At 42.1% G+C, this 72,089-nt stretch overlaps 1 protein-coding gene across 1 annotated transcript; it reads left to right on the forward strand.

Annotated features, from left to right (window-relative positions):
* Positions 1 to 20,404: 20,404 nt before the first annotated feature.
* LOC307066569 (quinone oxidoreductase-like protein 2) lies at positions 20,405 to 57,970 on the forward strand (the record flags this gene model as incomplete). The annotated part of the gene is given in 12 exon segments (XM_079723752.1): positions 20,405 to 20,770; positions 20,773 to 20,943; positions 23,010 to 23,106; positions 24,751 to 24,809; positions 25,588 to 25,653; positions 26,612 to 26,721; positions 27,597 to 27,678; positions 32,203 to 32,363; positions 34,819 to 34,933; positions 34,937 to 35,044; positions 57,933 to 57,945; positions 57,948 to 57,970. Coding segments are annotated over 12 exon segments (1,371 nt in total).
* Positions 57,971 to 72,089: the final 14,119 nt, after the last annotated feature.

Here is a 72,089-nt window from a genome sequence, read left to right on the forward strand (position 1 = left end):
AAAAGAAAACAAGCGCCCTCCTATGGTCTCTGTTCTTTCTCTCTTCCCCTTCTCAGCCACAGGTCTTAAGGAATTGTCTACACTTGGTGTCACTAGTTCTTTACCTCCCACACACTCCTCACCCTCACCACATCTCAGCTCATGCTATCAATGTTTTTCTCTGTCTGCATCATCAAGGACACCAGTGACCCCCTTATTGCAAAATCCTAGGGACACTGCTCACTCCATTTATTTCCTCCCCTCTCAGTGTGTGATACTGTTGTTCATCATCTCTTGAACTGCTTTCTTTGCTTGGCTGGATTGTCTTTGTACCTCTCTGGCTGTACTTCTTTTAAGCTCCTTTTCCATTGGCCATCCCTTTCTCTTGGAGTTCTGTGTAGGGTCCTTTTCATTTCTCAATCTGTACCCCATTTTCAGTCACATCTGATGGTCATACCTTTAACTATCTCTGGAATCCATTCACTTATTTTCATTTCCTCTACCACTGACTAAGCCAAGCCCCCAGCTCCTCTAACCAGGATTACTGCCAGCATCTCCTGACTGGTCTGCTTGCATCCAATCTTGTCCTTATCAAATCCATTCTCTATCTTGCAGCCAGGGTGATCTTTCTAAAGTGCAAAATTTTCAAGATAAAACCCTACCTTCTTGGCATGGCATGTGTGGCCTCTTGTGACCTGGCCATCTGTCACCAAGCTCTCCTTTGTCCCCTCTACCCCCATACAGTCTTCTCTCTGGGCTCAATGAACTGACACTGGACTCTCTGCTAGCAGATTGTCCTTAGTCTCAATCTAACTAACGCCTCTTCTGCATCATCATTCCACCTCCACTAATTTATATGCCTGCATGTTTCTACCTATTGTGGATTAGGCTGAAGTACTCTCCCAGGCATGCTTTTGAGTCTCAAGCAAAGCAGGGAATTTGGCTAAAAATGTATGTCATAGTGATGGGTAGCTTGAATCAATATATCTTTTAAATACTTTCTGATTTCCTACACTTCCTTCAATCATAGAACAGTTGTCTGTTTTCTCTCTTTAGACCCAAGGCACTTGAGACCATGACAATCAAGTATACTGGTTAAGAATTCAGGCTCTGGGGCTTCCCTAGTGGTGCAGTGGTTGAGAGTCCGCCTGCCAATGCAGGGGACATGGGTTCGTGCCCCGGTCTGGGGAGATCCCACGTGCCGCGGAGCGGCTGGGCCCGTGAGCCATGGCCGCTGAGCCTGTGTGTCCGGAGCCTGTGCTCCGCAACGGGAGAGGCCATGACAGTGAGAGGTCCGCGTACTGCAAAAAAAAAAAAAAAAAAAAGAATTCGGGCTCTGGAGCAAGATTGCCTGGATTCAAAATCAAACTCTGTGATGTCCTAATTTTGTGACATTAGATGACTTGCTAATCTGTGCCTTAGTTTTGTCATCTGCAAAATGGAGATGATAAAGTACTTATCTCATAGAACTGTTGTTAAGATTAAATGAAAAAAGCTAAGTAAAGCATTTTGAATGGCGCCTGGCACATAACAAGCATTCAAAAGAAGGCTGTTATTACTTTTTACTTTTTTTTTTTTGTGGTATGCGGGCCTCTCACTGTTGTGGCCTCTCCCGTTGTGGAGCACAGGCTCCAGACACGCAGGCTCAGCGGCCATGGCTCACGGGCCCAGCCGCTCCATGGCATGTGGGATCTTCCCGGACCGGGGCACGAACCCGTGTCCCCTGCATCGGCAGGCAGACCCTCAACCACTGCGCCACCAGGGAAGCCCGGCTGTTATTACTTTTGAAGTCAGGTACTGTATCATTTACTTCCATAGAGTTACTCATTAAATATTTATGAAATGAATAAATGAAAGAAATATTTGTATCTAAACTTGTTTGTATCTAAAATGTTAACCCAAGAGTGAATAATAAATAAGCTAAGCACCATGCATACAAATTACACCAATGTGGTCGCTGGTCACCTGGAGCTTTTTGGAAATGAGGTCATTCTATTTCTACCCAAGTGCTCAGGGAATTATACTGTCTAGAGGAGGGAGGTCTGAATCAAACAGGACACCTCAAGGTTCTTGAAGGTGTCATGACTGACCCTGAGGTAATGTCTTCTTTACATAAATGTGACTGTTAAAAGCAAGGAAACATTAGGTAACTGTTTTAACTTGTTTTCCAGTAATTTAAGACTACTGGGCCTTCCATTCTGCCAGTGTCACAGACCTGTAATCTCACTCATCCAGCTCAAGGGAAGGGCTGTGTTCTGAGGGTGCTTTCCCTCCCAGAGTCAGAGAAGCTAGACCTTAGTTCAGACTTCACAAACTTTTGTGATTTAAAAGTCAGTTTTTAATAACGAAAGTAGTGCCACCAGATGCTTAGTTTGATCAGGGGAGAGATAGAAGCAGAATAATATTATTTAACAGAGGTGGGTTTGTTTCCAAAGACACAGTTGAAAAGGGAACTTAGGTGGCCTAAGAGAAGTTTCAGAGTAGGAGAAAAAGCTGGACCAGACATGTGCATGGCACCAAATTGCCAAATATGTGTATGTGTGTATACATATGTATATAAATACATGTGCATCCCACTCTTATTACTGTGTGCCTTCCTCGCTGGCCTCCTGCCTCTTCTAGGGATAGAGACACTGACACGGTATTTCTGTCTTCATAAAGGAAGGCGGGCATCTAGGGAAATGACCTTGATAGACTGAACTATAAATACAATATGAATCAGAGCAATTTGCTCTTGAAGTGTGCCCCCTTTCCCAATATCCCAAAGCAACTCCAGGAGAGAGGCCAAAATGCTCAATCACTAGCCATTTAATGAGTGTGCGAGTGAAGGTCAAATATTCCCACACAGCGGGAAAGTAACCTGAGTCCTGCTTCCAGAGAAAGTTATTTCCCAAGATCGGCTACATCTAAATAGATTCCATAGATCCCTGTGCCAAAGGGTCACTGTCTTGGTGTCATAGAGCAAGGTGCTAAGGAAAATAAGGTTAGGGGTTTAAATCACATGTAACTACTCACGTTTGCTCTCTGAACAATCCTTATTCTTGGACCAGCCGTTTTGCGAATGTCTGTCCTCCAGAATGTCTGGGGTGGGGAAAAGCCTAAGAAAGGGCCAGCCTATGGTCCTTACTGAGTAAAGGAAGCAGCAACTCACAATCACAGCCTATTGGTAATAAGAACAGCACATTACATTCATTTGTTCTATACTATCATTGGACGTGAGCATTATGTTTCAGGTCAAATAAATGCTTGATTTTAACAAGACCAGGACTTTGTGTCCCCCAAATAAAAGTCATCAAGAGGATATTCCACCCAGCAAAAAAGAATATTTTCAGCGTAAAGTTTGAACACAAAAAGAGGAGCCCTTGGTCCTCCCTGCTTAAGAGCCTCTGCCGCCAATTTAGCTGCTGTTTTACAAGTCAAAAGCTGGCTTTTCAGCTGCCAGCACTGGGCCCTCCACGTGAGCCTGGAGAATTGAGCTGCACTCCCTCTGCCTCTAGTGACCTGCTGAGTAATAAAGGTTTGTGGAGTTGCTTTGTTTCTTTCTTTTTTTGTTTTTAAATCAGAACTAAGCTGACAGTCTTCATGACGACAGGGAGGGTAGGGGCAAGTTAAAATCCACCTCCAGCTCCTGGGGAATGAAGAAGCTGAGGCTGGTTCCTGTCAGCAGGTGGGAGTCATCCACACAGGGAGCAGCAAAATTGAGGAAGAAGGTGCCATTTTGTTGTCAATGTTCCCACCACCACTGCACAGAAATAAATAGTTGGAGAAAATGATCCAGGATAAAAGAATGATCCGGCTGGGAATCAGACTGAATAGAAGGTTCCCATTGAATACTGCTTCATTATGCAACTTTTCCTTTCACTGAAGGATTCCAATTCTTGGTGAACCAATTGTGACGAGGAAGTGCTGACAACCCTGGGAACCAGCAACTCCGGCCTTTGATTTGTCGCTTTGAAGCCCAGTCCTATCACTGAATTGTTAGTTGCGTGTAACCAAGTGAACTTGGCCTCCTCGAGTCTCAGTTTTTTAAAATCTGGATCTGTAGCCTTTCTCTTTAGATTAATGTTTACGTATAGTGTCTGAGTTGAGGATACCATCATGCCACTTTTTAACCATCCTCCAAACTTCCCCAGAGATACTCTCCTTGTCATCTTGTTTGTTTTATTTTTAATTTTTTATTTCTTTTGGCCACCCTGCGGAGCTTGCGGGATCTTAGTTCCCCGACTAGGAATCAAACCCGGGCCCACAGCAGTGAAAGCACGGAGTCCTAACCACTGGACCACCAGGGAGTTCCATCTTCTTGTTTGTTGCTGGAGGGATGGCGATTGGCTTGATGTTTAGCCCACACTAGAAAAGCATCAAAGGCACCTAAACAGACTCAGGATAGAACTATCTCATAACCAATTTTCTAGTGAAAAAGATCGAAATTTAACCTCACAGCTTCATTCTATATCATTTATCATTTCTGTATGCTTAAGCTTTAACTGTTTTGTAAGCTAGACGTAGTTCATTGGAAATAAATTTGGGAAGGAGGACCTGTAGTTCACCCCAGAGAGTGGGAGAATTTCTATAAATCCTTTCACTTGTTTCATTATAAAGTCCAGAATTTTAAACAGAAAAACCCGCCAAATATTATTTTACAGTTCTGTGGTTCTCAACCTAAAGTGTACATCAAACATATTTTTGAGCCCCACTCCAGACCTACTAAAGCAGAATCTCCGAGGTTCTTGGGCAAGTGAAATTGGCAAACTTGCCACCATGTGATTCTGATTTGCACACTTGGATAAGAACGCAGAAAAAGTTACTCGGATCAAACGGACCCCAGGTGACCCTGGTGTAGCCTTTCCTTTCTCAGGTGATGCTTATTTCTTCTTTCCATTTGCTTAGGCCAAGAGCCTTGGCATCATCCTTAACTTTTATTGTCACACCTCACATCCAATCTGTCAGCAAATCTTGTTGGCTCTGTCTGCTTTCAAAATACATCCAGGAAAAAAAAATGTGTTCATATATCTAGGATTCATCACTTTTGCTGATACCCTAACACGGTCTTTTTTCTACCAAGCAGCTAGGGTGATTCCGTTAAAATTTAAGTCTAATCGTTTCATTCCTTTGCTCCCAAACCTCCTGTGGCCCCCTCTTTCACTCAGAGTAAAAGATAAAGTTCTGACCTTGGCACTCAGGGCTCTGCTGACCTAGAACCTGCCACCTGTCTGCCCTCTCCTCCTATACTCTGCTACTCCAGTCACAGTGGCCTCCTTGCTGCTCTAGGCACATTCTCATCTCAGGTCCCTTGCATTGGTTCTTCTCTTTTTCAGAAAAGCTGTCCTCCAGAGGCATCCACATGGACAACTCCATCACCTCCATCAAGTTCTTGTTCAAGTACCACCTTCTCAATGACCTCCTCATGGCTACTCTGACTAGCCCATTTCCTTTACCCCAGCTCTCCCAGTTGCTCTTACTCTGATCTACTTTTCCACTTCTTCTCCAAAGAACTTATCACCTTTCAATATATAATCTATTTACTATGTTTTGTTTATTGTTGATCTTCCCTAGCTAGAATATAAGCCCTACAGGGCCAGAATCTGTACTTGTTTTGTTTCCTAATGTATTCCAAACCCCCAGAACACTGAGCACATAGTAAATGCTCAATTAATATTTGTAACATTTAAGGAATACAAATTCTAGAATCCGGAGAGAGCAAACTAGGTAAGTGCAGAATGCTGCCTCCACAAAGTTCGATTCTAATTGGGTTTGCCACTACGGGGACAATCACAGCTTATATGAGATATTGAGACCTTTGTGGTGCTGTTGCTATAAATGCCATGAAATATGCTTCTCTTGTTTTTCAAATCAAGAGCTAAGAGTCATCGAACTACTTCTACACTGACAACCAACAGCTAAATCAAAATCGTTGCTAGAAATTTTACTTTAGCTGCATGTTTGCGTGTTATGTGTTATTATGTAGGAAACGGGGTGAGACAGAATATGGCTTTAGTCCTGGGACCTCCAGCTTCTACCAGATGGGTAGTGGTCGAAAACCATACTGTCAGAGGGTCCCTCTCTGAAATGAGTTAGTAATAGAAACTCAGTTCATTGCAGAAAAATGGTTTTTTAAAAAGAGAGAGAGGGAGGGGCTTCCCTGGTGGCGCAGTGGTTGAGAGTCCGCCTGCCGATGCAGGGGACACAGGTTCGTGCTCCGGTCCGGGAAGATCCCACATGCCGCGGAGCGGCTGGGCCCGTGAGCCATGGCCGCTGAGCCTGTGCATCTGGAGCCTGTGCTCCGCAATGGGAGAGGCCACAGCAGTGAGAGGCCCGCGGAAAAAAAAAAAAAAGAGAGAGAGAGGGAGATTTCACTTCACATATCTATTTTTACTTTATTGGGCATTATCACAATCTCCCCCCAAAATGGTTAGCCCAGCGGGGCAGAGAGATCAAGAGCATCATGACAGCGATCAGAGGCAGTGGCACTCAACCCTGCTGGAAACAGTCTCTGAAACCTTCCCCCTCCCAGGACAATGCTCTTAATTAGTTGTACCATATTTCCTAGAGAACAAAAGCTCCCCACCCCTCAGAGGAAAAGCTTTTCCAGAAGATATCTCTTGGGGAAGCGCCAGGCACACAACAGGGAGAGGAGAACAGACAGGCTGTTCTGGGCTCTGGAAAGAGGCACAAACTTTGGATTCCCAAGGGAGTCTTAGAGGTTACCTGGCACATTTTTTCTCCACGTGACGAGCATGTGCTTCACATACCCTGAGGTGGCCAACTTCGGAGGCCCCCTTTTTCTCCTCCCTCTCCCTCAGCCACTAGCTGGGGTTAGGAGTCTTGCGGGTGGCTGGCAAAATCAGCTGGAATCATCTTCAGAACTGAGCATCTGGGGAGCAGTAGGGAAGGAACTAGGAGTTTATTTCAGGTGACAGACATGGAGCAGGCCCCTATTTTTTTCCTGCGACTATAATAATATTTCTGAAACGGGGATGCTTGAATCATATGTCTCTTCATATCACTGTGTGGGAAGTCTCAGTTACAAGCCTAACAACGGAAGAGATGGTAGGGTTTTTAGGACTTGGTGGGTGCTGAGCAAAGGGGTCTGGAAGATTGCTGGGGGTGGGGATGGGGGATGGGAGTGGGCTGGAGGTGGGGAGTGCAGGCAGAAAAGGCAATTAAGGGCAAAAGGACTGCCTCACCTGAGCCTGTTTAGGGAACAAAGAAGAGGGGGCTGAAAAGTCTTCTCTCCATAACAATTTTGCTCCCCCCATTAAATGTGTTTTTTGAAAAAACACAGAGGAAAAAAAAAAGTCTTGTTTAAATGCCTCTTCCTGAGTAAGTTCACTGTCAGGAAAGGAAAATCCAAACGCTCAGATAGTCTATTTTTGTGCCCAGAGGCTCCAGGCCCTGCACACAGACTCTTCCTTACTCGGAAGGAAAGGAAACTGGGCATGAGGCCTCCCTGTCACAGAGGCTGGAATTGAGGAACCTGTATTACTCGAAGGCCTGCTCCCCGTACAACCTCCATTTTAGGGAATAAGGATATAGTGCAGGATGCTTTGGGACGGACCTGAGTGGTGTTGGTTAAAAAAACAAAAACAAAACTCATTATTCTGTAGGCAAACAATCATGGCACTGGACTTTAATTGGAAAGTTCAATCAGCTGCATCAGTGTTATGCTGCTTCTTCTACTCATTAACGTTTACTGCCACCACCTGCGTCTTGGCTACCGTGCAGATAAGGATGAGAGGCCTGATTAAGAGTTTTGATGTGCAGGTCAAGCCAAAGTCCTAAATCAGTAATAAGCATAATAAAACAGCAGTTCCCTAGGTAGATAGGCCTCTGTACATTTTGCATAAATTTTCTACACCATTCACAAGTTTGTTGTTTCTCCTCTGTACTGCCTTTAACCAGTTCAAGGGTGTTGCTTAAGGCGTCCAGCCAAGGAAATGGGGTTCAGACCACTCCCCCTTTCAATCCAGCGTGGCCCCGCCTCCCTGTCTACTTTGCCGGAGATTACCTTTTATGAGGACCACAGGGTGCACCGAGAAGAGCAGTCCAGCTTGTGACAATCACACCTCTTGGGCTGTTCCTGTCTCCTCTGCTATCTGGCCTGTGAAGCTTGACCTTAAAAAGAGACCTCTGCTTTAAAAGGGTTTCCTGGGGAGCTGGTGACTGGGGATGGAGGAAGGAAATTGGAGAGATCCAGTTAAAGGGAGAGACTGATTCTTTACTGGCTTATTAACGGTGGCCCTGGCAAAGGCAGAGCCTCCTAAAATGCAGATCTGATCATGGCAGTACCCCCTGCTCATAATCCTTCAATGGCTCCCCAGTACCCTTAGGATAATGTCCACATATCACCAATAAGGTTTACAAGGCTCCTCACTCACTGGCCTCGGCTTGCACTGCTCCCCCAACACTGTTTAGCACATTTCCCTTGCCCTCCCTCCCTCCCCAACTCTCCCGGTTGAATTCTCTACTGAATTTCTTTCGGTTCCTCAAATATCTGCTTCTTCTCTTCCCCAACTTTCAAACATCCTTTTGTTGCTGTTCCTAACGCATCCTTTAAGTTCTTTCATTGAACATTTCTATCCCAGGAAGCCTTCCTTCACCACCACGACTTGGAGTTAGGTTTCTCCCCTACGAGCTCCCACAAACCTCCTACTAAACCTATCACTTACACACTACTTTGTAATTACGCATTCATTTGTCTCCCTGCTGGATGTAAACACCCGAGGGCAGCACTAAGGTGTCTGTCTTGCCCACTGTTTTCTTCCCAGTGCACGGCCAGTGCCTGGCACGTGGTAGTGCCCCGCAAGGATTCGTTGAATAAATGGGCATTATGCCAACACGACAAAAGAAGTCCCAGTGGTCCTTCCCAGATTCGTGTTTGCATGTTTATTTGTCTACTGAGACACGAGGAAGAGCCCTGAATTAAAAAGACATATGTTGTACTTGGGCCACCCTGGACCCCCCTTCTCCTCTTCCATGATGCCTTCCCAGGGATCCCAGTGTGCAGTTTTCCCAGTCAGCTCAGGGCCACGGGTAGAGTTCCTTGTTTGTGCATATACTGGCACCTGTTTGTGTGACATTTAGTAATTTATTCTATTTTTTATTAATTTGAAAATTAATTTACCATTATTTAATTATTTTCAAATATTTTATATTTATGCCTTATCTTTCCCACATTTTTCTTGAGAGTAGGAAATATGACTTCTTTTATCAATCCTTTTAATACCTAATGTTGTTCACAATTTGTGTTTAATGAATATACACAAGGATGACTTAAAGTCTAATTTTTTCTTTAGAAACTGAATTTATTACAGGGCCATTGTAGAAATGCATGGTAGATATATTTGGTGATGTGGCAATGGATTGTTTCTTAAAGGAAACTGTGGTTCCAGGATGGGCCTGGAAACTGTAGCCCAGAAGTATGAGGGCGCCACAGCCCTGGTCGGTTGGCAGAAAGCCCGAAGCCTGGGGAAAATGTTGTTCCAGGGTGCCCTCTAGTGATCCAAGGTGCCACTATGTCAGAAGCCAAGGCCAGATGCTCTTGAACTTCAGCAGGAAGCAGAATCCATGGGGGGGCCTAATAAAATGACAGATGCCAGGATGCCATGCCAGCTGGGAGACCAATCCTTCTAATCAGCACCTTCAGGCATCTGATGCACGGTCCACAGATCATACTTTGTGAAATACCGACTAAGTGATGCCCATCAAAGAAAATGTTCCAGATATGTAGTCTGAGAACACCCAGTCTCATTCTTCTGCTTGTAGGGATGGATCACTGACTCCTTGCTGACTATTCAAGTATGGACATGAGTGAGAACGAGGGAGACACAGAGATAGCCTAGACCTCTGGTATGAAATACAGTCCAGGAAACACAAAAACAGTCAGCAGCATTTTAAGCTAGACCACTGAGAAGATGTTTTAGGGAGGATTGTGTTACCTTCTCTTGATGTCTATTCTCCAATCTAATGGAGGGTAGCCCCTCTCCTCTTTTTTGCCCTTCCCAGCAATGGGTGACTGTTTTTTATTGAGCACACACTCTGTGGCCAACACTGTGTCAGACTGTTCATGTATATCAGTACATCATCTCTGGAGGTACCTGGAATCATCACAAGTGAGGCATGCCTTATGCTGTACAAGCAGAGGGAAGGATTGCAGGACAACTAGTTCAAGCATAGGCAACAGCTAGAAACTGCTTTCCTGCATTCTATACTCATGCTCTGTTAAGCAAACTCACTAGAAAGATAAATAGAGCAAAACCCACGTCATGTCCTCTATTGTGAAGGAGCTAATTCCTACTCAGAAACCAAATAACATCCATCAGTGATAAAAAGAAAAAATTGTATCTCTGAATCCCTATCAGTACATTCATCCCTTGGTATCCTGGGGGAGCGGGAGAGGGGAGAATTGGTTCCAGCACCCCCAGTGGCTACCAAACTCTACGGATACTCATGTCCCTTATGTAAACTGGTGTGGTACAGCCTGCCTCCATATCTGGAGATGGGGAACCTATGGATACAGAGGGCTGACTGTACTTTTCTTCTGTCCTCTTGAAAATTTCAGTTGAAGGCTGTTGCTTTAATTAGGGGCTGTTAGCACATTAAAATGTTTGTCGAACCTTGCAAGGTGATAAATTACTCTGATTTGCAGTCTAGTACTTAGGTCTAATTAGTTTATGTACTTTTTCATGTACTAACAGCACCTAAGGAATCCACTTAAATGGTAAAATCACATTTATTGAGTGTCTATGTATCTGGACACTGTGTTGGACTGTGGAAATATAAAGGAGGCTAGGTGAGGTTGAGTGCCTATGCCATGGGGGATCAGAGCCTAGAGGGTACATTATCTCTGATGCAATGTGATGAGTACCTTATCAGAAATATGAACCCAGGGTTAGGATAGCACAGGACAGTTACTTCTCTCCATGGGAACCGATTGAACAGAGAAATGCTATCACAGATACACACTAATATTCTAATAATTGATGAACAGTAGAATTTTCATGGGGAGTGGGGAAAACCACAACATTCATTTCAGAATTATCTTGGACTAAAGAGTTATCAAATCTCTCTTCTCACAAATAGCGATGTTTTCTTTCATACTACCCCACCCCCTTACTATATCTTTAAAACAAAACATGAGGTGCTGGCCTGATGCCATCTGATTTCAGTCCTGCTCATTTGCTTGTCCGGAAAACTTTAAGCATAGGCTCACAGTGCCCTTGATGAGAAAGCTCATTAAAAAGCCGTCTGAAAAGGGGAAACAAATTACATGTACAACACAGCCCACTCTTTTCCTCTTCACTTCCTTCTTCCCCTCTCAGACTGCCACATTATAAAAGACAAGGCAAAGTGAGTCATCAGGTCTGGAAAAGGCACTGCTGGATGGGTCAGTCTTTACCTTGCTGCTTTGATGACATTTATCTTGCTTCACTGCAGTACTAAAATGCTGCCCAAACAGCAGGAGGGCCCTGTGTGTGTAATGACGGCCTTGGGAAAGCCTTTGATTGTGTGTATTTGGGTGGAACTTGAGCTTGTAATTGGCAAATGCACACATCATCTGATTTCAGAGCATCTCCCTAGAAACTTGTTTATTCCTGAGGAAAGGGGAAGTTTCTTTCCTCCTAGGTACATCTGTGACCACCTTCTGAAGGTTTCCTCGGGAGCATTACTTCAGGATGGCAGCAATCATACTCAGGGCTGACCCAGCTACAGTGTCTTATTAAGTCACCCCCTACTCCTCTCAAGTGGGGAATTTCATGAGCTAGGATAGGCTTCCTGCCTCCTGGCTCAAAAGGGAAGTGATGGGGGTGATTGTCCACTGGGAGGAAGAGATGGGAGGTGAGTTTTATTTTTTCTTCCTTCTCATCCTGGAGTTTGCAAAAGGAAGGCTACAAATACCAAACAATCCTTCCACACCTGGTAGCTGGGGCAGTGTTTGTGGGGAAAAGGAAATCCTTCCTGCCACCTTGCCCCTTGTTATATATAAATTGCCGGGGTTGAGGCACTTACAGTAAAATGCTTGGAACATCGTTCTTTTCTGTGCTGAGGCAGAGAGACTATATCCTTTAAAGTCAGAAGACTACGGTTGAAGTCCTGCCTTTTCACTTCCTAGCTGTTTGATTCTTGAGAACTTGCAAAACGCCTCTGAATCTTATTGTCTACCATGTGCCAGGCCCTGTGCCAGGCACCGAGAATGCAAAAATAGAGAAGTCACTGGCTCCACTCTGCAGTTTTGTGTAATCTCCTGCGGAGACAGACCCATGCACAGGCACAACACAATGTGGGATGTGCTTTACTGAAGCTACCGAAGAGTTCCCAGGAAAACGAGAGGAGGGGACTGTGTATGTTTTGGAGGTGGGAGAGAAGAATGAGAAGGTGAGAAGTGGTGAGACTATGGTTAGGGAAGGGCTCCCAAATCAGGAGCTTGGGCAGGATTTTGAAGAAAAAAGAGAGTTCACTTAGAGAGAGAGAGAGAGGGAGAGAGAGAGAAGGATGGTAGAAAGAACCCTGGCTGACAACATTAAAGAAGTGGCAGGGCTTCCCTGGTGGCGCAGTGGTTGAGAGTCCTCCTGCCGATGCAGGGGACACGGGTTCGAGCCCTGGTTAAGGAAGATCCCACATGCCACGGAGCAACTAAGCCCACGAGCCACAGCTACTGAAGCCCGCGCGCCTAGAGCCCGTGCTTCGCAACAAGAGAAACCACTGCAATGAGAAGCCCGACAACGAAGAGCAGCCCCCGCTCACCGCAACTAGAGAAAGGCTGCGCACAGCAACAAAGACGCAACACAGCCAAAAATTAATAAATAAATAAAGTTATTAAAAAAAAATCCTTGTAGCTGATTTATATTATACATAGTAGTTTGTACCTCTTAATCCCCTCCCCCTACTGTGCCCCTTCTCCCTTCCTTTCCTCCACCAGTGACTGCTAGTTTGCTCACTCTATCTGTGAATCTGTTTCTCATTATATTCACTGGTTTGTTTTACTTTTTAGATTGCACATATAAGTGATATCATACAGTATCTGTCTTTCTCTATCTGACTTATTTCACTAAACATAATATCCTCTAGATCCATCCACGGTGCTGCAAATGGCAGAATTTCATGCTTTTTATGGCTGAGTAATATTCCACTATAAATCTTTTTTAGTCACTCATCTGTTGATGGACACTTGGGTTGCTTACATATGTTGGCTATTGTAAATAGTGCTGCTATGAACATTGGGGTGCATGTATCTTTTCCAATTCGTGTTTTTGTTTTTTTCCGAGTATATATCTAGGAGTGGAATTGCTGGATCATATGGTAGTTCTATCTAACAAGCATATTCTTAATGTTCAGTGGACTTGGCTGTTAGGAGGAGATGAATAGGGTGTTGGTTAGAGAGGGATGAGAGATGGACAAAGATTTTTGTTGTATTGTTTATGATGGAAGCTTGGGTGTAGTTATAGACCACAGGACAGGGGGAGTTAATTTAAAGGAAAGGGATGGGATTAAATGGGGTTAATTCCTACCTTGTAGAGCCCTTCTGAGAATTAAATGAAATCTCCTGGGGAACCCTTTTTGTAATGAGAAATACACATGTGAATATGATTATCCTCCTACTGAAATAAAACCTCCACGCATCACAAGGCATTTGAGCTCACTTATCACGCGGCTGCTGAGATAGGCAAATCTCCCTCTCCATAGCCTTTTTGTGTGAGCTGCTGTCCTGTTTCCGCTTGCCACCTCTTTAGACTTAGAGCCCAGGAATGAATTGAGCCCTCCTTGACATTTCTTCCTGCCAAAACAACACAACTCACCAGTTCCCCTGGATCACAACAGGAAGCTGGGGGTTGATAAGTGAGAAGCAATTAAGGGAGGGAACAAGAGCCTCCTCCTTGTTAGGAGGTGGGACTCACATCTAGACCTCTTGGAAACTTGGAAACTCGCTTTGTCAGTTTATTAGCTTTTTATCAGATAACTTTGGAGCCACATGGGCTATGAAGTAGACTGTCCCCTCACAGACACCAGTGGCCCCCTTTCTATCTCAATTCATGAACTGCAAGTCCCAGTAGGGCAAGGATTTTTGTCTGTCTTGTTCACTACTATATCCCCAGTGACTAGAACAGTGTCTGCCACCAGGATGGTGTCTAATAAATACTAATATTAATAAGTGAATGAATTTACCCATTCATTCATCTTTCCATCGACTCAATCGAAATGGCCAACCATTAAGCTCATCCTAGATAAACAGAGATAAATAATTCCTGCTATCATTAAAAAAAATGTACATTCTGTGCCAGGCACATTACATACACTAGTTCATGGAATCACAATCATTTTACAAATGGGAAAACCGAGACTCAGAAAGAGGTCACTTGGTTGAGGATATTTGGCTGGAAAGTGGTGAAGCTGGGATTCCTCACTGTCTGATTCCAATACCTACGCTCCTTCTACACCACCATCTTCTCCAGTCTCATCCCTCACCATTCTCCAACTCAAACCGTAACTTCCGTCATAATTGACCACCTATAATTCCTTGAGCATGCCATGTTCTCTCTCACGCACTCCTTTGCCTGGGACACGTTTAGCTGTGCCCTCTGTCTGGCTAATTCTTCCTCACCCCTCTTCTGGGAGACTTTCTTGAAATGATGCTCTACAAGTGGGGTAGGTTGACCTTCTGTGTGCTCTCACAGCCCCCTTTGCAGCCCCCTATCATAGGACATTTCACAGGCATTTTAGAAGCCTATATTTTTTTGGCCACGTCGCGTGGCTTCTGGGATTTTAGCTCCCCGACCAAGGATCGAACTCGTGCCCCCTGGGGTGGAAGCGCAGAGTCCTAATCACTGGACTGCTAGGGAATTCCCTTAGGAGCGTATTTTTTGTGTGCCTTTCTCCACTAGCTGGTGAAAGGTTCAAGGGCAGGGACTGTCTTCATAATAAGAGCTGCCATTTGTTGAGGGCTGCAATGTACTGGCTTATCTTGTTTAATTCTCACAACTATTATTATGCTTGTTTTATAGGTGAAAAAATGGAGGCTCAGAGAGGTTAAATAACTTTCCCAAGGTCACAATGACTGAGTGGCTAAGCCAGGAATCCAGCATAGGTACATCTGATTCCAAGGCCTAAATTATTTTCTCTTCAATATGTTATCATTGGAAACATCCACAGTGCTCACAGCTTAGCTGTTGGGATAAACAGATAAATACCACCTGAACAATGAGATTAGTGAGCTAATCCAGGTTTATAAAATTCTTGGGGGGAAACATGTGGAAGGGAAGGGTTTGTTCTCTCTGGGGGAGGTGGGGTTGGAAAGGCTTCATAAAGTTGCCAGACTGCTTGGGAACTTGTAAACTGGTTCCATAATGATGGCTTAAGATGGAAAATAGATTCCTGCATCAAATATTGGTGATTAGTTTTGGAGGCTATGGCAGACGTTGTTCAGGTCACCACTGCTTCCAAATGAGTCCATCTGGGTGCCAGGAATTTAGCCCAAATGCCTGCTGGTACCTGCAACCCAGTCAGCAGGTTTCATTAAAATTCTATTCACATGTGTGTGTGTGTGTAGATGTGAATGTGTGTGTGTGAAAACTACTTTACATAATCATAGTTTTAGTCTTACACACTACACTTTAAATTTAAATGAAATCAATACATTTTCAAGTTTGTGGCTATAAGGAATAGGGTAGTACTCCTAATTATGTGTTAACTTTTCTTCCTGCTCTTGGGTCTTAACTGCAGGCATCCCTGGAGGCTGCTTTCTCTCTATTCTTCTCTTCAGGGAATTCATCTATTTTCTAGGCTTGAAGTACTGTAAAATTCCTATAAAATTAAACTTAAAACTACAAGCAAAAAAGCATGGCTTTAAAATGTACGGTACAATACCTTCTTTGTCTGCTGCAGAGGACGTTTGTAAGGGAGGGCACAGTGGGTGGCCGGGCTCTGGCATCAGGCAATTAGGAGGCTTCTAAACTGCTCCATTTCCTAGCTGTGTGGCCTTGGGAAAGTTACTTAACTTCCTTAAGTCTGCATTCCTGATCTATAAAAGAGTGAAAATAATAGTATCCTAGTAATAGGACTATTGTGAGGACTAATAAAATAATGCAAAAGCACTTAGTAACTTGTTTGTTGTAAGTTACCAGTAAGTGCTAGTTATAATAATAATTATTATCACTCTCATCACTGGCAGGATAGAGCAATTTGGGTGACAGTGATTTGAAACCTGTGATGTACTATGAAAATGTGAAATATTATTGTTTTGTATAGTGTTGAGTGAAATCCAAAGAGCTCGAAAGAAAGGGAATCGAACAAGAAATCAGGAAAGCCAGATCCTAACAGATCCTAATGCTACTTCAGCCACTAACCCTCACTGTGACCTTGGGCCAATCTCTCTCTGAGCCTCCGCTGTCTCACTTGTAAACGAAGCACTTTGCTTAGATTATCTTGACGAGCAATCCCAGCTCTGAAATTCTATGATTCCATGAGTGTTGGAGCAAATAAGTTATGTAGCAAATCTTACACAGTTCTTGGAATAGACTAGAAGGTTAATATGTCCCACATATATCAATGGCCAAAGTCCATCTCTGAGGTTGATAAAAGTTAACTGCAACTGCAACAGTCAGAAAGAGCTATCTGGGGGAATTCAATGAAAAGGCAAACTACAACGCACCTCAAGACTCTTGGGAGACATCTTTTTTGGTAGACGATAATAACGTATCTATAAAGGCAGTACTGAACTAGTCAGAAAAAAGGATCAGATTATGCCCGGCAGCTGTATACTTAGGCAGGAAAGTAGGTGCAAGACCCCTTAACATTTTTGGCTGTGGCTTTGAATTGTAATGTGCTGGTAGCTCTCCCACACAGCTTGGGGGGCTCCTGGCTTCCTACCTTCCTAATGTACTGAGTATCTGCTCTGTGCTAGATGTAGTGGTCAACTGGGCTACTGAGACACACGGTCTCTATTCTTAAGGCACTGACAAACTATTGCATAAAGCATTTTAACTGTGAGGGGCTACTTTTACATTTTCAGCACAGTCCTGCATGGTATTTATATTGTTTATATACTGTTTGTCTATTACTCCGTGAAAACATAGCTGTTTGTGTATTCAGCTCTCCACCCTCAGCCCTCCAGCAGCTTCTGGATGTTAAATATTATCTCTTCATGTGAGCTGTACCAGCAGGAAGAGTCATCTGTTACTCTTTGACTTCCTAACGAGCCCTCAAACTGGTTTGTAGGGCAGTTATAGATTCTTTCTTTCTTCGCAGAGGAGTGATCATTTCGGATTTAGTTTGCTTGGTCTTATTCTCTGCCAGGACTCAAATTTTGTTCTTCCTCTTCACTTTCCTACCTTACCCCACATAAAACAAATAACCAGAAATGATAACAAAAACTAGACAGTATGGTGTGTTGGCAGCAATTTGATGGATCAGCTAAAATACTTCTTTTGCTGCTATAGCAGCTACTATTAAATGCCTTGTCACTTACTTTTGAAGCTCTTTGGAAAAGTGAAAGTTATTTTGCATATAAGTGCTTAAAATCACCTCAATTACCTAAGATACTTTCATCTCCCTCCAAGATTCTTCTTAAAGGGCCTTTTGCTATTTTCTTCAGATACTGTTATAAATGTAGAATGCAGTATTGATAGATTTCTCCAAACTCACTGATTTTCATATGCTCTGAGAATAACAAGGATATTATGAAAATGACAACAGAAAAAATTTCCGTAAAAATAATTAATCAAAAATCAAAAAACTGATGCTTAGAGATACTTCCAATTATCTGGAAAATTGATACTAGGTAACCGAGTGCTCATTCAACAATTCAGTGATAAGCATGTATTAAGTGCCTAAAAGTGTGGCATTGTGCAAAGTACTGCAAACATAAAGGAGATTAAGAAATGGTTGTTGCTTTCAAGGAGCTCAATTAAAAATTGTTCCCTTTATGTAAACCAACTATACTTAATAAAAAAAACTTGTTTGCTTTATATCTTGTATAAAAATTTAATACTTTACAAAATGTTTTCCACATGTCACATGTAACAACTCATTTCATCCCCAGATCAATATTGGTTTCATACTTCATAAACTTGAGATTTCTTGTTGCTCACTCTTATTTGGCAACCAGAATGTTGATTTTTTTTTTTTTTTTTTTTTTTTTTTTTTGCGGTACTTGGGCCTCTCACTGTTGTGGCCTCTCCCGTTGCAGAGCACAGGCTCCGGACGTGCAGGCTCAGCGGCCATGGCTCATGGGCCCAGCCGCTCTGTGGCATGTGGGATCCTCCCGGACCGGGGAGCAAACCCATGTCCCCTGCATCGGCAGGCGGACTCTCAACCACTGCACCACCAGGGAAGCCCTCAGAATGTTGATTTTGATGATGATAATGTTCGTATTTCTCCACTATTCCTGGTTTGATTTTATGTACCTAATGACTAAGAGTTTGCAAAGTGTTTCATGGAAGATAAGTTTTTCCACCTTCTCACCTTCTAGTCCTTGATCCTCTTCTGCCCAGTTTCTCCCTGAGGGAGGTGGGGCTAAAATGACTTCAAATTCCCCGTGAGTGCTCTTAAGATAACAGTGACCTCTGCTACATACTTGTGGTGGGAAACTGGTTTTTGAATTCCTTTCCCACCAAAGCCTTTAGGTCATGATTTCAGAAATTCATTCCTACTTCATTTTTGCTTTCTATTTTTCCTTTATTCCATTCCTGATCATTCCATATTTCTATGCTATCTTGGACTATTGTTTCCATCAAAAAAATAGAAACAGAATTTAGCAACCGAGGGATTATTCTGCCCAATGCTTTCACTTTATGGGGGAGGAACTGTGTTCCACAGCCATGAGGATTGCCAAAGCCATACAAATAGGTGGTAGAGTTGGGCTTGAACCTCAGAAGCTATACACTCTTTGACTAGATATCTTTTTTTTTTTTTTTTTGGCTATGCCTGGAGGCTTGTGGGATCTTACAATAGTTCCCCCACCAGGGATTGAACCCTGGCCACCTGAAGTGGAAGCATGGAGTCATAACCACTGTACTGCCAGGGAATTCCCTGACCAGATGTCTTTTTAAAGATATCAGACTGTTTTTTTTTTTTTTTAATAAATTTATTTATTTATTTTTGGCTGGGTTGGGTCTTCGTTGCTGCATACAGGCTTTCTCTAGTTGTTGTGAGCGGGGGCTACTCTGTTGCGGTGTGCGGGCTTTTCATTCAGGTGGCTTCTCTTGTGCCACATGGGCTCTAGAAGCGCGGCTTTTAGTAGTTGCAGCACGCGGGCTCAGTAGTTGTGGCTCACAGGCTCTAGAGTGCAGGCTCAGTAGTTGTGGCACACGGGCTTAGTTACTCCGCGGCATGTGGGATCTTACCGGACCAAGGCTCGAACCCGTGTCCCCTGCATTGGCAGGTGGATTCTTAACCACTGTGCCACCAGGGAAGTACCAGACTGTCTTTAAAAGCTATCTGTCAAGTGAAACATTCTTCCCAGGATAACATTCTTTTATATTGCTAGTATATAAATATTTGGCTACTGTTGCAACAGAGACCTACCCAGTTTTACAATTTTTCACAGATTATACTGTTATGTTTTCAGTTTTCTCAGAGTGTACCTGTTCACCCAGGTACACTGTCCTTGAATCAATTGTTGAGCATCTACTACGTGTCACGCAGAACATAGGTGTTTTGGCCTGACTTTAATTGGAAGCACTCTTTGGATTCGCGTAGAATCATTTAACATTGGATTGCTAGTAACTGTACAGTTTTAGTGTAAGTGGTCCAGTTAAGTGTGAGAAAATTAATAACAAGAATTGAATCCTAATAAGATGTTGAAAGTAGACATTAAAGCCTTTATGCAGTTAGGATTTCACACATGCAGAGGACCCCCCCAACCCCTAATTATTTATTTATATATTGTCTTATTGAAGTAGCTGATTTACAATGTTATATTAGTTGCAGGTGTACAACACAGTGATTCAATATTTTTCTAGATTATACTCCATTTAAAGTTATATTGGCGGTATTCCCTGTGCTGTACATTACATCTTTGCATCTTATTTATTTTATACCTAGTAGTTTGTACCTCTTCATCTCCTTCTCCTATCTTGCCCCTCCTCTCACCCCCCTTCCACTATTAACCACTAGTTTGTTCTCTGTATAATAACCGACAAGTATGGTATGTGTGTATATATGTACGTATGTATGTATTTATTTATTTATGCATGCATGCATGCGGTACGCGGGTCTCTCACTGTTGCGGCCTCTCCCGTTGCGGACCACAGGCTCCTGACGCGCAGGCTCAGCGGCCATGACGCACGGGCGCAGCCGCTCCGTGACACGTGGGATCTTCCCAGACCGGGGCACGAACCCGTGTCCCCTGCATCGGCAGGCGGACTCTCAACCACTGCGCCACCAGGGAAGCCCCCATGTGTGGTTTTTAAAGTCTCCTGAATTTGCTACAAAAATGCCAACAAAGGTTAATCTCCGGGGATCTGTTTCTATTTACTCAACTTCCTCCATCCCCGCCCCCAACTCCACAGTGGGCTCCACCTTCAGGGGGCCCCGGGGGACCAGGGGGCCCGGGCACCCGGGAGAAGCGCGGCACCCCCGCGGGTGGGACTGGCCCGTGGCGCGGTCCCGGCCGCTGCCGCCAGCCTGGGTCGGGTCGCGAGTCCCCGGCGGCCGGGGCGGGGCGGGCGGCGTCCTGCTCTTCCTGCCGCGCTCGGACCTCCCCCTCTGGCGACACTTGCGCGGGGCCCTGGCGTCGGCGACGGCGTGGGGACGGTGCTTGCCTCAGGCGTGGCTCTGCAGGTGCGGCCCTGACTCACCACCGAGCCCCCAAAGGCGTTAACCGGCTCGCCCCCAGTAACCCGACCTTTTGTTCTGCGTTGCAGGAGGGCCGGGCAGGGCTGCGGCAGGCACTACCGCGCCGCGCTGGGCGCCGAGTTGAAGCAGCCCCTGGCCCTTGAGGAGGCGGTCCCCCGCCATCTCCGGCCCCCCGAGGTAGGGTGACTGGCCTGGCCCCGGGACCCCCTAGACGCCCCCTTCTCCGCGGCCACCACCCAAGCCCCGCGGGCTCCTGACCGGAACTGAGTTCCCGAGTGCTCAGCTAGGGGGTGCCCGCGAGACTGGAGCGTAACTTCGTGCTGGGCTTCTAGAAAGGGCCTTTCTGGGGTCACAAAAAGGCCGAAGCGCAAAAGGAAGATTGTTCCCCAAAACACAAATGTAGAAGTCCCCAGAGCTGTTGCCTTAGAAACAGAGAATTCTGATTTGCATACGACTTTGCATAACCACCTGCAAGTTATTGATTTAGCACAGATAAATGCACCCCATGCTTTGCTTCCTCTTTTTCAATATCAGCATCTAATTATCTGCCCTCCCTCCTCCCCGCAAGCCAGCCCGATAACGCTATTTACATGATAATGTGCCTTGTTCCCTCCCCTGGTGTACTGCAGTGATTTGGGGTGGGTGGGGTTATATTAGGGTTGTGGGCATTTAACCACATTTAGGGAGGTGGAAAATGGGGTAGCCACTTTGGCTTTGCCTGTTGACCACCTTGGTAACACTGTCATCTGGCGTGGAGAATGAGAACCTCTGACAAGGTGAAGCAGGCAGTGAGTCTCAGGGTTGGGGACCGCTGGTGAGAGGGAGAAATGTGACTGAAGCCCTGAAGTGTCACTAACACGGACCCTGTGACTAAATAGATTATTTGGGTGAGCGCAGGACAGCAGCCAGTCTGCTTCCTGGGATTCACATGCTGAAAGATGTTCACCTTGAATCAGGGTGGAGTGGCTTGAGGATTTATAGGTGCTGTACATGTCAGCAACTGTGTCATGCACACAATGTGCATAGGCTTGAGGGCTGGGCTCCTTTGTTCTGTTATTTGTCCGGACAGCTGTGTCAGAAATTAGCTCCTGAGAGCTGGGACTATGAGAATTTATCCATCGTTAAATCCCAATAGTCTGGAAGGGTGCCTGGCATGTGGCAGATGCTTAAAATATTGTTGAATGAATCCATTTTGCCCATAAAATATCTTCTCATAAATAAGGTCACCACAGTATGATACGGGAAATGTAAACAAACATATATAAATGAATGTCACCGATTCTGTCTCTCAGCCTTCACTTCCTGCCGTGATTCCAAGCCCTGTTGAGTTGGGTTGGTCTATGACAGTAGTTCTTTAACTCCAGGCTGCATCAGAATTACCTTGTCAAAACAGATTGCTAGGCTTTGTCCCCAGAGTTTCTGATTCAGTAGGTCGGGGGCTGAGAATTTGAACGTCTAACAAGTTGCCAGGTGACACTGAAGCTGGTGATCTGGGGACCACACTTTGAGAACCACTGCTTAACAAGATCTAGAGAAATTGCTGCAGGCCTGCCTCTGCTCTAGCTCTGTCATGAAACACATAAGCTGGGGAATCCTGTTCTAGCTTCTAGAATTCCTGATTCCCAAAACAGCTGATCATGTTACCCTCTGCTTAAAATCTTTTAATGGCTTCCACTGTTCTTACGCTAAAGATTAAGATCCTCAGCAAACCCTACAAACCCTCAGATGCTGTGGGCCTTGCTCTCTAGCCCCACCATCTTTTTCTCTTCTTTATGCACTAAGCTGGTTTTTCTTTTGTCCCCACCACCGGGCCTTTGCACATGCCATTGCTTTTGTCTGTGCCAGGCTCCCTACCTCCCTATTTTGAATAGTTAACTCCTAGCTGTTCTTAGGTCAAGTGTTACACAGGGGATTCTCCTGACTTCCCCCAAAGGTCAAATCTCCCCATTATGTGCTTTCATGGCACCGTATATTTCTATCTTTAACATTTTGTGTAGGAGTTGTAATTTAACACATAAGTCCTCATAATTATTTGGTTAATGTCTGTCTTCTCTGCTATACTCTTAGCTCTATGAGGTCAGGGACCTTGTCCATTCTGCCTCATGAATGTACACTGGTACTTAGTTCAGTACCTGGCATATAGTAAGCATTCAGTAAATTCAGTAAATACTATGGTATAATTGAATGAACTTTGTCTCCAGAGAAGTGTACTGCTCTGCCTTTTTGCTCTATTTCCTTTGCAGGTCAGAGTTGATGTCCATTTCTGTGGGGTTAACTTTGCTGATATTTTGACTTGTCATGATCAGTATCAGGAAAGGCCCCAACTTCCCTTCACACCTGGTGAGTAGGAAGGGGCCAAGTGACTGCTTCAAAAGAAGAAGATATAGAGTGTTTTCAGAACCATGTGCTTCATCTTGGGCACTATGATTGCAGTGTCTGCCTGCTGTCAGTGGTGTCTTAGATATGTCAGCCTCACTACTCATTAGAATCACTAGATTGCAAGTGCTGTGAGGGAAGGTTCTATTACTGTCTTGCTCAACATTATTGCCCTCCCCCCACCCCCGGCCCCCTTAGTACTCTTGTATCTGGCTCATAGTAGATGCTCAATAAATACTTGATGGATTGATTGATTGAAATATAGTTGATGTACAATGTTATGTTAGTTTCATGTGTACTACATAGTGATGTGACATTTGCATACATTATGAAATGATCACTATGGTAAGTCCAGTAACCATGTGTCCCATACAAAGTTATTACAATATTATTGACTATATTCCTTATGCTATATATTACATCCCTGTGGCTTTTTATTTTATAACTGAAGATTTGTACCTCTTAATCCCCTTCACTTATTTCATCTACCCCTCAATAAATACTTTAAAAATGCTTAAATGAACAAATACAATTTTACATATCATTATGCTCACCAGAATCCTGATCAGAACCATCACTGGCCATAGTCATTCCCTTTCATTCCTTGACAGTGCCTCAATTTTGTTTTTACCCTGAAGGATCATAAACATCTGGTTGCAGCTAAAACTCTCAGTCCTCAAGAATACATTCCCAAAGAAACCTAATACCGGAGGATCAGAAAGAAACAATTTATACATTTCTTAGCAGCCTGCTCTCTCATTTGCATTATGCCCAGTCTGATTACATTTAGATCCTGAATATGTGGACCAATGACTGATTTTTGTTGCTGAAAGTTATTAAAAGAGATATAAGTATAGTTTAGTATATATCTGTATATATATATAAGTAATATACAGTTATATACTGTAAATATACAGTACATGTATATTTTATACAGATATATACTATTAGGGATACAGTGATTGCAAAACAGTTGCTGTGTTTTGGCCTTAGGGTACTTGGTTAAGTCTCAACAATTGGAACCATTTCCCTCTGTTTTTATTTGTTGAAATGCTGGATGGGGGGAAGATGTCATACTCAATTGAGTTATTCTTCTGGCGGCTCAAGTGGGAAATGTATGATAATTAAATTCAGAAATTTTGGAGGTGGAAGAGGAAAGGGCAGACAACACCAATTCATCCAACTGAGCCAAGTACTATATGAATAAATATAGTTCATGTCCTCAAGGGCCTCATAGTTCAGAAGAGGAGACATGGAAACAGATAAATACAATATGATGAATTTGTCATTGTGGTGCTGTAGGAACCCAAGGCCCCAGTGATCAAGGTCAAAAGTATTTGTGTACCCATGATTCTCTGTGCTTTTGCCCATTCTTAAAATTTTCATTTGTGTCACAGTAAGAATGGGAGCTTTTCACGTTGTTAGCACGAAATCTTAGTTCACTTTCCTGTGCTTTGGGTACAACACTCTTACCCTTCTTCCTGGGTGGGGGGAACACAAACCCTCTCAGCTCCAGATTACTCATAGGACAGCCTGTTGATCAGGGTTTTCTCATCTCTCTTGTGCTGGGCTTTACATATAACCTAATCTTTAAACAATTTGTTTTAGGAATGGAGTTTTCTGGGACAGTATTGGAGACAGGCACAGATGTCAGCACGGTGAAAGAGGTAAATTAGTTGAATCTAGGGAATTGATGTGTGGGTAACTATGAGAAATGTGCTAACCTCATTTGTAGCCAAAGGGTCTTGCTTCTCCTGGACTTTGCCAGCAGACACCAAAGGGAAAACGAGACGGAGCAGGGAGAAACTAATTCTGAATTGAGGGAAGGAAGTCTGTGGAAGTTCCTGGCTTCGTTAAATTTTTTATTACTAATAAAAGGCAGCACCTGGATTTTTAGTTACTGAGAGGATAGAGAATTCTCAAGTTTCAGTCTCATGTGAAAGAAATGAACACTGGGATTCTAATTCATATTAGTATTTTTCTTTTCTTTTTTTTTTTTTTTGCTGTACGTGGGCCTCTCACTGTTGTGGCCTCTCCCGTTGTGGAGCACAGGCTCCGGACGCGCAGGCTCAGCAGCCATGGCTCACGGGCCCAGCCGCTCCGCGGCAAGTGGGATCTTCCCGGACCGGGGCACGAACCCGTGTCCCCTGTATCGGCAGGCGGACTCTCAACCACTGCGCCAGCAGGGAAGCTCCATATTAGTCTTTTTCTTGTTCAGTCCTATCATTGTCCAAAATGTGCTCAGATTGGCTTGGCCACCTGATGGGGGTAGTGAGAAAATGGCTGAATTATTTACTGAACAGTAACACTGAACAGGTAATTAAGGGAACCTGTGTCTTAGTGGGTCAGAAAGAAAGATTTTCTTTCTTTTTTGGATTAATTTGGGAAGGGATAAATAGCAAGGGCATGCATTTGAACATACCCTTAATGGTATTTTCCCTTCAGGGAGATGGAGTTATTGGCGTGAGTGGCGTTAATGGTATGGCTGAAGAATGCATCACTGACCACAAGGTAGCCCTACCTCTCAATACTAATCCTTGGAGATATTTTTTATGCTTTCTTTTCTTTACTTTTCATCTATCCATCATTCCTTCTTCTCCTTTCCTTCTCTTTCTTTGTATTCTTTTGGTTATATCTTGTTTCTCAGCCAAGCACTTCTTTCTTTCAAATGCTAAACCCCTTTTTTATATCGGTGTGACAACACTTGCACAGAGGTTTGTTTGTGTGGAGTGGTTTAATGAAGAAGGGCATTTTGTTTTCTGAGCCCCAGAGCAACCGACTGGCTCTCCAACTGGACCATAGGTAGGTGGTTTTGGTAGAAAAACTGGTTTGGGGCATTGAGCTGGATGTAATGGGTTTCTTCCCCACATCAAGCTTGTGAAAGAGAGAGTCCTGGGAACATTGCCAGCCAGGGTGGACGTGGGGTGGGGTGTATATATATATTTTTTTTGTGTGTGTGTGGTACGCGGGCCTCTCACTGTTGTGGCCCCTCCCGCTGCGGAGCACAGGCTCCGGACGCGCAGGCTCAGCAGCCATGGCTCACAGGCCCAGCCCCTCCGCGGCACGTGGGATCCTCCTGGACGGGGGCACGAACCCAGGGGTGGGGTATATTTGTGCAGGATGTGAATGATGCCCCCTACTGGTGAACGGTACACTTTTTTAAAAAACAGCTTTATGTGAGGTAAAATTTTTATACCATCCAGTTCACTCATTATACTACAGTGGCCTGTGTTAGTTACCTCCTCTATAAGCTGGTTCCTTCCTGATCCAGATGCCAGCCTTAGGATTTTCGAAGAGTGATGCACCCAAGTCTTGAACTTGGCCACTGCTTGCTTGGTCTTGACTTCCACTGGGCTTGGTTCCTGACACGTGTTGCTCTTTGCAAATCAAATCATAATATATATATTGAGCAGCCTTTATGAAAAGGTACAGGTGCTTAATCTCTAAGTCACTGTTATCTCTTTTATAGGCACTGTGGCAGATTCCAGAAAGGGTCCCCCTCCGAGAAGCTGCTGCCCGGCCGGTATCTTATGGCACTGCTACTTTGGCCCTGGAGCGTCAGGCCCATAACCAGCCTGGATGAGGACTGTGTAGACAATAGAGGGCTAGATGGTACCTTCTCTGATACCAGAAGTGTCCACCAAGACCTTGCCCCTTCCTTTCCCTTCCCTGACCCTTACCTCATGTCTATCTGAGGAAAGGCCGAAGGAAGGTAGCGAGTGACCCAAGATTGGAGTCTGGTGGCAGTGGGGATATCCTTTTGTCTGAGAGGGAATGGTAGACTGTGAACTTGGCCAATATGTATTTGGAGAAGTCTGTCCCTCAAGTCTGACCCCTCTGGATATCACCTCCTAGAAAACTTTACATTTTAGCGAGCTGGTTTATTTAAACTCGCTTCACTCTGGTTTTAATGGAGGCCTGTGGTATTTGTTTCTGTGAGGCTTGGTTGGGTGTACCTAACTGGGATATTTCAAACTCAGAGGTGCTGAATTTCCCACTTTACCTGGAGCATAACTACAGCTTCTTGCTCTTTTCAGAGAGCCTCAGAATTGATCCAGGGAGATGGGCTTAGTTGAGCAGTGGCTGTTACCTTCTAAAATTTGGCAGTGTTTAGTAGGAGAATGATTTTAGGACAGAATTTATGAAGCAGGAATTGGAGTGGTAGTGCAAAGGAAGGCTGCCACTGGAGTGAGGAAGAGACTACCTAGAGAGATTAAGGACCCTTACCTGGGAAGTCTTCAAGACCGGACTAAATTAGCACTGATCTACATACATAACCCAGCCTGAGAAGCTGGAGAGCATACATATATGTGTACCTGTACATGAAGGGTCAAATGAAATGGCCTCTCAGTTCTCTTCTTGCTTGAAAATGTCCTAGCTTCAAAATGTTCATGAAATCATACCATCGGATGATTTTTGATTTCTTGAGTAACACTCACCTTTCTCTGGCACAGAGGAACTGTTTTAGTGACAGCAGCAGCTGGAGCCGCAGGCCTTGCCGTGATCGATGTGGCAGCAAATATTCTTCAGGCCAAGGTATTTGCATGTTTGATTCTCCATTAAAAAATATCATACCTCTTGTTTTCAAACGTGGGATATATTCATTTATTTATTAAAAATCATGTGCAAGTTACTGGGGATGTGAAGTAACCTAGAGTAGGGTCTTGCCATCTGTTTGCTTGTAGACTAGTGAGGGGACTTAGGAGTAAACCACTCATCTTTCTAAGTTGCTAGAACCTGGCAAGGTTCAATTCGCTTCACAACCTCTGAAGATTCTATTCCTTCTACCTATAATGCTCTAAACTGTCCCCCCGCCGAACTTCAAATTTAAACTCAGATGTCGCTTTTCTGGAGAAGTGTTCTTTGTCCCTCAGGAGATGTTTTTCCCCTCCCCTGGACTATTTGTATGTGGTCTCATAGCATCCTGTACTTCTCTTTCATAGCATGTGGTTAATCCTTTACCTGTGTCATTATTAGATCAACGTGTCCCTCCCACCGGACTGTAATCCCCATCAAGGCAGGAGTAGTGTCTGTTTGATTCATTATTTCAGTCCCAGCACCTAGCATGGTGCCGAGACCTTAGCAGGCACTCAATAATTATTTCTTGAATGAATGAATAAATACATGAAAGAAAGACCCACCTCTCTACAGGGGCTTTTCTCGGAGGCTGCGGGTATTAGAGAAGAAGGATTTCTTGGAGGAGGTGGACATTTAAGCTGACTCTTGCAGGACTGATAGCAGTCGAATAGAGGAAGAGGGGAAGGGAAGGCCATTTTAGTGGTGGGAGGACATATTAGAAGACAGAGACATAGATACTAACGTGATGCATCCAGGGAATTGCAAATAGCATCTGTGGAGCGAAGGATGTGTGTGGGGAACAGTGGGAGATGACTCTAGGGAGGGGGGCAGAGATAAGATCATGACGCACTGAGGAATTTGAACATTTCTTGGAAGCTGCAGGAGCTGTTGAGGATTTTGTAGAGAAGTGACATGATCATCTTTGCATTTTGCAAAGTTCACTTTGGTAGCAGTGGGGATGAGGGATAGGGGCAAGGTCAGAGGCAATAGGACAGATTCCTGGAGCAATCCAAGCCAGAGGTGATGATGCTTGAAACAAGGCACTGGAGGCGGTGACCAGAGAGATACCAAAGTAGAAGAAAATAGAGAATTTGGTGACTGGGAAGCATCCTGATGTAGTTGAAGGAACAAGGACTTTGACATTAGCCTGACTGAGGGGCAAATTCTAGCTCTGTCTCTGGCTTAATAGCTTCAGTTTCCTCATTTGTACAATAATGCTTTCTCATTGGGTGGTTGTGGGAATATTGAGGTCACTCGTGCCATGTGCCTGTTTGAGGGCATGGTGTGTCATGGAGGATCCCTTAAAAAGGGATCCTGTTATTATTAGACATTGAGTGGGAAGGCGCAAACTAGGTGCACTTGGGGATTTGCCATTTGTTGGGACTGAGAACCCAGGAGGATGTGGTGAGTTCAGTTTTGGATGTGCTGAGTGTGAGGTTCCTGCGTAGCCTGCGGTTGGGGTATCCAGAGGCGCCAAGATGCTATACAGGTTTGGTGATAATTGGACTGGTGTGGAATTTCTCCAGGTGGCAGCTCTCTTTTCTCACACTGACTTTCTTTTGGGAAGGACATATGAGTTCTGAAAGCAGTCTTAGATACCAGGAGGCTCTTCATGGAGTATTAACACATGTCAACTCAAAAGTGAGGGTTTTTAGCACCTCTCAGCGGGGAGACCACAGTTAGTCTCATTGTCTAGAACCACTGACTATTTAACATTTCTGGGAAGATAAAACTGTACCATTTTTAAAATTTATTTTTAATTAAAAATTTTTATTTATTTATTTTGGGCTGTGTTGGGTCTTCGTTTCTGTGCGAGGGCTTTCTCTAGTTGTGGCAAGCGGGGGCCACTCTTCATCGCGGTGCGCGGACCTCTCACTATCGCAGCCTCTCTTGTTGCGGAGCACAGGCTCCAGACGCGCAGGCTCAGTAGTTGTGGCTCACGGGCCTTGTAGCTTTGCGGCATGTGGAATCTTCCCAGACCAGGGCTCGAACCTGTGTTCCCTGAATTGGCAGGCAGATTCTCAACCACTGTGCCACCAGGGAAGCCCTATTTTTAATTTTTTTTAGAAGGGGATTCTGCTACTTTTTTTTTTTTTTTTTGGTTGCACTGGGTCTTAGTTGCAGCAGGTGGGCTCCTTATTGCGGCAGGTGGGCTCCTTAGTTGCGGCATGCATGTGGGATCTAGTTCCCTGACCAGGGATCAAACCCAGGACCCCTGCATTGGGAGCATGGAGTCTTATCCACTGCACCACCAGGGAAGTCCCTACCATTTGTTTTAAATAGTTATAGGAAGTTAAGTAGAGAGAAACATATGCTTTAATTCAGATATTGAAATTAAGCTGGATTTTCTTTAGCAGCAATAATGGTTTTAAGCAAAAACAAACAAAAAAATAATGTCATCATTATTTTTGATGTCACCTACTTGGAACAGGTCATTTTGATAACACCTCTCATTCACAGTATTTCATATTGCTTTCACATTGCCTCCACAGCAATTATCTTACCCTTGGTCCTCACAGACCCCTTGGGAGATGGGGAATGCAAGTGTTTATTATCCCTATTTCACTCACCTTCACAGAAGGTGAGTCACCAAGAGAGAAAATGATTCACAGCAGGCCTCACTGGGACCTACAGAGAATCCTGGGGTTAGAATCAGGTGCCTGACCCTCGACTGGTGTCTGCCCTCTATGGCACTGTGTGCTGATAGCAGTCAGTGAAATGCAGATGTTTGAGGGTTCCATGGGGAAGTATATGAGGGTAGCTTTCAGTTTCAAATAGTTATGGGTGAGTTTGGAATTTTTTAAGGGCACAGATGTTCTTGGGTGTTTGCACATTCTGAATGTCACCTTGGGGCCAAAGTTCTTGGGCTGGTGGATGCTGCCCAGGGATAAGGCACCTCTAGGCAGTTCTTGAGTGTCTGAAGATTTTCTGGAGACTTCCAAACCCCAGACCTCCTCACAGTATCGCCCACAGCCATCTATGCCATCTTTGGCAGGCCTTAGGCATGGCTTTCTCCCAGGGTGATGGAGTGGAAAAGCATGGGCTTTGGAATCAGCAGCATTGGATTTGAATAGTTGTTCTATCACCTACTACCTGGATGATCCTGGCTTAATTATTGGGTTGGCCAAGAAGTTTGTTCGGTTAGTGAATACATTGTTCAGTAAAGTTCTTCATGAAAATGAAAAATGTGTCTTTTATTTTTACTTAAAACCAAACAAACTTTTTGGCCGACCCAATACTTAACCTCTCTGGGTCTTTGTTTCCATCTACAGAATGGGAGTCACTGTACCTCCCCCATAAGGTTCTTATGAGGTTTAAATAGAATAAACGATTGCATATGTGTAACAATAGATTCAGTTTATCCAACACTTTGTTTTCTAAGTGCTTTATATACAGTATTCCATTTAATTTTAAAAATTTATCTTATTTTATGGATGGGTAACTGAAGCTTAAAGGAGTTGGCAGGCAAAATAGAGGTTAAAAGCATGAACTCTATCCGCCTGCCGATGCAGGGGACACGGGTTCGTGCCCCGGTCCGGGAGGATCTCACATGCTGCGCAGCGGCTGGGCCCATGAGCCATGGCTGCTGAGCCTGCGCATCCGGAGCCTGTGCTCTGCAACGGGAGAGGCCACAGCAGTGAGAGGCCCGTGTACCGCAAAAAAAAAAAAAAAAAAAGCATGAACTCTAGAGACAAATTACCTGGGTTTGGATCCCAGTTCTGCCTCCCATGAGCTGTGTGACCTTGGGCAAGATACTTAACCTCTTTTGACTCAGTTTCTTCATCTTTAAAATGGGGATAATAATAGTATGCAATATTATTGGGATATTAAGTTTAAATGAGTTATTAATATATGTAAAGCATGTAGAATAGTGTTGGGCACATAGTAAGCACCATGTAAGTGTTGGTTCTTACTAAGTAGTTTGCCTTAGGTAATACAGCTAGTTAGTAGCAGATCCAGGATTTGAACTCAGGTCTGTCTGACTTCAAGATCTTTCCATTGAATCATGTTTTACCCTCTGAGAAGTTTTTCCTGATCTTGTAGATCAAGGTTAGATACCTCTAGCTTGCACTTCTGGACCCCTCTGTCCTTCCGCCATCATACTGCTGGGTCTTGCTTTTTTGACTCTAAGCTTGTTATTTAGCTTGTGTCCTTACTACTTGACTCATAGTGGGTACTCAATAAATGGTGGTTTTAATTTGCATTTGGAGAAGAATTTGTGAGTGTCTCCTGAACTGTCGCCTAGCTAGACCCACTGGGGTTCCAGGATTCCTGGAAATGTGGATCACGTTGCCAGTGGGTATGGAGGGGCCATTGTGATGGTGCTGTGTGACGGGCCTTATGTGTTGGGTTGAGGCTGATGCTAGGACAGTGAGGTCACTCTGGTTTCCTTCTTTAGTTGGAGGCTGGGTGGGTGGGGTGAGCCTTCTTGGTACGTATTCTGGACCATCAGAAGCACTGTGTTCTTTATGTAGGTAATAGCTGCAGCCATGCAAGCTGGCGATGCAGAGGGGTGCACAGTCCATCGTGAGCTACAGTCAGGGCAGCCTGAAGGAAGCAGTGGGGAAGCTGGTGGGCAGTGGCGGGGTGAACGTGGTCATTGATACCGTGGAAGGAGATATCTTCCTGGAGGCTCTCCGCAGGTACATGCAGTCGTCCTCCCGAGTGGGCTAGACCTGGGGCTCTGCAGAAACCTTTCCAGACCTCTGTCTTCCTTCTGGCCTTGCTTCTTTTTTGTCTTTGCTGCTCACTTTTCCTGTAGCCACCGGCATCAACGAGAACAGCTGAGTGGGTGGATGAAAAGGAATAGAAGCAGAGGGAAAATCAGGAAATGCTTAAATATAGCAAAAACAAAATAGCCAACTGGAAAATATCCAGAAAACGACTGCGGACTCTCTAGTTGGCAATATCAAATGTTTTAGAAATTATACATGTGTTAAATTCAGCTATGCCTGCCCCCACTAACTACTTTATATACATGGTGTGGGTAATTCTTGAGGAGATCATTGTTCAGATGTTAGAATGACTGGGGTGGCAGTCTCCCAGTTCACTGAGCAACAAGGTACAGACTCTTTTGATCTTACTGGTTTCTGAAGCAGCCACCACTATAGGTGTCTCCTTGACTTGTTTTATTAAAAAAAAAAATCACTGGAGATTTCATGGGACTGCTGTAACCACACCGATTCTCATTCTGTTTCAACCAGGGACCCTGGAGGGCTCTGATAATGTTAGCTTCATTTCTTGTGTCATCCTGGTAAGCACAGTTTTGTGGTTTATCTTAGTTTAAAGTAGAAGAAACAGAAGCAGAGAGAGCAGCTTGCCCACAGAAGGGATCCATGTGGTTCTATAGCCCCTGTGCATCACTGCACTGTGCCCACTGCTGTGCTTAGACAGGAGGCAAAGGGAGGAGTGTGTTGACTAAATGGGGAGCCAGGACAGAGGACTGCTAATACATACACTTCTCTTGCCTTCCAGGTAATAGTATTTTGTCAATTATTCAAAATTCCCTAGAAAAGTATATAAATTAAATGAGGCCTAAAGTAAGCCTTAGTGTAAAGCAAATGATGCTTCATGAGAGTGTCTGAATTCTTATTCTTGCTTCCTAAGTTCAAAATTTTCAAACTGAGTTGTTCAGCATTGGAATGATATCTATTTATACCTGATTCCCTTCCACAAAGTAGTTGAGTAGTTAAATAGACAGCTTTGATTCTAAAGTGGGTTCCCTTACAAGACTGGCTAGTTTCTCTGACCTCCTACTATCTTGCTTATGGCTTATTTTTCTACTTTCCTACTGAGGAATACAAATTGGTGTAGAATGGGTCACCCCTGCCAGTTTGTAAGGTCAATAGGAATTCCCAGCTGGGTGTTTAATGCATGTTGTCTTTTTGTTAATTGTGGTAAAATATACAGCAACCTAATATTTAGCATTTTAGCCATTTGTAAGTATACAATTAAACATGCTGACAATGTTGTGTAAACATCCCCAACAAAAACTCTGTACCCATTACACAACTGCCCCCACCCCCAAAACCTACTTTGTCTCTCTGAATTAATGTACATTGCTTTCTCTCCCCTCATTCTGTGTTTTTTTTATTGTGGTCAAAAATACATAACAAAAGACTTGCTACATTTACCATTGTAAAGTGTAAGTTCAGTAGTGTTAAGTATATTTACATTGTTGTGAAACAGATCTTCATAAGTTTTTCTTCTTGCAAAACTGAATTCTATATCCATTAAACAACAGCTCCTCTTTCCCCGCTTCTTCCCAGCCCTTGGTAACCACCATTCTACTTTGCTTCTATGAATTCGACTACTTTAGATACCCCATATAAGTAGAATAATACAGTATTTGTCTTTTTGTAAATGGCTTATTTCACTTACCATAATGGCCTCAAGGTTCATCCATGTTTTAACATGTGACAGGATTTCCTTCCTTTTTGAGGCTGAATAATATTCTACTGTATGTATATAACACATTTTGTTTAAACATCCATCAGTTGATGGACATTTGGATTGTTTCCACCTCTTGGCTATTATAGATAGTACTGCTGTAAACATGGGTGTACAAATATCTCTTCAAGTCCCTGCTTTCACTTCTCTTGGATATAGACTCAGAAGTGAGATTGCTGGCTCATATGGTAGTTCTATTTTTAATTTTTTGAGGAACCTCCATACTGTTTTCCATAGCATTTGCACCATTTTACAATCCCACCAACAGTCCATGAGGGTTCCATTTATCTAAATCCTTGCCAACACTTATTTTTCTGTTTTTTTTTTCTTTTTTTAAATAGTAGCCATCCTAATGGCTGTGAATGTACATTGCCTTTTTTTTTTTTTTTTTTTTTTTGCGGTACGTGGGCCTGTCACTGTTGTGGCCTCTCCCGTTGCAGAGCACAGGCTCCGGACGCGCAGGCTCCGGACGCGCAGGCTCAGCGGCCATGGCTCACGGGCCCAGCGGCTCCGCGGCATGTGGGATCTTCCCGGACCGGGGCACGAACCCACGTCCCCTGCATCGGCAGGCGGACTCTCAACCACTGCGCCACCAGGGAAGCCCACATTGCCTTTTATAATCTTTTTTTCTTCTCCTTTTCCCCTCAGCCTGGCATGGGAGGGCAGGATTGTGGTGGTGGGTTTTGCTGGAGGAACCATTGCTTCTGTGCCGGCCAGTCTTCTGCTCCTGAAGAATACCTCTGCCATGGGGCTGTACTGGGGCTGATACCAGGACCAGAACTTTCCCCTCTTCTCCAGAGGCCTGTCAGCAATTCAGTACTGCCAGGAAGGGTGCATCCAGCCATACATTGCAGCGGTTTTTAAGCTGGAGGAAGTGAGACGCTCTTAAGGGATGTGATGTAGATAAGGCCAGGAAATAATCTGTGCCAAACTACTGGATAGTTTCTCTCTAGATACTATAAATCCTCCTTTTATGGAATTAAAGAGTAAACACAATGCAGAATAATGAGGTCTCACAGGCTGCAGAGTCATAGCATTTCTCCCTGTTGGGTTGTATGGCTGTATACTCAGGCCTAGTAAGCCAGTGGGAAACTGAAACTGTGAAGGCCATGAAGGAGCTGGATTTTGAGGGCTCTGTCTACATCACTGGTGTCTTAAATAGAGGGATGTGATAGTACTTTAGAAAATAATTTACCTGTGTTGATATGAACTCTGAACTTCACAACATGCAAGTCTAAAAAGGAAGCACTTAACTTGACCTTTGATTTTAGAATACAGACTCCTTTAAAGTACAACCAGATGATTTAAGCTGGAGTTCTGTGAACAGAACACCAAAATCATGTTCAGTATCATATGACTATAATTCATCCATTAGTCACTGTCGTTAATTTCATTGGCTATTCAAGCCCTTTTTCATTCCCTCACAGTCCCATTAGTGTGGCTTAAACTTCCTCCAAAGTATAATTGCGCGCATTCATATGCAGTATAGTTGTAAATGTGATTCTGTTAGGCATTCACTGTGAAGGGTTTTTTTTCTTTTGGCTGCACCTTGTGGCTTATGGGACCTTAGTTTCCCAACCAAGGATCGAAACCTGGACCCTGGCAGTGAAAGCACTGAGTCCTAACCACTGGACCTTCAGGGAATTGCTGAAGTTTTTTTTTTTTTTTTTTGGCTTAATTTGTTTTAATGTTCAAAAAACTGTTTTGGTAACTCTAGTCAGCCATTGATGGAGGTGGTGTTTCATTCATATGCAGATTAGTGGAGCCCAAGCTGCCAGGCTTCATTGCTCTCCAGCCTTCCATTTTTATGTTTCTCCTATGATGAGGCACATTCTTCTCAAACATGTTTTACTTTCCTCCTCATCTTTTTGGTATGTCAGTCAAGAAGGTTAATGTTCAGTGGTAAAAAGAGAGCCTGACTGGCCATCAGAAAACTGTTGGATTCTGTTTTAGCTCTGTCCCCATCTGGTTACAACTTTGTGGAAGTCCTCTCACCTTTCTGACCTTCACTTTCCACATCTCTAAAGTTGAGGGGCAGGAATTCCCTGACGGTCCTGTCGTTAGGACGTGGCGCTTTCACTGCCAGGGCCGGGTTCAATCCCTGGTCGGGGTATTAATATCCCATAAGCCGTGCGGCATGGCCAAAAAAAAAAAAAAAATGTGAGGGGTAGGACGGTATCAGTGGCTTCCAGATTATATTCCGAGCCACATTCGGGATGGGGGGTTGCAGGTGTAGACTTGAGCTTCTTGGGCTCTGGGACTCCATTTCTGCTGCTGAGGCCTGAGTAGCTGCACGTTTTTATTTTTTTATTCATGCTTTTCTTAAGGTGTTGTGGCTTAAAAACTTGAAAACCACCAGTTTAGAGAATTTCTGGATCCCTTTGCATCTTGTGGCTTTTATTATGTGACTCGTAAACTGAGGTTTGCTTTACCTGAGGCTCACATACACCTGTTGATGGCGGATAAGCACAGTTAGGCAGTACCAGAGTGGAACCACGTGCTAGTCTGTGCTGTTTCTTCTCTGCTTTGGCGTGTTCTAGGTGCATCTGGTAAGAGAAAAAGCCAGAGGCAGCTTACGGTTTTAATCATCCACACTGATACCCTCTCTTCTCTTAAACACAAATTACTAACCTGCTGTCAGCTTCCATTTGCCCACCTTTTCACTGAGGAGGGCACATAGGATTTTTCTAGTTCTTCGCACTCTGCTGACCTTCCTGTTATCAACTGTTCCTCGAGGCCACGCTCCCTAACATATTTCAAGCATCTCATTTACACATCATCCATTTACTCTTTCTTCCCTTTCTGCTTCTTTCAATATGCAAACCATTTAGAATAATAATAATAATGGCAGCTCACAGATGTTAGGTCTTATTATGGGTCAAGAACTGTACTAAGCACTTTACAGGCATCTTCTCACCTAATCTTCGCAACAACCCTTTGAGGTATGAACCATTTTTATCACATGTTGCAGATGAAGAAATCAAGACTTGTAGATCTAAGAAACCTGCCCTATTGTATGTAGTAATGACAGACCCGGAATCCAGTCCAGGTGTGTCTCTGACTCCAGAATTGGAGCTCCTTATGGCTATGTCAAACTCTCTCTTCAAACAAGCCAGGAAATTGCTTCTTAGAAACCTTATTCTAGAGTATGAAGTTTATCCATCTATCATGGAATCATCTATGTGAATGAACTATCTCACTGTTAAAATGACCAGGAATCTTGAAATTTCCTAAGCAGTACCAGAATTTATATATTTTGTTCTTTTAAAATGAAGATGATTAAATGAAATTATAATTAATTTCACTGAACTTTAAAGCCTGGGTAATATTTTTTTTCATGTAAACCCATTAACATATTGGAAACAATTATTTATCAGAACCTGCTTGGGCTTGGAAAATGACCACTGTACTTATATCTATATAGTACCAGAGACACCAATGCTTCCTAGCTTATATTTTCTCCTGAATATGCGGACTTACAGGTTTGACCTTGATAGTTGATGTTAATATTGTTACCGACCAGAGTTCTTGGACTCCTTGAGCAATAGAAATTGATGATGCCAGACAAGAAATTCAGGCAGCACCAGGGAGCAAAAAAAAGTAACAGTTTCCCTTGATCGCTCCCTGAGGCGGGGCGAGCTGGTGCCTTAGATGGGGTGAGGTTGGGGCAGATCCAGGGGTCAGGCCAGAGGCGTGGCTTAGGTGGTCTGCCCACCCCCTTGGTGGTGCTGTGTGCAGGGATCACGCACAGTACCTGGCTTTTGCCCCTGACACCTCGGAAGTGGCAGTTGGATTTTTGGTCTGTTTGTATCTTGTTGTTCATAATTGGCCCCAACTGTGCATGCGTGCAGTTATTTTTAGTCCCTTATTAGTTTCCTTGTAGTCTGTTGCTCGAGGAGACATTTGTCCAGGTGCAAACACTGCAGCAAAGGGTCCCAGGTCCCAGCCTGTCTCAATATGACCACATACTTTGTACCGTAGCCTTTTTAGTAGGCATAGGGTGTGAACTTCTATAACCCTCTCTGCTTCTCCTTCATCTACGTGTAACTACTTGTGCAATGCCTGTCATTCCCATAGACCATAGACTCCACAGAGGCAGGGGCCGTGTGCTGTGGCACCTCCGTATCTCCAGATTCTGCCAGGTACTCACATATCTGTTGAATGAATGATTGAGAGTATGGGGCTCTAGGATCAGACCCCAGAATTCACACCCCGGCGCTGCCACTTAACTGGCTGTGGGTAGATGACTTACATCTTTGTGACTTAGTTCCCTCATCTGTAAGGAGGGCAGTAATATACCCAACCTCCTGGGGTTGAGGATTAAATAAGATAATACACATAAAGGCATATAGTAAACATTTTTAAAGCAAAATATGTAGTCATTATAAAGTAACAAAATTGAGCTTTTTCAGGTCCCTGAGCTGTAACACTTTTGCATTGACACTTTAGAGGGCAGGTTTAGAGACACAGTCTTTAGATTTTGAATTTTAAGTAGAATTTATTGTTTCCTGAAGGGTTATATCTGTGCTGTGACAGGTGGATCATGAATTAGCCCCGTGATCTGTTCAGAGGATGGCGTTATTTAGATGTGCCAAGTCTGCTTTCTGTAGGGAGCTGCACACACACATCTCTACCTGATACAGTACTTAAACCTCACAGATCTGAACTTATTATGTGAAGGTTGGGTGAGATCACCACATGAACAGATTTAATAGGTAGAAATTGTTTGTTTGAGGTTTCTCAAGTGTATCTGTGGAATACTCTACAAAATTAAATTACTCTCTTAGTTTAGATGGAGTGTTAATTTTAGCCCATTGCTCTAGACCCAGTTAATGGGCCTCCCCACGTCAGCCAGCCCCACCTGCCCCAGGCCTTGACCACTTGTCACACTCCTCCCATCCCTGCAGCAGGACAGCCCAGGCCCTGTCCCTAGGGTCCATCTCCTGACACTGTTGATTGGCTCATGCTTTCCCCAAGGATAGGGCTGATCTTAGGCAAAGCTGCTGTTTTGCTCATCAGGGGGAGAGCTGCTGAAGCTCTGGCTTCCCCAGAAACCATATGCGGGGGTCTGGGTAACACAACCCAGAAACGTGGGGGAGCTCCCCCATGGGCAAGCTTGGACAAATGAGAGACAGGAGACAAATTGCTTGCCTTTCCTCTTCCCGATGGCTGCTTTGATGTGACTTGGGTCCCATATGGCCTCTCTGGAGAGGCCCCGTGTGAATGACAACCAGCTGCATGTCCCTCTGAAGCTATGACCAGTTCAGGATCGGTAACACTCACCTTGTGGTTCCTCTTCCTTCTTCTGTCATTCACTCCGCTTTCCCCTCACCCCTGCCTCCCTGGCATTGCAGTGTAGTATTAGGGGATATGTTTTGATCAGGCTCTATTTTCTAAGGAACCCAGGCAGACACTTAATTTTGAAAATTTATTTATTTTTGTGTTTAACAATACATGGCTTGACTTTTTTGAAAAAGTCAGGTTTATTGAGGTATAATTTACATACCGTAAAATTTGCTCTAAATTTGAGACATATATAGTCATGTAGCCACTGCCCTGCATTTCCATCCCTCCAGAAAGTTCCCTTGTGCCCCTTTGTCATCAATCCCCTTCTCCTACCCCTACAGCCCCTGGAAACCACTGGTCTGTTTTCTCTCCCTACAGTTTTGCCTTTTGCAGAATGTCATATTAATGGAATCATACAGTACGTAGCCTTTTGAGTCTGGTTTCTTCAACTTTGCAAAATGCTTCTGAAGTTCATCCATGTTTCTGCCTGTAGTTTGTAGTTTGTACAAAGTCAGTAGTTTGTTCTTTTTTTATTGCCGAATAGTATCTCATGATATGGATGTACCACAACTTGTTTTTTCCTTCACCAGTTAATAGAGGCTTGATCATTTTCAATTTTTGGTGATTATGAATAAATCTTCTATAAACATTCATGTATAAGTTTTGTATAGATATAGGTTTTTATTTACACTGGGATTTCTGGGTCATGTGCTAAGTGTATGTTTAACCTTTTTTTTTTTTTAATTTATACAGACTTTTAATTCGCTTTATTTATCCAGCAGCAGATTTCCCCCACCTGCCCCTACCCCCTCTCCAATTGTGGCTAGATAACATCATTAGATAAGATTGTCAGTTTAAAACTGACCAACATAGAGAACAGACTTGTGGTTTTGAGGGGGAGAAGGGATGGAGGAGGGATGGATTGGGAGTTTGGGGTTAGCAGATGCAAACTATTATATCAGTATGTAGAATGGATAAACAACAAGGTCTTGATGTATAGCACAGGGAATTATATTCAATATCCTGTAATAAACCATAGCAGAAAAGAATATGAAAAAGAATATGTATATATATGTATCACTGAATCACTTTGCTGTACACCAGAAACTAACACAACATTGTAAATCAACTATACTTTAATAAAATAAATTTAAAAAAAAGAATGTCAGTTTAAAAGAAATCTGCAGAATCCTAAAGATAACAGATGTGGATGTTCCTCAAAAAGGGGCAAGCTCGACAAATCGGCAGCTTGCTATTTCTCAGTTACTGAGAAGCAATTCTGTTACAGTCTCTACAGCTCATGATTTTGAAGGCAAGGCTACTATTATTGCATTCCTATCAAAGCCCATAGTACATAGGTTTTCTTATTTTTTCTCTTTCTTTTTTCTTTTGGTGTATTCTGGATTAGAAAGTTGTGCTCCAGTATACACTGTTTGAACATTTCAGGATTTTGTTTGTATTGGTCTGCTACTATATGTTTACCTTTTAATAACTACCCAACCGTTTATCAAAGTGGTTGTATTATTTTGCATTTCCACCAACAATGTATGAGTGTTTTAGTTGCTTTGCATCTGCCAGAACTCAGTATTGTCAGTTGTTTTCTTTAATTTTAGCCATCCTAGTAGGTGTGGAGTGGTATTTGATTTGTGGGTTTAATTTGCATTTCTCTAATAAATAATGATCTTGAGTACCTTTCCATATGCTCGTTTGCTATCTGTATCTTTTCTGGTGAAATGCATTGACTGACTTTTAAAAGAAGATTCAGATTAACTTCTATCAGAGCAGTGATCTGATAAATATAACTCAACTATGGCAACATATCACTAACTAAACATTTCTACCTTTTAGAAACAATCCCACTCAGTCCCCGATATACTCATTCATTCATGAGTTTATTTTATTCATCAAACATTCACTGGGTATATTCTGTATGCCAGTCAATAAAAAGTAAGGCTTAAGGAATTTATTTTTTAGTAGGGACAGTCTCAGGACAGTGCTGTGAGAGGAGGAAGAGCTGGTTTCTTATGGGAAGCATGAATCAGCATAATATATGTAGGGAACTGTTTGATGAGCTAATTAAACGTTCCAACAGCAGAACCTAAAACAAAAACAATATCCTCACCCTGCCCCCAAATTCCAGGTTGCATATCTCCAAAGACAGATTTAATCACGGCTTCATCTACTGTAGGGCAGAGAACAGGGTGCTGGGAACAGCCTGTGTATCTATCTAGGTATCAGTATGGAGCAGCCTCCCTCTCTGTGTCACGGCTTGTATCATACAGAAGGGGGAGAATGTCCCTAGGCATCTGAATTATCTATCAAAAAACTCTGGTCTAAAGCCATGTATTTCACTTCCTAGTCTCTGACTCAGAGCCTTATCACTCTTATTAAACATCTAGTCTTTTTTTTTTTTCCTCTTCATTTACTTACCTATTTATTTTTGGCTGCATTGGGTCTTCGCGCTGCTGCGCGGGCTTTCTCTAGTTGCAGAGAGTGGGGACTACTGTTTGTTGCCGTGTGCAGGCTTCTCATTGCGGTGGCTTCTCTTGTTGCAGAGCAACGGGCTCTAGGCGTGTCAGCTTCAGTAGTTATGGCACGCAGGCTCAGCAGTTGTGGCTCACGGGCTCTAGAGTGCAGGCTCAGTAGTTGTGGAGCAGGGGCTTAGTTGCTTTGCGGCATGTGGGATCTTCCCTGACCAGGGCTCGAACCCATGTCCCCTGCACTGGCAGGCGGACTCTCAACCACTAGCGCCACCAGGGAAGCCCCGAGAGCTGGATTATTTTTAACAGCAGCTATCACAACAGAAGTGGCAACTGGACATCAAGAGAATTAACAGAACATCTGAAAAACAGAAGACAGAATAATGGATGTTCAAGATTATGAGATTCCCAAGTCATGGAACAAAAAGGTTAGGCTTCCTCCTGCTCTCCAACCCCCCAACATTCTCTTTTAAAGAAATTAGGTAAATATGTGTTACATTTTTATAAAGATTTATGTGAAGAATGATTAAAAATAAGCCTCAGCATTTGAAGGTACAACTTTCTTTTTATGTTAACATTTATTTGCAGCAGATTCCTCATCGCTCTAGGATGCCAGGTGCAAAGAAATATCACTCTCCAATTACACTTGTTTTCCCAAGTATTTTCTGTCGTTGGGCTATGACCGATCTCTGGGAACAAGCAACTTCTAACTGACAGGGAGAGTGATGCAGCTGTGAGTCACCTGGAGATGTACCTTTGAGTTATTGACAGGGTGGAGGTCAGCGTTTCAAACATCTGTCTTAGACCTCTTCCACCCCCTCTGAGTGCGTCTAAATTTGCATAGATTGGAAAGGTCTCTGTAAGGCATGAAGCCCTGAAAGACAGATGTTTTTGAAACCAGGGATTTCATGCTGCAGAGAGATTGCCATGATTGATTTGCTTCTCTGCTTATCTTTATTTATTTAATTTTCTTATGCTTTTGTGGGGCACTTTCAAGTGGAAAGGGTTGGTTTCTCAGAATCCTCTTTCGAAGCACATTTTCATTGTTGGACCACACAAGGTCCATCTTTGGCTTTCATGTTGGTATATTTATGGCGTCTCTACTTACTTATTCCCTTTTTCCTCCTTTCCTCCCCTCAGAGTCAGTCTCTATAATGTGTTCCACACATATCTTTGGATTTATATTTCCTTGTAAACACACAGAATCATTTTGTGTGCTAATTTACTTTCAAGTGATGTAAATGTGCTGTAGGTCTTACTCTGTTTTCAAGCAGTGCTGTCTTTTTAAGATCCACCTGCATTGCTGGTCCTGTATCCAGTTCATTACATTCCACTGCTGCATAGTAGTCCATGGTGTGCATCTACCATGGTTTACAGATCCATTCCCTAAAGATAAACTTCAGAGTTGACTTGATTGCCTGCCACCATAATCGGTACCATCTATAACAAACAGTCTCATCGGTGACCGTCAGGACTCGTGCAAGTGTTGCTTAGGGAGTATTTTCCCAGGAGCAGGGTTGTTGGGTCACAGGATATATGCATATTTCATTTGACTGCCAACTGCTCTTCAGAATGACTTGCCCCGTTTATGTCCTTACCAGCAGTGCGTGAGAATTCTTATTTATTCACCACCCTGTCAATATATAGCATTGTCCAACTTTCTGATTGCTTATTCAAATTGATAAGCATAAAGTGGTATTTTATTGTTTTAATTTGAATTTCCCTGGTTTCTAATTAATTTAAGCATCTCTTTATATATTTGCTAGCCATTCAGGTTTCCAATTCTTTGAATTGTAATTTAAGCCCTTTGTGCACTTTTCTTTGGGGCTTTCTGTCTCTTTCTCACTAATTTGCAAAAGTTCCTGTATAACCTGTTGTTTTCAAACTTTACTGCGTACATGAATCATGTTAAGATGCAGATTATGATTCAGTAAGGGTAGGATGAGGCTCAAGACTGCATTTCTAATAAGCTCCCAGATGATGCAGAAGCCTATGGTCCGGGACCACCCTGTGATTAACAAGGTTCTAGATGTTAGCTTGAGGCTTTTGCAAAACTCTGTCCTTCCAGAGTTGTCATGTGTCTGTCACCTTTGTTCAGATTTAATGTAATCAAACACATCAATATTTTGCCTTATGGTTAGTGCTATTTGGGACCTGTTTAATAAGTCCTTTGTCATCCCTGGGTCACAGTGATTTTCTTCTCCATTTTTCTTTTTTAACTCTGTACTTTCATTTCACACTTAAGGATTTAAATCCATCTGAAGTCACCTTTGTATTGGGTATAAATTAAGTAACCAATTTAAATTTTTCTCCTCATACTGAGCTTGTTTTCTCAGATCCAATAGTTCATTGTTTCTCCATTTGATTTTTCTTTTTTTTAATTTATTTTTTATTGAAGTATAGTTGAATTACAATGTGTTAATTACTGCTGTACAGCAGGGTGACTCAGTTATACATACATATACATTCTTTTTCATATTCTTTTCCATTATGGTTTATCACAGGATACTGAATATAGTCCCCTGTGCTATATAGTAGGACCTTGTTGTTGGTAATACCTTTGTCTTATTTCAAATTTCCAGATATACATGTATGTGTCTGCTCTCTGCTTTCTATTTTATTCCCTTGGTTCACATATCTGTTCCTATAATAGTATCACACTGTTCTATGTTTATAGCTTTGAAGCATGTTTTAATATCTGGAAGAGTAACTCTTCCACCTGTGTTCTTCTTTTTCAAATGTGACTTAGCTATTTGTGAATCTTTATCCTTTTAGATAAATTTTCGAATAAATTTCTTTAGTTCCTCAAAAAATCTGGCTGAAATTTTGAATGGAATTGTGTTGACTTTAGAGATTAATTTAGAGATTAATTAATTTAGAGATTAATTTAGAGGAGTATTGATATTTTTACAATTTTAAGTTGTCTCATTTGTGAACAGGGATATATTGCTATTTATTCAGATCTTTCATGTTTTAAAATAGAATTTAAAGTTGTTCTCCTTAAAGTCGTGTGGATTGTTCTGAGTTATGTTAATTACAAGTACCTTACTGTTTTTGTTGCCCTTCAGAATAATATTTTATTTCTGTTATATTTCCCAGTTGATTATTTCTGATATAGAGAAATACCAGTAATTTTTGTAAGCTGATCTTGTGTCTTGTAAGTTTCCTCCATGTCTTTTCATGGCTTGTTAGTTCATTTCTTTTTATCACTGAATAATATTACACTGTATGGATATACTACAGCTTGTTTACCCATTCACCTACAGAAGGACATCTTGTTTGCTCCCAAGTTTTGGCAAATATGAACAAAGCTGCTATAAACATTCTTGTGTAGGTTTTTGGGTAGATGTAAATTTTCAACTCATTTGGGTAAATACTTAGGAATGCAACTGCTGGATCATATAAGATTATATTTAGTTTTATAAGAAACTGCTAAACTGTCTTCCAAAGTAGTTGTATAATTTTGCATTCCCACCAATAAAGAATGAGAGTTGCCATTGCTCCACATCCTCATCAGCATTTGGTGGTGTTAGTTTTTGGATTTTAGACATTCCAATAGGTGTGTAGTAGAGGTATCTCACTGTTTTAATTTACAATTCTCTAATGACATATGATGAGCATCTTTTCATATGCTTATTTACCATCTGTATATCTTTTTTAGTAAAGTGTCTGCTTAGAGCTTTTGCACATTCTTAAATGGGGTTGTTTGTTTTCCTATTGTTGAGTTTTAAGAATTCTTTGTGTATTTTAGGTACAAGTTCTTTATCAGATATGCATTTTGCAAATATGTTTGTCCCAAGCTGTGGTTTATATTTTTATTCTTTTAAGTGTCTTTTGCAGAGCAGAAGTTTTTAATTTTAATATGTCCTATTTACCAATTTTTTTCATGGATTGTGCTTTGGTGTTATATCTAAAAAACTCATTCCTAAACCTAAGGTGCCTTAGTTTTTATCTTGTCTTCTTCTGGAAGTTTTTTAGTTTTGCCTTTTACATTCACGTATAAGATCCATTTTGAGTTAATTTGGTGAAAGGTATAAGGACAGTGTCTTCATTCAGTTTTTTGCATCGGATATTCAGTTGTTCCAGCACCATTTCTTTTTTCTTTTTTTAAAATAAGTACATAAAGGCACACATTTATCTATTTATTTTTAAAATTTTGTTTAGTTTTGGCTGCGTTGGGTCTTCGTTGCTGCATGTGGGCTTTCTCTAGTTGTGGTGAGTGGGGACTACTCTTCATTGCGGCACATGTGCTTCTTATTGTGGTGACCTCTTGTTGCAGAGCACAGGCTCTAAGTGCGCAGGCTCAGTAGTTGTGGCACACGGGCTTAGTTGCTCTGAGGCATGTGGGATTTTCCCGGACCAGGGATCGAACCCATGTCCCCTGCAATGACAGACGGACTCAACCACTGCGCCACCAGAGAAGTCTCCAAACTTACTTCTTAATGTGAGCTATTTTTCTATTTAAATGAAAGTTAGTTTTCAAAAATATCAAGATACCAACTTTGAAGCTAATTTTAGAATTTCCTGACACCTTTTGGGATAATAGAAGACATGCTGGAGAGACACCAGAAGAGAAGGAAGACAAATCAGGATTGAGAAAAGTACACAAGCCCCACTGGTAGCTACCTTTCCCACCGTTCAGAGCTGATCAGTAGATGTCACTAGTAATAAAGATCGATTGTCCCCAGCTCACTAATGTCAAAATGACTTCGATTGAAAGAGGCAGTCATTAAGGAGAGTGAGTTTCTTCAGGTTTAACAAGTATTGGTTAGAACCCCTAATGACCTGCTCTCTGCTTGCCTGTGTTCCTGCTTCATTAGAATGATTTTATTTGAAAACATTTGACTCACATTTTAGTCATCGTTTGGTTGTTCTACCATCTAAGCCATTAGTTAGTCTGAAAAAAGAATCAATGCAGCTCCAAGTGACAGCATTTATTCTATATTCACAGCCTTTTCCCAGCTCTCTCTTGTAAGCTGGCTGCTGGGGAAATCACTCCCACACAGCTACCTCTTCTTTTCCTCTAACTGTGGGTCTATCCACCTGCACACACTTCTCTCGACAACTGAAGTGAGGTTTTGTGCTATTAGCTGTGGAATAATCCTGTCTGCACATCACCCATGCATTTGTCCCTGCTCCTTCCTCTGCAGCCTGTGTGGCTGTAGAATGCTATCTTTTCTATTGGAACTATGGTAAAGACAACGAAAGATTTGTTCTTTGGCAAGGAAAGGAAAATAAAAGTATCTACACATAATCACTTTTATTTAACAACAACAAAAAAAGCTAAGTAAACTAAGAAAAATTCACAGTATTATTTGTTTCTCTTATTTTCCTTCCAAGATTGTATAACTAAATAAAGAACAGTGATTTTTTCAAAATGTTTATTGTTTATATGGGTCGTGTGAGGGAAGGAAATGGTTGTATGTCATGTACATCCTCATTATGGAATACTAAGCAGTTATTTAAAAAAATGAGACAAACACATGCTGGCATGTCTCCTTGTTCTCTTCCATGCTGCCTCTTTTTTTTTTTGTAATAGATCTTTATTGGAGTATAATTGCTTCACAATACTGTGTTAGTTTCTGTTGTACACCAAAGTGAATCAGCCATATGCGTACATATATCCCCATATCCCCTCCCTCTTGAGCCTCCCTCCCACCCTCCCTATCCCACCCCTCTATGTCATTGCAAAGCACCGAGCCGATCTCCCTGTGCTGTGCTGCTGCTTCCCACCAGCCAACTATTTTATATTTGGTAGTGTATATATGTCAGTGCTACTCTCCAGACACCGTGCTGCCTCTTCATCACAGCTAGATTGGAGATCTGAGCTGGAAATATGCTGATTTCTGGAACTTTATCATTGTTGAGGAATCATACACAAAGTGGTTATTTTATTTTATTTTTGCTGTACATAGAAATGGCCAGTTTCCTGAACTTCGTTGAGTTCTATCATTATCTTTAAAAATGGTATTGTTAAAATAATTACAATACCACAAGGTCATTGAAAAAAGTCAAACCAGCAAGGAGTTTTTGAGTAGAAGTTTCTATTCTATTTTTCTGTATCCTGTCTCAGTCCCTTTCTCCAGGGCAACCACTGTAAGCAGTTTGGTGTTAGTCTTGCAGACCTTTTTATTTTATTTGTATTTGTTTATTTTTTATTGATATTTAGTTGACTCATAAAAATATGTTAGTTTCATGTGTATTGCAGGCCATTTAAAACATATACACACATATGCATAAACACATACACATGTATACATACACACAGAGATTTTTTTAAATAAAGACATACATAGGTTTTAAAAATAACTGATCATAGTATTCATAGTGTTCTGTAATGTACTATTTTTAATTAATAATATGTCATGGACATCTTTCTGTATTAGAACATATAGACTTATTCTTTTTAACAGCTGCCTAGTATTCCGTAATGAGGATGTATAATCCATACAACCGTTTCCTCATTAGTGAGTTTATTCATCTATCTAACAAACATTTATTGACGTGCTTCTGTGTTCCAAGCTCAGCACAGCACGGGGAATATGATGGTGAGCAAAAGTTTACAAATCTGGTGGGGGAGACAGACATAAATTAAAACCATGCCCAAGAAGTGCTGTGAAAAGCATAATGGAAGAATTTAACTCAGGGAGGTCAAGATAGGATTTCCTGAGGAAAGACCCTTGAACCTCTATATGAAGTTGGGGCCTTCTAGGAATCTAATCCTAGGAATTTAAATAATCAGGGAAGACAAGGAAGAATATGTTAGGACCCTGTGGCAAATGAAAGCATGGTGAGTAAAGGGGCCTGAACGAAGGCTAGTGGGGCTGGAGCTTAAGAAATGAAGGCAAGTGCTATGAGATGAGGCTGGAGGTGGGACCAGGTTAGGCAGGGCTGGTGGGCCAGTTCTGGGTATTTTGCCTTTACCCTACGAGCAAGGGGATGCCATTGAAGTGTTCTAAGCAGGGGTGGGGTAGGGATGGCATGACCAGAATGGCATAGTCTATAGTGAGGAGGAAGGACTGGAGAGGGAGACCAGTTAGGAGTCCATGAAAGTCCAAATGAGAGATGACGGCCTTGGACTAAGGTGGTGATTATGGGGAAGGAGAGAAATGGACAGCACGGGAGCTGTGTGGGAGGTAAAAGTGAAAGGACTTGGTGTTAGATTGGATATAGCAGTGGGGGTAAGGGGAGGGAGAGAGAAACGTCAAGACTCGTAGGTTCCTGGACAGGTATTTGAGAGGAGGAACATCAAAAGAGAACATACTGAGACATCCAAGAGATGTCAAGTATGCAGTTTTATACCTTTCTGGTGCCAGAGAGGAGGTGTGGCCTAGAAATACAGATTTGGGAGTCATTTGCGTGGAGGTGACAATGATGCCTGTGTGGTGGCTGAGATTGCCCCTGGAGAGCATGTAGAGAGAAAAGGGAAGAGGGTTTAGATTAACCTTAAACATCTTTCCTTTCAATAGAACTATAGAATATTTTGTGACTGTGCTGTGGCCACTGAAAGAGACTTAGAGAGAGGTAGTCTGGTGCTTCAATGTAAATCACAAGTGTTTATAAGGAAGGCTATATTGAACAGTGGATAAAAGACCATTCTCTCGATGGAAGGCCAGTGACTGGGGCTCTAATTCCAGCTGTTTGACTGTGGGTTAGACTCGTCTTTTTACTTTCTCATGTGAAAAATGAGGATAATAATACATTTTTTCTACTATGCATGGTTCATGTGAGGGTCAAGTGAGATAATAATGTATGTGAAAGTGCTTTGCAAATTGTCATTTTCATAATAGATTACAAGGTTGCCTAGTAGCAGTGTGTTCAAATTCATTTCAGACTTGAAGCAAAAATGTATATTTTTTTCATTCAGCCTATGCTGGGCTGACTTGGAGCAAAATAATTGCTTTATTTTTAAAAGTGTCTCTCAAATATTTCTACATTTGATTTTAGCTGAAGCCATTTGCTCTCTTTTATAAAGAATAATGGACAAAGTGATGAGGGCCCGATGATCTGATACACCTCAAAGACATACAGAGCCAACCAAGGTCTAGAGAAGGACGCCTAAATTGGGCCAGAGGGTCAAGAGAGGCCTTTGTGGGGGATGATGAAAGAATTAGGGCTTTTCATTCTGGAAAGACCCAGGCTGAGAGGGGAGTATAATTGAAATTTATAAAATAATGAAAATCATAGGATAAAAATATGAACTTATGAAATCCCAGAGCACAAGAACTAGGGGCAACTTTATCATTTTAAAGAAATAGTTTTAGGGCAAAGTAAAAATAGCACTTCTTTCCACAGAAATAGTGAGTATATGGAACTTACTACTCTAAAATTTGGTTAGGACCAAGCCAACTATTATAAGAGAAAGGCATGTTGTTGGAGGGTAGAATCATAGGAGAGTACAAAATGAAATTAAAACTGTTTGGGCAAATCTCCCTAATCTTGGAGGATGACATCATAGAGACTGCCCATTAAGCTTTCCTATCCCTATCTGGAATCTTTATCCAAATCAGGGTTCCTGAGTGGACATGCCGGAGATGACAGAGGACAGAATTGAGCTCAGAGGGCCTGGCTGCAAGTTCTACCTCTCTGACCTTAGGGACCCACTTCTTTTTTATGTACCTCAGTTTCCTCAACTGTAAAAAAAAAAAAAGTCATATCAGCATTAAAACCCACCTAACTATTGTGAGAGATTCAAATGAAGGACTGTTCTGGAAGTGCTTTATAATTGATAAGCAGATATTATCTATATGAACTTAAGAATTTCCACATTTACTGTAACATCTCCAGTTCTCTGTCCTCCAGGTGGGTTGACCTTCATCTTGCCCTTCATGATCCTGGCTGGCCTCCTTGGGAGCAGTATTTCCCCAACTCAGAGTGAAGGAAAGGACTGAGGGCAGGGAACAATCCCTCATCCTCTCGGGAGGTGGAGAGAGTGCAGATACCTCTTCTCTCATGCCCTTTTCCTCCCTGGGAAGATGGAGAAATAAAAGCTAAGGAGAAATTTGCAACATCTCTCTTCTCCTTCATATGTTTTGGGTGGTAAGATGTCACCTAAAAAACTACTGTGCTAGTCTCTGGGTAACTGTGAAGGTTCTTGTGGATCTTGGGAAAACTAAAAATGTCTAACATAGGGCTGGATGAGCAAAACCATGGGGAATGGTTTCCTATGGTTTCTCATAGGTTTACGATTTAAGGGAGAGGAAAAAAATAGGACTGAAATTTCCTTTCAAGATGGCCATTGCAGTTCACTATGGCAGGAAAGCTGATGGAGATCTGGAGGGAGAGGGTGTGTCTTGCCTGGAGGGTCCTCTGAATTCTGTGTGTGAACCTTGGGAATCTGACTTAGGCAAAGCAGCTAAGGCAACAGCAGGAAGACACAACCGATAACCAATACCTTATTTCCTCCACAGCAAACATGGACTGCTTCACTGGCCTTCCAAGCACTCCACCATCCACCCACCCCTGACATAATTTCCCATGGGGTATTGTGGAAAGGGAATGGCCCATGAGCTAGGCAGCCCTGGATTTGAATTTTGGCTTCACCACTAATTAGCTCAGTGGGCTCAGTCTCCAATCCATAAAATGGCGATAATAGAAACCCCCCTTATCTTTGAGTTGCAGTGAGGAGCAAGTGAGATTATATTTGTGAAGCACTTACCATAGTGTCTGGCACATTACAGGCCCCAAATAAATGTCAACTTTTGTCAACCCACCAGTACCCTGGACTCTAAGGAAACTGATCTCTGGACTACAGCTCTGTGAAAGCAGGGACCAGGATGCACTTTGCTCACCATTGCGTTTGTGGCGCACACACAGTGCCTGAAGAAACAAATCTCTTCACCCCAAGAAACTGTCACTCCCCTTCAGTGCAAGTTGTGTCCATTCTGAGCTTGGCTGAAGTCTCGTTTGTTCAGTGAAACCAGCTTGTATTGATCTTGCCCTTCTAGGAACTCCCCTGGCACACAATTCAGCCCTCAGGTTGCCAGGGATTTGCACAGTTGTCTTGTTGCATTGTGTATGGTAGTCTTATCCTTTAGTGATGTTCAACATTCAGGGAACATTTTCTTTTTTTTGAAATTTATTTTATTTATTTATTTTTTATACAGCAGGTTCTTATTAGTTATCTATTTTATACATAGTAGTGTATACATGTCAATCCCAATGTCCCAATTTATCCTACCCTCCCCTTTCCCCCCTTGGTGTCCATACGTTTGTTCTCTACATCTGTGTCTCTATTTCTGCCTTGCAAACCAGTTCATCTGTACCATTTTTCTAGATTCCATATATATGCATTAATATACGATATTCATTTTTCTCTTTCTGACTTATTTCACTCTGTATGACAGTCTCTAGGTCCATCCACATCTCTACAAATGACCCCATTTCATTCCTTTTTATGGCTGAGAAATATTCCATTGTATATATGTATAACATCTTCTTTATCCATTCATCTGTCGATGGGCATTTAGGTTGCTTCCATGACCTGGCTATTGTAAAGAATGCTGCAATGAACATTGGGGTGCATGTGTCTTTTTTGTTTGTTTGTTTTTTATGCGGGCCTCTCACTGTTGTGGCCTCTCCCATTGCGGAGCACAGGCTCCGAACGCACAGGCTCAGCGGCCATGGCTCACGGGCCCAGCCGCTCCGCGGCATGTGGGATCCTCCCAGACCGGGGCATGAACCCGCATCCCCTGCATCGGCAGGTGGACTCTCAACCACTGTGCCACCAGGGAAGCCCTCATGTGTCTTTTTGAATTATGGTTTTCTCTGGGTATATGCCCAGTAGTGGGATTGCTGGGTCATATGCTAATTCTATTTTTAGTTTTTTAAGGAACCTCCATACTGTTCTCCATAGTGGCTGTATCAATTTACATTCCCACCAACAGTGAAGAGGGTTCCCTTTTCTCCACACCCTTTCCAGCATTTGTTGTTTGTAGATATTTTGATGATGCCCATTCTAACTGGTGTGAGGTGATACCTCATTGTAGTTTTGATTTGCATTTCTCTAATAATTAGTGATGTTGAGCAGCTTTTCATGTGCCTCTTGGCCATCTATATGTCTTCTTTGGAGAAATATCTGTTTAAGTCTTCTGCCCATTTTTTGATTGGGTTGTTTGTTGTTTTAAATATTGAGCTGCAAGAGCTGTTTACATATTTTGGAGATTACCCCTTGGTCCATTGATTCATTTGCAAATATTTTCTCCCATTCTGAGGGTTGTCCGTTTGTCTTGTTTATAGTTTCCTTTGCTGTGCAAAAGCTTTTAAGTTTCATTAGGTCCCATTTGTTTATTTTTGTTTTTATTTTCATTACTCTAGGAGGTGGGTTACAAAAGATCTTGCTGCGATTTATGTCAAAGAGTGTTCTGCCTATGTTTTCCTCTAAGAGTTTTATAGTATCTGGCCTTACATTCAGGTCTTTAATCCATTTTGAGTTTATTTTTGTGTATGGTGTTAGGGAGTGTTCTAATTTCATTCTTTTACATGTAGCTGTCCAGTTTTCCCAGCACCACTTGTTGAAGAGACTGTCTTTTCTCCATTGTATATCCTTGCCTCCTTTGTCATAAATTAGTTGACCATAGGTGCATGGGTTTATCTCTGGGCTTTCTATCCTGTTCCATTGATCCATATTTCTGTTTTTTTTTTTCCAGTATCATATTGTCTTGATTACTGTAGCTTTGTAGTATAGTCAGAAGTCAGGGAGTCTGATTCCTCCAGGTCCGTTTTTTTCCCTCAAGACTGTTTTGGTTACTCAGGGTCTTTTGTGTCTCCATACAAATTTGAAGATATTTTTGTTCTAGTTCTGTAAAAAATGCCATTGGTAATTTGATAGGGATTGCCTTGAATCTGTAGATGGCTTTGTGTAGTAAGTATAGTCATTTTCACAATATTGATTCTTCCAATCCAAGAACATGGTATATCTCTCCATCTGTTTCTGGCATCTTTGATTTCTTTTGTCAGTGTCTTATAGTTTTTGAGTACAGGTCTTTTACCTCCTTAGATAGGTTTATTCCTTGGTATTTCATTCTTTTTGTTGCAGTTGTGAATGGGATTGTTTCCTTTATTTCTCTTTCTGATCTTTCATTGTATAGGAATGCAACAGATTTCTGTGCATTAATTTTGTATCCTGAAACTTTACCAAATTCATTGATTAGCTCTAGTAGTTTTCTGGTGGCATCTTTAGGATTCTCTATGTATAGTATCATGTCATCTGCAAACAGTGACAGTTTTACTTCTTCTTTTCCAATTTGTATTTCTTTTTCTTCTCTGATTGCCATGGCTAGGACTTCCAAAACTATGTTGAATAATAGTGGTGAGAGTGGACATCCTTGTCTTTTTCCAGATCTTAGAGGAAATGCTTTCAGTTTCTCATCATTGAGAATGATGTTTGCTGTGGGTTTGTCATATGTGGCCTTTATTATGTTGAGGTACATTCCCTCTATGCCCACTTTGTGGAGAGTTTTTATCATAAATGGGTGTTGAATTTTGTCAAAAGCTTTTTTTGCCTCTATTGAGATGATCGTATGATTTTTATTCTTCAATTTGTTAATATGGTGTCTCACATTGATTGATTTGCGCATATTGAAGAATCCTTGCATCCCTGAGATAAATCCCACTTGATGGTGGTGTATGATCCTTTTAATGTGTTCTTGGATACTGTTTGCTAGTATTTTGTTTAGGATTTTTGCATCTATATTCATCAGTGATATTGGTCTGTAATTTTCTCTTTTTGTAGTATCTTTCTCTGGTTTTGGTATCAGGGTAATGGTGCCCTCATAAAATGAATTTGGGAGTGTTCCTTCCTCTGCAGTTTTTTGGAAGAGTTTGAGAAAGATGGGTGTTAGCTTCTCTCTAAATGTTTGATAGAATTCACCTGTGAAGCCATCTGGTCCTGGACTTTTGTTTGTTGGAAGATTTTTAATCCCAGTTTCAATTTCATTACTTGTGATTGGTCTGTCCATATTTTCTATTTCTTCCTGGTTCAGTCTTGGAAGGTTATACCTTTCTAAGAACTTGTCCATTTCTTCCAGGTTGTCCATTTTATTGGCATAGAGTGGCTTGTAGTAGTCTCTTATGATGCTTTGTATTTCTGTGTTGTCTGTTGTAACTTCTCCTTTTACATTTCTAATTTTATTGATTTGAGTCCTTTCCCTCTTTTTCTTGATGAGTCTGGCTAAAGGTTTATCAATTTTGTTTATCTTCTCAAAGAACCAGCTTTTAGTTTTATTGATCTTTGCTACTGTTTTCTTTGTTTCTATTTCATTTATTTCTGCTCTGATCTTATGAGTTCTTTCCTTCTACTCACTTAGGGTTTTTTTTTTTCTTCTTCCTCTAGTTGCTTTAGGTGTAAGATCAGATTGTTTATTTGAGATTTTTATTGTTTCTTGAGGTAGGGCTGTATGGATGGCTATAAGCTTCCCTCTTAGAACTGCTTTTGCTGCATCCCATAGGTTTTGGATCATCTGTTTTTCATTGTCATTTTTCTCTAGGTATTTTTTTATTTCCTCTTTGATTTCTTCAGTGATCTCTTGGTTATTTAGTAACGTATTGTTTAGCCTCCATGTGTTTATGTTTTTTACGTTTTTTTCCCTGTAATTGATTTTGAATCTCATAGCATTGTGGTTGGAAAAGATGCTTGATATGATTTCAAGTTTCTTAAATTTACCAAGGCTTGATTTGTGACCCAAGATGTGATGTATCCTGGAAAATGTTCCATGTGCACTTGAGAAGAAAGTGTAATCTGCTGTTTTTGGATAGAATGTCCTATAAATATCAATTAAATCTATCTCTCTATTGTGTCCTTTAAAGCTTGTGTTTCCTTATTAATTTCTGTCTGGATGATCTGTCCATTGGTGTAAGTGAGGTCTTAAAATCCCCCACTATTATTGTGTTACTGTCAATTCCCTCTTTTATAGCTGTTAGTATTTGCCTTATGTATTGAGGTCCTCCTATGTTGGGTGCATATATATTTATAATTATTATATCTTCTTCTTGGATTGATCCCTTGATCATTATGCAGTGTCCTTCCTTGTTTCTTGTAACATTCTTTATTTTAAAGTCTATTTTATCTGATATGAGTATTGCTACTCCAGCTTTCTTTTGATTTATTTGTATGGAATATCTTTTTCTATCCCCTCACTTTCAGTCTGTATGTGTCCCTAGGTCTGAAGTGTGTCTCTTGTAGACATCATATATGTGGGTCTTTCTTTTTTATCCATTCAGCGAGCCTGTATCTTTTGGTTGGAGCATTGAATCCATTCACCTTTAAGATAATTATCCATGTGTTTGTTCCTGTTACCATTTTCTTAAGTGTTTTGGGTTTGATTTTGTAGATCATTTTCTTCTCCTGTGTTTCCCACTTAGAGAAGTTCCTTTAGCATTTGTTGTAGAACTGTTTTGGTGGTGCTGAATTCTCTTAGCTTTTGCTTGTCTGTAAAGCTTTTGATTTCTCTGTCAAATCTGAATGAGATCCTTGCTGGGTAGAGTAATCTTGGTTGTATGTTCTTTCCTTCCATCACTTTAATATATCGTGTCTCTCCCTTCTGGCTTGTAGCGTTTCTGCTGAGACATCAGCTGTTAACCTTATGGGAGTTCCCTTGTATGTTATTTGTCATTTTTCCCTTGTTGCTTTTAATAATTTTTCTTTTTCTTTAATTTTTGTCAGTTTGATTACTATGTGTCTCAGCATGTTTCTCCTTGGGTTTATCCTGCCTGGGACTCTCTGCACTTCCTTGGACTTGAGTGGCTATTTCCTTTCCCATGTTAGGGAAATTTTTGACTATATCTCTTCAAATATTTTTTCGGGTCCTTTCTCTCTCTGTTCTCCTTCTAGGTTCCCTATAATGCAGATGTTGGTGCATTTAATGTTGTCCCAGAGGTCTCTTAGGCTGTCTTCATTTCTTTTCATTAATTTTTCTTTATTCTGTTCCATGGCAGTGAATTCCACCAATCTGTCTTCAAAGTCACTTATCTGTTCTTCTGCCTCAGTTATTCTGCTATTGATTCCTTCTTGTGTATTTTTCATTTCTGTTACTTTATTGTTCATCTCTGTTTGTTTGTTCTTTAATTCTTCTAGGTCTTTGTTAAACATTTTTTGCATCTTCTCGATCTTTGCTTCCATTCCTTTTCTGAGGTCCTGGATCATCTTCACTATCATTATTCTGAATTCTTTTTCTGGAATGTTGCATATCTCCACTTCATTTAGTTGTTTTTCTGGGGTTTTATCTTGTTCCTTCATCTGGTACATAGTCCTCTGCCTTTTCATTTTGTCTATCTTTCTGTGAATGTTGTTTTCATTCCACAGGCTGCAGGATTGTAGTTCTTCCTGCTTCTAACATTTAGGGAACATTTGCTATGACTGGGGCCCTGGGTTAGTGACCCAACCAGGGAGTAAATTCCTTAGACTCAGGACCTACCTCTGATACTTTTTCCCCTGCACGGGACCCCAAGCCTGGAAAGTACCCATCTTGTCACAGTCCTGAGGGAAACCATCTGTTCTTAGGTGCTGCTTTTGACACATGACACAGTGGGATGCTTTGCAGAAACATCTCACTCTGAGGTCCTGGGAGAAATAGTTTGTGGCACTTAGAGCTTCCTCATTCCTGGTATTTTTGAGTTGATGGGACAGCTGTGCACAGGTGGTTATATTATTGCTGTTTTTTCTCAAAAAAACACAAAGCAGCACTCAGAATACCTTTCTTATAAGAACAGCATTCATATGTCAATTGGTGCCACTTTCATGTTACTTAGAGCAATGGCTTAAAAGACTCCCCTTCTTTTCATCTTGTTCTGAAATTGCAAAAGCCAGTGGTAGATGCTGGGAACAAACTCACTGAATTTCTTTCTCCCTTTCTTCTCTGAAGAATGGATCAAGGGCAGTGTGTTTTTAAAGGGAAGGCAGAAGAAAAAAAAATAAAATAAAGGGAAGGCAGGTGTGGGGAAGTGCACATGCACCCACACCTGCATGTCTCCTTCCGTCAGTTTCTGCTCCAGTCTCAGGTCCACGTTCTGATGTAGATTCCAGGCCACCCTTCTAAGTTCTGATAGAGCCAGGAAGTGCTGTCACCCACCAGGGACCCTCCCTGCAGCTTCCAAGTCAGGGTCAATAACCTAGCTGTTCCTATTGAATAGTTCCCTTTTGACTTGAGCTTGTAACATTTCTTAAATGTTTTTCATTTTTATCCTCTCCTTTTCTTTAAAGGTTATATTTTTAAGTTAAAAATAAGCACAGGGAGACCTTGTGATCCTCTTCTCACTGACCCAGATATTTTAAGAGCTGGAGGACTGACAGCAGCATCTCATCTGGGGATACAGTCTGGCTCTCAGGAGCCAACTATCTAAATGTAATAATAAAATATTAATACATTTATCCAATTTCCCCCACATAAAACCCTATTTTTTATTTCAAATAAAAAATTTTATTTTATTGGATTATCCAATAATCCAATTTCCCACACATAAAACCCTCTCCTTGTTTTGCCTTATCTATCCAAACCCTATTCATCCTTCAATGCCTTGTAGAAAAAGCTATGGAGTTGAGGATAAAAGACTTGGGTTCAACTCCTGACTTGGAAACTTACAAGCTGTCTGACCTTAGATGAGTCACTTTATGTCAGTGAACCTTGGTTTCTTCACCTGTGAAACAGAGATACTGATAATCTCTTGGAGTGAGGGTTGGGGGTCTAGGGTCCATCCTGGTGACTGGGGTACACAGACCAGACTCCAAAAAAATACTTATCGAACTCCAGAAAGCCCCATTTGATTAATCCTGGAATCATTACTCTTCTATTTTTGGATTTCTGTATCATTGAGTCTATCTACACCATACAATTTAGCAATTAACTATCCATTGTCTTTAATATGTGGCTCTAGTTTCTTCACATCCCCAACTGATAGATAAGTTCTTTTCAGGGCAGTGCTGTTCATTTTATTTTTCTTGTGTCAATGCTACAATAATAGGCACTTAATCCTTGATAATTGATTGATGGAGTACCTTACTTTTTCAACTAAATTTGAGTTCTTTGCACAGCACAGGTTATTTTCTTTGGCTTTATGTCTCCTTCACTGCTTGCTGCTAATGGTGAGGTAGCAGAAAATCTTTGAGGTTTTCATTATCTTGTCACTTTGTAGCTTCTCATCAAATATATGTTCTATGTATATTCAAAGATACTGCTGACCTTCCATGGACACAAAGTTTAGTTCAACTGTTTAGCTGCTATGAGGATGGGTTTTCCCTGAATCAGCTTTGTTTTCTCACTCAGGTAGGGTTGAGGACAGTCCACTGAACATCTGTGCTTGGTGAGGTTGCCCTTTCCCCTGCCTGGACACTGAGGTCCATAAAGTAGGCCTACTGCTGGCCCTCTTATGCAATGATAGGTGAGCAGTGGATTTAATAGAGACCCAAAGATCCTGTGTTCTTTGGATAAGAACACTCTTCCTGATTGTCACATCACTCCATGAATTGCCTGTTGTGGGTTGAATTGTGTCCCTCTCCTCCCCACAAATGATATGTTGAAATTCTAGACCTCGGTAGCTGTGAATGTGACCTTATTTGGAAATAGAGTCTTTGCAGGTGTAATCAAGTTAAGATTGGTCACACTGGATTAGGGTGGGCGCTAATCCAGTGACCGGTAGCCTTATAAGTAGAGAGAGACTTGGACACGCACAGAGGGAAGACAGACATATAAAGATGGAGTCAGGGGCTTCCCTGGTGGCGCAGTGGTTAAAGAATCTGCCTGCCAGTGCAGGGGACATGGGTTCAAGCCCTGGTCCGGTAAGATCCCACATGCCACGGAGCAACTAAGCCTGTGTGCCACAACTGCTGAAGCCCGTGCCCCTAGAGCCTGTTCTCCGCAACAAGAGAAGTCACCATAATGAGAAGCCCGTGTACTGCAATGAAGAGTAGCCTCCGCTTGCCGCAACTACAGAAAGCTGGAGCACAGCAACAAAGACCCAAGGCAGCCAAACAAACAAACAAACAACTAAACAAATTAATTAATTAACTAAAAAAAAAGATGGAGTCAGAAATTGGAGTGAGGCAGCTATAAGCCAAGGAATGCCACGGATAGCTGGGCATTGTCAGAAGCCAGGAAGAGGCAGAAAGGATTTTCCCCTGCAGGTCTCATAGGGAGCATGGTCCTGCCGACACCTTGATTGCAGACTTGCAGCTTCCAGAACTATGAGAAAATAAATTCTTTTTGTATTAAGCCACCAAGTTTGTGGTAATTTGTTACAGCAGCCCTAGGAAATGAATACACTGCCTAAGACTCTAAATAAAATGCAAAAGAGAGGTTCTAATTAGAATCGAATACCCATCTTCCCCGAAAGGCCTTGGTACTAATCCATCATGCCTCCTCTTGTCATTATTTTAATGCAAGACTCCCGGGTCCCCTTTCCCACACAGCATCGTACATCTCCTTATTTGGCTTTATCTCCCACCCTCCTGACTCCCAAACCTCCCCTATGTCCTCAACCTCTTCTCTGAATGTCCCCTTCATCTTTTTGCTCGAATATCTGGCTCACTTCTGGGGACATGGGGACACCCCTCAAGTGTCCCAGGGCCTAATGATGGGGTAGGTGTCTGCTTTGATCCTCATGGCAACTCCCAGACCATGGTTCCTCCCTGACCTTTTCCCACCAATTTGAAGGACAGACCCTCAAATCTCCATAAACCTCCATGCTGTAGTCTTCACCAACCTACAGTCACTCCTCATCCAGTGAAGTTCTGCTGGCTCACTTCCACCATCTTCATGCCACTTCTGTCCTCACTCGGTGGTTGGCCCACTTAGATCAGTCAGTCCCAATCCTGGCTTCACTCTAAAATTATTCAAGAAGCTTTTAAAAAAAGCCCAGGTACCACTTCCCTCCCAAACAATTGAGCTGGAATTTTTGAGGGTTGGAGGCCTGTGTATTTAAGAGCTCCCCAGGTCATTCTAGTATGTGACCAGGTTTGAGACCACTGGTGTAGGTGGTCCAAGTAATATTCTGGCTTCTTGGATCCTTAACTTCCTTAGTTTTAACAATCCTTTCTCCCCACTCAGCAACCCACTCTTACAGTAACACTCTGTTGTGTCATTACTAGTACCTTCCCCAACTCAAAAACTTTGGTTTCTGGCATCTCACTGTGACCACCACCTCCTCATTTCCAGCTCACTCCCTCTAGAACCCCAACTCCAACCATCCTTCGACCTCACCAGGTCCACCAGGCCATCATCCCTACACCTTTCCACTGTCTGTCATGGCCCCTGGGCCTTGCCTTCCACATCATCAACCTGAGTCCATGGCCCAGCTCAACTCCCCACCTCTCTCCCCCTCTCCTGCCTGCACCTGGTGGACCCCCGGACCTGGTAACACTCTACTCACCTGTTCACGTCTGCATCCAAGCACCAGATCTCAGAATGTGACTGGATGAAAACACACAGCTGGCTGACTGGTCTTCATTTTATGGAAACAGGGCTCAAGTGGATTCGACAGTGCTGCTTCATTTCCCTAGTTAATTCACTTTCTTATTCTTTGAGAGGCTCTTTTACACCTTCTCTCTCCAGACCAGCTCCCTCCAGTATCTCTGGCCTTTTCACACCTCCAATAGGTCACTCTTGTTCCTGCCTCAAGACGTGCAATTACAGTTCACTTTGTTTCCACTCTTTCTCCAGATGATGCCTAGAGCATGCCTCACTGAATTCATCTCACCTTCTCAGGGAAGTATATTTCCTGACTCCTCTACCTAAAATAGCCTCCCATCTCAGCCCTGACACTCTCTATCCTCCGAATCTTTCTTGTTTTCTTTAGGGCACTGACTGCCATCTGTTTATTACATGATGGATTGATTTTTGCTTGCTTGTCTATCTCCCTTCCCAGCATGTAGGCTTCATGTTGGCCATTCCTTTCTGGTCTGCCTAGTTCATGACTAGATCCTCAACAGCAGCTACAGAGCCTGGCACACAATAAGCTCTCAGTGAATGAATAAATGAACAAATGAATGAATGAACAAAAAAGGGATCTATGTTGTCTTTTTGTTGTTGTTTGTTTTTTTAATATTTTTTGTTTGTTTGTTTGCGGTACGTGGGCCTCTCACTGTTGTGGCCTCTCCCATTGTGGAATACAGGCTCTGGACGCGCAGACTCAGCGGCCATGGCTCACGGGCCCAGCCGCCCTGCGGCATGTGGGATCTTCCCGGACCGGGGCATGAACCCGTGTCCCCTGCATCGGCAGGCAGACTCTCAACCACTGAGCCACGAGGGAAGCCCTGTTTTTTTAATTTTTAAAAATTTTTATTGAGTATAGTTGATTTACAATGTTGTGTTAGTTTCAGGTGTATGGCAAAGTGAATCAGTTATACATATACATATATCCACTCTTTTCTTAGATTCTTTTCCCATGTAGGCTGTTACAGAGTATTGAGTAGAGTTCCCTGTGCTATACATCAGGTCTTATTAGTTATCTATTTTATATATAGTAGTGTTTATATGTCAATCCCAATCTCCCAATTTATCCCTCCCTCCCCCCTTATCCCCTGGCAACCATAAGTTTGTTTTCTACACCTGTGTGTTGTCTGTTTTTGAACTGCTGTCTTGAGAGGCAATATAAACAGTGATGAAAGATTCATAGCCCTGGATTCAAAGTCTGGGTTACCCTTGCTAGCTGTGAGACTTTGAGCTAATTACTCATTGTCTGCGAGTTTCAGTTTTCTCATTTTTAAAGAAAGGGGAGGATCTTCTGGGTTGGTGAACACACAAAGATATGGGGAGAGTGGCATGCTGGGAGAGGATTTGGAAGCTCCTGGCGCCTTCCCACATACCTTGTCCTGTGCGACTCTCCCATCTGGCTGTTCCTGAATTCACACCCCAAAATAATTCAAGATAGATCATGGACCTAAATGTGAAAGCTGAAACTATAAAGCTTCTAGAAGAAAGATTGGAGCATATATTCATAACCCTGGGGCAGGCAAAGATTTCTTTCATGAGATCACCAAAGCATTAACTTCAAAAGAAAAAAGAATTGATAAATTGGACTTTATCAAAATTAAAATTTTCTGCTTATTAAAAAGCAGTTAAGAGTGGGGAGGGGGCTTCCCTGGTGGCGCAGTGGTTGAGAGTCTGCCTGCTGATGCAGGGGACACGGGTTCGTGCCCCGGTCTGGGAGGATCCCACATGTCACGGACTGGCTGGGCCCGTGAGCCATGGCCGCTGAGCCTGCGTGTCCAGAGCCTGTGCTCCGCAACGGGAGAGGCCACAACAGTGAGAGGCCCAAGTACCGCAAAAAAAAAAAAAAAGAGTGGGGAGGGATAAATTAGGAGTTTGGAATTTTATGTATATATATATATATATATATATATATATATATATATATATATGTGTGTGTGTGTGTGTATATATATATCTATATATATATATCTATATATATATATATCTATATCTGAATCACTTTGCTGAACACCAGAAACTAACACAACATTGTAAATCAATTATACTTCAATAATAAAAAAATTTAACAAAAATCGTTAAAAAAAAAAAAAGACAGTTAAGAAGTGAAAAGGCAAGCCACAGACTGGGAGAAAATATTCCCAATAGATATCTCTGACAAAGGACTCGGATCCAGAATTAGAACTCCTACAAATAATAAAAAAAGAAAAATAAAGCTTAACATGGGCAAAAAAAGAAAAAAAAAGAAAAAAAGAAGAGCGGTAACAGGAGCTACTCCATAAGGCTGCTGTGTGGATTACATAAAATTAATATAAGCGCTTTTTTCTGTAACAATTCAATTTCTTTTCTTTAACTCCATTTTACAGATAAGAAAACTGAGGCCCAGAGAGATTCAATTACTTACCTGACATCAATGGGGCTAGAGAGTGGCAGAGCCAGGATCTCTGCCTGACAGTGTGGTTTCAGAGCCCACACACATAACAATTGTGGTATACTTCCTCTGCTCAAAAACCTTTTGTGTAATCTCTCCTGGGGAGTTCAAGATGTTTTCCCATCTCTTGACTTAGTCTTGTGGTGGGTAAACATGAGATTTTTGGTCTGTTATTATAAGTAATTTAGTTTAAGGGATGGAGCTTAAAATTCTTTGAAGAAGCAACGTCTGTGCTTGTTGTTTCCTTGAATCTGCTGATGATACTGCAAAGTATGTGCCTATGAGACCCAAAAGGTATGTACTTGGGAGCATAGTAGTCATTGCATTTTCTCCTTTTTATTTAATTGTTTAGTTACATACAGACAGGTCTATAACTTTCTCAATTTACCTGAGATGTCTGAGCCAAGGAAACTGCAGGTTTATGAAAATACGGATGTATGCTTTTTACACTTTTTCCTAATGTGTCTCTCTCTCTTTTTTTTTTTGTGCGGTACGCGGGCCTCTCACTGTTGTGGCCTCTCCCATTGCGGAGCACAGGCTCCGGACGCGCAGGCTCAGCGGCCATGGCCCACGGGCCCAGCCGCTCCATGGCATATGGGATCTTCCCGGACCGGAGCACGAACCCGTGTCCCCTGCATCGTCAGGCTGACTCTCAACCACTGTGCCACCAGGGAAGCCCTAATGTGTCTCTTTTTAAGTGAGGGAAATGTGTGGAAAATGAGACCGCTAAATGGTCTTCGGATCAGGGTCACAAGTCCCATGTAAACTAAGGCCCGGTATGGTCAATAATAGCCTGAGCAGTAGAAGTGTTCTCGAAGAAGAAACGTTGTATTCTGAATATTCTTTCCTATCTTTTTTTGCCTTGATTCATTTTCTCACCACCCTTGAAATTACCTTAAGTTTATCTTCCTCTCCTGATTTCTCGTAGCTGACATCACACATTTGGCATTTATTTACATTCTGCTTTTTATGGATTTCTATTTGTATTCTTCATTTCATCTAGTTGAGTGATCATTAACAAGGTAATGGAGACTAGACTAATCATAAGACAAGATGGTAAAAGCAGGTCGTATTTAAATATTCTTTGCATAAAGCGGAGGTGCTCTTTGCATATAAAGCAAGAATATGATAATTATAAGTGCCTTCTCTAGTTATGACAAGTCAGGTTAGGTAGGATCTATTCTTAATACTTACAGCACAATGTTGTGAGATGATCTCTGAGAGCCAGAGCCCTAAGTTCTACTGTGTGACCTTGGACAAGTTATTTAACCTCTCTGAATCTCTAATTATTTCTATCTAAAATGATGGGTTGAATTCAAGATCCTTTTAGGATAAAAAATTTTGCCTTTACTTTGAATTATTTTTGTAGTTTAAAGTAAAAGAACAACATTTATTTTTAAAAGGTTATTTCTAAAACAGTTCTATAATTTAGAAATTTTATCTAACTCAGGTCTTCTTCTCATTTAAGTTTAAAATTGAGAGCTTCACCCATTCCAGAGTAATGAATATATACATATGATATATGCCTTCTGGTTCATACAAATATCTACTTAATTCACAGTCTTTATGGTGATGGGACATCTTGAATTTTCTATGATTGCCCCAATTTAAAAAAACCTCTGTGGTGTTTCCATATAAATAATTTTACATCCAAGTACATTCATATACCTCACTTCATTTTAATTCAGAAAATGTGGCCAGTGAATACATAGTGACCTTGCCCATATTTTAATTATGTAAAATGTGTTGGTTATTTGGTCATTGATCAATAAGAGCTTATTTCCCAGTTTCTAGCTCTGTTGCTGAAAGCAGGATTGACTGGTCAATTCCAACTCCCTTTTCCTCAATTGGCATTTTCCCAAATGATTCCTAAATCACCTCTAGAGGCATAATCTGAGGCAGTATGGATTACAGCCCCGTCACAACTTCTCTGTGTGTAGGTGCCATGGGGCTCTCCCTCTGCACCACACATCACGGGAAGGTGTGAAGATGTGACCCACCTCTGCCATCTATCTCAAAGGAGAGGAGAGCCATGTGAGGTCTGGGCTAGAAGAGTGTTTTACATTTTGCTTTGGCATGGCTTGTCTGTTCCAGAAAAGCACAAGAGCATCTTCAGAATTCTGGAGTGTATTTGGAACACAAAGGAAAAAACCCAAATCTGTTTAAGATTCAGCAGAGGGCCTCAGAAGCGTAAGAGCTCAGGCAAGTTACCACTTGTCAATACTTTTTACATAATAGAAACAGCTTTATTGTTTGTTCTGATTATATACATAAAACTTTTTCTTTGAAAAAGATTGAAACACACATAAAATTACAGAAAATAAAATAAAAATCATGTGGAAGCCCACCACCATAAGGTATCTAATTAACACTTTTGTAAACTTACACATACTTCTCTTTAAGCATACATGCCATTCACAAGCAGATAATTTTATAGGAATGGTGTTTATTGTGAAGCCTTTAAAAAAGTTACTTCCATCCCTAGTCATTGCCCTTGTATATCCTCCCCCTCAAATAAAGGAAGTATTATTAACTGCCAGGTACATATCTTTTGTATACTTTTATCTATATAGATACATAGTCATATATAACCACATATAATCATATATATCTATGCATATATAATAGCATATGGGACAATATTATACTTTTTCATTCAATAATATGTCATAGGAACCCCAAACAGAATAATATTATACCTTTTTTGGCTCATTAATGTTCCATAGAAACCCCTTCAAGTTAACTGATATAGCTCTAATTCATTATTTGTCATTAGATATCTGAACATTCCACAACATAAATGTCTCATAATCTATTAAAAAATATTCCTGTTCATGAGAATTCACTTTCAGTTTTCTGCCACTCCAAGCTCATAATTTTTTTTTCAGCTTAAGCTCATAATTTTTTAATGAACTAAAATCTGTAATGCTGACTACAAGGCTCTAAATTTTACTTTTTCACTTTCTAATCCTGATTTTTTTTTGGTCAGTTATCAACTTGCTGTCATGATTGTTTAGAAAGTCAACATAATATTTAGGTTCCTTTTGGAATTCTCATTTAGATACATGAAGGGGTATGTGCCTTCTTTCTGTAATTCTGTAATAAAAGAGGTAGTGAGCTCTTTTACTGAGACCTTCTCAATATGGTGGTCAGATCATGTTTCCAGCCTCAGGATCTACACACAAATCATTCCGTTGGGAAACTGTTGCTGAAGCAGAAAGGTTCTGGGCAGCTGACGTGGCATCACGCTTTACAGAGTCTGCCAGTTGTGAGTAACAGCAGGCTGTCATGTTGGGATATAGCCGAAGCAGCAGCAGCAACTCCTGATTTAGGGGCAAAAGATGTAAGTACTTATTTTCACCATTAGCCAATTAACCTAAACCAAACTCAAACTGAAGAATGCTAAGAGGGAATACAATTCCCACTAGAGACCCTTCTACCAGATTCATTTGAGAAACATTTTGTCTTAACCAGAGTAGAAAGTTTCAAGCCAGCACATGGTTTTCAGAAAAAGGAAGAAACTCACAGGGTTTTGCTTGGAAAAAAAAAAAAAAAAAAAAACAAACTTCAACTGTGGCTAATGCCACTTTCAAGTCCTAACTCCTTGAAGTACCTGCATACTCTGGCAGGGGCTGTCCCCTGTGGGATAGAGTGCATTGCTAATGTGCAAAAGGACATGTGATTTCAACTTATATAAAAATTTTAGGCAGGTTTGGTTATGGGAAGATGAAAGGAGGCTTAGCAGTTACAGTGTTTTGGGGAGAGGAGAGAGCCTCTTAAATATTTTAAGGTGGATTCCAGCTGGTTAAAGCTGACTTAGAGGCAATGGTGGAAACTTCTGTTCTCGAGGTATATAGATGACTAGGGGCATGGTGCCTGCCAACCCAATGACAAAAGAAGCCCTGGCACGGATCCTTAGGTTGAGCTGCTGTTCCCAAGGCTCCCACCCTGGAAATCATGTCTTCAGTGTCTGGTATTTTCAGAGTTTCTAAACCATGTGTTTAGGGGTTGGTGATTTTTTTTTTCTTTCTGTTGAGACCTTTTACTCTGATGCTCAGCTCTTCATAAAAGCTCACAAGGACCAACAGTGGTCCACCCTGAGTGTGGTTAACTTACTAACAGATATTTTTGATGGTTACCTCTATGCTGGGGACACCTAAGTGAACAAGATGGAAGGGGTCCCTGGCCCAGTGGAGTTTGCTGCCCAGCAAGAAAAACAGATGTTATGAGAGGAGGGATGAACAGTGGCTGGGGAGTCAGGAGACCTGGATTCGGGTCCTGGCATTGATCCCATTAACCATATGGCACTCTGGGCTTCAGTTTATGTGCTATAAAATGAATGGGTGGGAAGGATAACCCCATCAGTAATTGATTCCTCATCTAGTGTGAGTTTTCCCCTTGCTGAACAGCTTTTTACATAGCACTGAATTTGCTCCACAACCAATTTGGGAACGGGTGTTTTATTTATGAAATAGATCTCACTTGTCACCCACCAGGCTCTATCAAATGGTGATTTTTCTATAACAGAAACTTGAAGGATCCTTCTTGGATGGGCCCACATATGATATGATATTAATAGGAGGAAAGATTGTATCTGAGAAAGATGTCTTAAAGGTAGCAATTCCACACAGACTCACCTTAAATATCTATTTTCAAATGGTTATGGATTGGAACAGGTACTTTTCCAACTGCTGCTGATTTTTGAGGAGCAAAGACACAAGAGCCTGACACTAAGGAAAATGAAATTTCTTAAAATAAGTGTGACCCACAGGCTACAGCTTGAAAGAAATTAAACTGAGTCAAAAATAAGCCAGACTGTGGTTTCCAATAGAATAGAAAATACAAAAAAAAAAAAAAGAAAAGAAAAATAATAGAAAATACCCACCACTGGGGACTGTGTGATACATCCTCAGCTTCCTGAAACCCAGCAAAATCAGCTCAGTCAATTTTAGCTTTGGAAATTGTGGGTGTCTCATTAACATGTTTTAATAGAATGAAGGATAAAGTCAATTTCTTTAGCATAATTAGTATGTATATTTTTTCTATCAGCCTTGCCTAGCCTAGCTCACAAAATTATCCACATGGGCATTCATACACTCCTTGTTGCTTCCCTCCCTTCTCAATGGCAGAAGTGTACTTTTTGACCCCTGAGTAATCTCTTCTCTTGGGCTATGAGCTCCATCCCCCTTGGCCTTCTCTCTTTTTCGTGTGTGTGTGCATTAAAAAAATTTTTTTTTTAATTTGTTTATTTTTTTTGGCCACACCACAGGGCATGGCATGTGGGATCTTAGTTCCCCTGACCAGGGATCAAACTCGTGCCCCTTGCAGTGGAAGCATGGAGTCTTAACCACTGGACCACCAGGGAAGTCCCCGCCTACCACATCCATCACTCATTTCTCTTATTCTCCCATCTCTTTAGTTTCTCCTCTACACTGTCTCTCTTTAGTTTCTCCTCTACACTGTCTTTCCACCATAGGTAAAAACATGTTTGAGTGTCTCCCATTTTATACCAACCAACCAACCAGCCAGTGAACAACCACTCATGGTCCCCTCCCTACTGTCAAGTTCTTATGTAACTTGATCTCTTGCTGTTTTTGTTCTCTTTACTCTTCCTCTGTCTTGACCCCTGGGCCTCCTTGATGCTGTTATGACTCTGCCTTCTTAGTCTTCATGAACTTCTCATTCTCTGCATTTTAGCCTTAATTATTATTAGTTTTTAAAAATTTTGAAGCCTGTGCTATCCCTTGCCAATCTCATTCATATCTATGATTTTAATTATGACTTGTGTGCTGATAACATGTCTTCAGGAAAGAAGCAACGTATAAACAGATGAACACCATCCACCACATGTGTGTCCCTGCAGACTTTTTTCAGGAGCTCCTGACTCATATTCACTGCCTGAGACACCCTTAAGTATATTGTCCTGCAGATAGCAGTTCAGCTTGCTATGGTCCAACCAGAACTTACCTTTCCTCAGAAAATCTGCTTCTTCCAGTAAAAGGCACTTCAATCTTGATCAGGGACATTGCCATCTACCATCACAAGGCCAGAGCTGCGTAAATACAGTGAACCTCTAGATCCCATTTATTCTGCTTTCTTGTTTTCTCTTGAATCTGACACCTACCTCCTGCTCACTTTTTCCCTTCCACCAGTGCTTTAGTTTGGTTTGCATTGACTTTAAAAAGGAGGATGATGGTGACCGCCTCTTAAGGCTCACCCTGCCCACAGTCTGGCACTCCTCAAGCTGTTCTCTACATTGTGACTTGTCTGGTTTTCTAAAATTCCAACTTGATGATGTCACTTCTGCTTTGGGTCTTTTACAAGCCCTTTGAAGTCTTCAGCAAAAATCCAAGGCCTTCACCATTCAGTCCCAGTTTGGCCATCTGGCCTCCTTTCTCCCTCTCCCCTGAAAGGGCATTATCTTCCAGACTGATTGAATATGGTGGGTCATCAGAGCTTGTCCCGCTGGGCCTCCCCTTCATGCCTTTGAACTTACTGCTTGCCCTTCTGGAACCACCCCCATGCCTCAGTTCACTTGACTAAGTCCTAATTCCCTAACAAGGTTTAATGAGCATTTTCCCCCCTATAGGAGGATTTGCTTGAGTTGGCTGCCCTTCTGTGATCATATAACAATCTATGTAACATTGATCACTTTTAACGAAAGTGATTAATTTATTTGCCTTTCCAGTTGATGGTGAAAACCTAAAAAACAGAATTATGTCCTTTATTTCTGTGTCCCTAATGTCTACAACAGCATGAGGCACATAGTAGTTATTCAAGAAACTATTACTGGGTGAATGAATGGGGGACAGATGGCTGCCTGCAGCTCCAGGTTGATATTCTATCACCTCAGTCAACCCAATGGGAAGCACACTTCTTTCCCAGTAGTTCAAGCATACGTTCTGGGAGCATGCTTCTTGGACATGTCCCTGGACATCTGCTAACTGCCAAATTAATCACTTTGGCCAGGGAGCTGCAGGACTCTTACTGTCAGGTGTGAATTTTGCATCCATTCATAGAACAAGGGATGGGGTCAGTCGCATACATGCTATATAAACTGAGAGGGGGCGGGGAAGCTCATCAAAGGAAAACGAATGATTTATTACGAGAAGCTGGAGGATAGGATGCAGGGCAGGCAGAAATAACACATGTTTGCCACACTGTGTGCAAACAGTCTGGGTACTGGGGACAGCTGGGGCTACACTCTGCTCTACTTGCTGGCGGAGGCAACTAGGACAGTCTCTTCAGTCTCAGCCCTCATCACTTCTGTCTTTATGCATTCAAGCTGCTATGACGTGGTACCATAGACTGGCTGGTACCAGAACAAACAGAAATTTGTTTCTCACCCTTTTGGAGACTGGCAAGTCTAAGATCAAGGTGCTGGCAGACTGGGTGTCTGGTGAGGGCCTGCTTCCTGGTTCATAGACGACCATCTTCTCACTGTGTCCTCACATGCAAGGAGGGGCACGGGATTTCTCTGGGGTCTCTTTTATAAGGGCACTAATCCCATTCATGAGGATTCTGCCCTCATGACCTAATCACCCCCCAAAGTCTCCACAAATACCATCAGATTGGGGATTAGGTTTCAACGTACAAATTTTGGGGGGACACAAATATCCAGTCTATAGTAACTTTTTTTGCATTCTAGGCTCCAACTACACTGAATATAAAACCCACTGAGGATGTGCTGAGTGCACAGGCCCTCCTTCACCTCTGAGCCCTTATCATATCCATCCTCTTGCTGGGATCACCTTCTCTCTTGCTCTCCCTTCCCTCCTTCTAGGCTAATGAACTCATATCCTTTAGGTCTCCTTTGAGACATCTTTCTTTGCTGGAAAGCCTTCTCTGACTAGGTTTGGCAACTCTGCTGTGTGTTTCATCTGTTTCTTACTGCCATCCTCTTAGCACTGATCATTGGTGTTGCCTGTTACTTTGTCTGCAGTAAACTCCAAGAGGGTAAGGAACAATCTCACCTTGGTCACTTCCTGTGGCCTGCACTTAACACCTAAGACAATGCTTGGCACATAGTAGGCACTCAATAAATACATGATGAGTGAAGTACTCAGTTTCTCACCCATTTCTTGGTTATTAAATAGGAACCAGGATTCTTTTGGTTTCCTTCTACATAGTCCTGGGGCTTGGTAGCTTTTTTTTTTTTTTTCCTCAAAGAAGAGTGAGTCTTGTATTTCTTTCTTTTTAAAAAATATATTTATTTAATTAATTAACTTATTTCTATTTGTGCTGGGTCTTAGTTGTTTCAGGAGGGCTCCTTAGTTGCAGCTTGCCGGCTCCTTAGTTGTGACA

This window comes from Hyperoodon ampullatus (genome assembly GCF_949752795.1).
Source record: "Hyperoodon ampullatus genome assembly, chromosome: 2".
Taxonomy (NCBI): Eukaryota; Metazoa; Chordata; class Mammalia; order Artiodactyla; family Ziphiidae; genus Hyperoodon; species Hyperoodon ampullatus.